Here is a 72,089-nt window from a genome sequence, read left to right as displayed (position 1 = left end):
GGTGCAGCATCACACTCTCCCCCTGGCGCAGCATCACACTTTCCCCTTGGTGCTCTCATCCCAAGGAGGCAGCTTCACACTCTCCCCGGCCGCCTCCCGTGCTGGTACCCCACGCTCATACTGGCATGCCCCTGCCCTGAGCGGGCCGCCAGTGTGGTACCTGTCCTCCTGTCGCCATGCACCCGCGCGGCCGGCTCCTGTCCTAACCGAGCACACTTTCTGTCTGGCGCCATGCTGCCATGTGGGGGGCGGGAGGCGGCACCTCCTCATGCCCTGCTCCTCCCGCGTACACTCTCCCCTTGGAGCCCTAACCCTTGCAGGGGCTCTGGTCACAGGAGGCAGGTGCGGCATGGGCGGGGAGCAGGAGGAAGGTGCAGCGGGGGCTCCGGTCACAGGAGCAGGAAGAAGGTACAGTGGCGGCGACTGTCAGAGAAGCAGGAGGAAGGTGCAGCGGGGGCTCCGGTCACAGGAGCAGGAGGAGGAAGGTGCAGCAGGGGCGGCGGTAAGCTGAGGGGTGAGAGGGGGGGGGGGGGGGGTGTGGCGCAGCAGCACGGTTTAACTTACTTTGGTCTGTGTGGTTGTGAGCGTCTCCAGGGGTGTCAGCATGTACAGGGAAGGGTAGGCTCAGGCAGTATGAGAAAGCTCAAGGGTGTATGAGTGTAGTGTGTTAGTGTAAGAGTGGGTTAGAGCGCACTGGCCAATGAGAGCCGTGGGCGGGCGGACCGACGGACCAATGAAATTGTCTACAGACATTCACAACCAAGATTTTCAATTTTATATATATATAGATTTAAGAGCTAGAGACAGTTCATGACCTATTCCCTTTTTACAGTCCACTTTCTCAAAATGCTGGCAGTTTTCACAAGAATTTTGCTCAAATGGCAGCTTACAAAGGATATTTGACGTGAATTAATTGTAGCGTGACCTGCACACTGACTTTTTATGGTTGCAATTATCTTTTTGTGAGTTTTGAAAAATTTCACAAAAAAAGTTAAAATTTTATGTAGTAATTGTACTTCAGAAAAATGTTGCACCTCTATAGTTTGCAGGTTGCGATTCTAACAGGCGGGTCTGGCTGGACCCTACCTTAGTGCCAATGAAAACACTGAGTGACTGTGTTCAGCATCCTCCACAATGTGTTGGGCTAACAATGGTTTTCCTTGGGCATAGAGGACTCCTTTGGAAGAGTTGTGGGAATTTGCAAAATTGTTCAAGTGGTTTCTCTTAAATTTGGCATTTTCACAATACTTTTGTGAATGTTCACATGTGTCTGTAAATCACAGACTTACTGAAAGTATTGGGCACAACATTTTCACAAAATTTTAGTGATTTTCACCAGAATTTCACAAAAATGGCAGTATATAAAGGGTCATGTGACCTACAACCGTTTACGTCTGTGTTGGCGTGCTGGCGGTTTTGATAAAAAGGTACCACACCGCTCTTTATTAATAATAACATTGGGGGAGGTATTAGGGGGAGTAAAATAAACACTGGTGTTTTGGTATAAAGGCTATTAATGTCCAATGGTAGTGATTGTAGACATCAGTGTAAAAATAAACAATAATAATAAAAAAAGAAATAATGAATACAAAAGGAGTATGTCCTTTGCCATCCCACTCCTGCATCAGAGATGAAACAGTTCTGACATTCATAGAACAAGGCAAGTACTGTACCAGCATGGATTTTACATCTGTGGCTGGCAATGCTATATGAATGCTGTCTTGTTTGGGCCCACACGAAATTGTAAAAAAAAAAAAAAGAACTGAAATATGAAATGGATCTGTTTTGTCTCATTATTTTATTGCATTGCAGTATTTTAACAGGACTAGTTTTGCTGACCCTGGATTTATGTGCCCTGTACTGTAAGTATAGAGGTATCCAGAGGAGTTCCCACTTTCCACCACCTCACAATGACACGGCATAGCAAGTGACTGCACTCTTATGCTTGCCCTCCATATTAAGATATACCCACACTCTTGATATGAGTTGATAATGATGGCCAATGTTGTAGTATTTGCCGATATGGGCAACTGGTGTATGTTCTTTCTGTAGCGCAGAATGATGGTGATAGTAGTGGGCTTGAGCAGTTTTTTACTTAAAATATTGAATATATAGGCATGTAAATGCTGCTACTAGTTGTGGTGGCAAGGGCCGCCAACAGAAATATTTGGGCCCAGGACAACTTTAAGGAGCAGGTCCCCCTCCCTTGACACTTCACCCACTGTGTAAAAAAAATACCTACCTAAATTTAATTCAGGACATTTTACTCAAATTCCCTCTTGTGAGACTGAGAAAAATGGCACCTTTAGGCCAGTAGACAGCTGGGGTGTACCTAAGAGGGGTGGGGGTTACCTTGGACTAATAGGTATGGATGATGAGGGGTACTTCTGGGTGGGGGTGAGGGGGAAAAGAAGAGAGAAGGGGAAGAGGAGAGAGAGAGGAAGGGGAAAGGAGAATGGGGGGGGGGAGGATTTGGGGGGTAAAGTTAAGGGGTGCCTTGACAGATATGGGTATCTCAGGCTGCTTGACATACCTCAGACTGCTAAGTGGACAGGGCTGGGGGAATTTTAGGGGGATGATGAGTCAAACAGGGGTGTCTAGGATTGGGAGAAGAAGACATGCACCTGACCCCGGCAAACCAGCAATGATACTGGCACTGCAGGGAGTGATGGAGCCGAGTATGGAGGAGGGTGTTGCAGACTTGCGGTTAAAGCCTACTGGATCCAAATGGGCAGCGGCCTGGAGATTTATTTTTCTTGGAGCTGGGCAGATCAAGTGTCCAGTTGATGGAACCAGGCCAGGTCAGAGCAGACTGCGTGGTCCCTATGGGGACCTAGATGAAGGGTGGGGTAGCGGTCTCGAGTGCTGGTATAGTGGAGGGCCTGGAGGTGGGAAGATGGAGGTGTTCCACAAACCCGAAGTGAGTCAGCCCAAACGGGGGCCTAAATTATGGGTGCGCGGCACGTGGATGATTGCAGGCAGATAGGTGGGTTCAGTTAAGAACAAGGCCTCAGGTGAGGCGTGGTAGGATAGTATGGTTCCATGGACAGAAAGGAAATGGGAAGACAGGTCACAATGACACAATCACAGTCCCTGTGTCACCCACACTGTCACACACACACTGCTAGAGCGGGCCCTAAGGCTGTGGCCATGATGTAGCGACGCGCGCTCATGCTTGAGAGCCGTGATGTCACCAACTCTCTGAGCATGAGCGCTAGCCTGTCCTGCAGGAATTTTCAGGGAGGGGCGTGGCACATAAGGAAGGGGGCGTGTCATTGCCTGGATCGGGGTGTGTGTGTGCATTGACTGGTGCTGATTTGTTGTTGAAGGGTCATGTGACCCTCAAGCACGCTTGGAAATCAATTTTCCCTGTCTCCGCCAGCACTGAACATTGCTAAGTGTACGTGCACATGCGCGCGGGTGCATGCACAGGTGGTGTTAACACGCGCATCACATAACATTGATTCGATCGCGCCAAGTGCACGTCGCTGCACGTTGGCCGCAGCCTAAGACAGAAACAGAAGATTAAACTAGAGAGACACAACACTGACACACACTGCAAAGAACTCAGGGAAGGATACTTAGTGATAAATGACGGTTCACAGCCTCACTGAGTCAAGTCAGCTGCAGGGCAATCCCACAATAATATGAGCACATGCACAACAAGAAGTTCAAAGACATTTGTTCCCGCGCTGTGCATTTGCTAATATTATTATCTATTCTCCCCCCATGATAGGGACCCTTCAATCCCCCTGCTTTAGGTATGTTTCTGATTCTGAAGTTATTAGAATTGAGCTCCCTGATTCGCTATCGTCTTGTAACTATGACACACAAACAAAAATAAAAAGTCCCCGGCGCTGGTTAGTCCAATATACCGTGATCTAGAGGCAGTCTTTATATAAAGGTTCCTTGGGACGGATAAGGGCTTATAAGGATAATGTTCCGGATGGGAGGATGTTCCTGTCAGGGATGTTTGGCTGCTTCTGAAATAACAGATGACAAGGGACACCTGATTGCGCAGCGTAGTTGGACAATCAATCCCTATCTTACGATGAGAAGAGTATTACTCACATAGGCAGCGCCTGCACGTGCAGTGGAGAGAATCTGTGATGGCTCCCCTTCTCCTCGGCTCTTCTCACGGACCCCTCGTGGAATGGCTTAACGGAGTGCTTCTCAGTCAGTGGTGGTAGCGGTGGTGAAACCGGTGCAGCACCCCCACGAATATGAAAATAGGGATTGGACACAGATATGGTGTAGAACGAAACAACTTTTAATAGATTATTAAAAACATAAAAACCCACACTCACATTGTCAGGGGGTATGATGGGACACTCACGGATGCCGTCCGCAACTTGGAAGCTCCACGTGGCGCGACGGAGAGGATCACTGACCGCAGACCCGCTATCGGCATGCGTGTGACGTCAGTGATGCAGGAAACTCTCCTCGCGTCTGGAACTACGGGTGCCTGGGCGGCTCACAGAACTAAGCTCCTCCTCCCTACGCGTTTCGTGACTCGTGGTCACTTCGTCAGGGGATGGTGGAGCTTAGTTGGTGGTTCATTTAAATACATAGCCCGATTGGAGAGAACCTCCTAATTGGGGCGGTGCTAGGGATTAGGATGTGGCTTGGCGAATCAACATTGCATTTGAGAACGTGAACGGGGTCATGGCCATGACACAATCTGCACCTTCTGATAAGCACCATTTACATATAAAAAAGTAAAAATGTGGAAATAAAAATTGGTTAAAAATTGGTTAGAAATCAAATGAAAGTCGCAAGGTTAGCATTGTAATCCATTTGTATATGGACCTGCTTATACCCTTATATGTGATCACATTTAAAATGACTAGACTACAGAGAAATTGGTACTATGGATATAACATTAACAGATACAACTCAAAACAGTATTATACATAGTGTAAGGGCACACATTCAAGAATCCTTCAGAAAGGCTGCAAGATCGAACTCTATATTTAAGCCTAAGGGGGACAGAGTTTTAAGCACATAAATCCAATAACTCTCCCGCTTGGAAACAGTGTTCAACCTGTCCCCCCCACGCCAACTACTTTTGGGGTTGTCAATTCCTACACACATGAGGCCATCTGGATTCTGGCCATGGTGCTTCTTGAAATGGTTAGAAACACTATGTGTCTCGAGACCCCTCCTGATGTTATAAACGTGTTCGGCGAACCGTCGTTTGAGGGGTCTCCCGGTGCGGCCCACATATTGCAGGCCGCATGGACACTCCAGTAGATACACACAAAAGCTAGTTCTGCAATTAATAAAGGTTTTTATGTTAAAGCTTGTCCCTGTCACATTGGATTTGAATGTTTTTTTTTTTTTACTGTGTTTACATCCAATGCAGTTGGTACATGTGTAATAACCTTTGAGATCATTTAACCATGTTACATGGCGATCTCTTAGACCATCTATCGGGCAACTAGGAGACAAAGAGGATTTTAGATTCCTAGCCCTTTTAAAGACAATTTTTGGTTTTTTGGGAAGGATGGTTTTTAAGATCGGATCTCTTTGGAGAATATTCCAATGTTTGTTCAGTGTCTTGGATATGGTCGGAGCTATACCACTATATTGGGTAATGAAGAATGGAAACTGGGCCTGTCTTTTTTCAGGTGTCTGCTCCTTTTGGCATAGTAAGGATGCTCTATCGATCTTATTGACCTCTGAGATGGCGAGATCTAGATCTTGGTTTTTATATTCTCGCTCAATAAACCTTCTTTTCAATTCTCTGACCTGTTGCTGATAAACAGAATTCTCTGAACAGTTCCTCCTGATTCTAAGCGCCTGGCCCTTGGGGATGTTTCTCAACCAATTGGGGTGATGGTGGCTTGATGCCAATAGATAAGTGTTGGCATCTACCTCTTTATGGAATGTTTTGGTGTGAATTATGCCATTCACTACATAGAGGGACAGGTCGAGAAAATTTATGTCCGTTCTACTCTGGCTGAATGTGAATTTCAGATTTCGCGTGTTGGTATTAAGATACAGCTTAAACTGTTCTAGTTCATCTAAAGACCCCCTCCAGACACACAGCACATCATCGATGTATCTCTTCCAGAGCACCAGGTTTGCATCAAATGGGTTGGAGGACTTTATATGGTCCTCCTCCCATATAGACATGAACAAGTTAGCGTAACTTGGTGCAAACCTGGTACCCATGGCAGTGCCGCATGTCTGGAGGAAAAACTTGTGGTCATGACTGAAGAAATTGTGTGTCAGAATAAATCTGATCCCGTCCAGAATGAACTGTCTTAATTTGTCATCTACTCCAACATCTTGCTCTAGAACCCTTCTAATTGCATCCAGTCCCATCTGGTGATCAATGACCGTGTACAGCGATACAACGTCACAGGTCACCCAACAGTAATCATCCCTCCAGACTAGATCTTGTACAAGATTCAGTACCTGTGAAGTATCTCTTATATATGATGGAACTTGTACTACGTACTTTTGAAGAAGATGGTCTAAGAATTGGGAGAGGTTGGAGGTGAGGGAACGGATCCCAGATATAATAGGGCGGCCAGGGGGTCTGGTAAGGCTCTTATGGATCTTCGGGATAAAATAGAAAACAGGGATTCTAGGTTGTTCTATGGTGAGAAATTCCATTTCCCTAGTTGTGATTATCCCATCTTGAAGACCCTGATCCATAAGAGCCGCCAATTCTTCTCTAAAAGGCTCAGTTGGGTTGGAATCTAATTCTAAGTAGGTGGCACTGTCCCCCAGAATTCTAAGTGACTCTTCTTTGTAGTACGAGGCAGTCATAACTACCATTCCTCCCCCTTTGTCTGCCGCTTTGATTACTATCTGTGAATTAGCCTCTAGTGATTTAACCGCTGCTTTCTCTTCCTTACTTAAATTTTGTTTGCGGCACTTGAAATCAATACTAGCAGCTTCTAGATCTGAAATCACCATTTCAGCAAAGGTGTCCACAAAATTGCCCTTCATTCCTTTCGGATAAAAAGTGGACGGTTTTTTGAATGGTGTAAGGGGGGGTTTGGCAACCAATTGATTCATACTGGGCAATATACCCGATGGATTCACACTGGGCAGTATAACCGATCTACTCACTGCATCCTTGAGATAGTATTTTTTAAGTGAAATTTTCCTCAAATATCTGTGGACATCAACAAAGATGTTAAACATGTTGGGTCCACTCACAGGTGCAAAGTTTAAACCCCGAGAGAGCACATCGACCTCAACTTTTTTGAGGGCTGTGTCGCTAATATTGAACACATTGCTCTTTACCAATCTCTCCCTTGGTCTAACCTTCTTCTTTCTCTTTCTCTTCCTTGTACCTCCTCTTTTCCCTCGGACTCTTCCAATCTCGACCTTTTCTTTTCTACTCTTAATGGCTCCTGTCTGTCTGTTTTGGCCCTGGTGCCTCTCCATTGCTCCTGCATTGGTGCTCGGCCTTGGCGCTGTTCTAAAAAAGAATTGTGATTGGAGTTACTGTTCCCATGATTGCCTCTATTGGGTCTTTCGAAGGGTGACCTATCACGATAATGATGACCCCCATATGATCTATCCACCGGGGATCTATCCCTATAATGATGTTCCATGGTGTTTTGATCATCTGAGTGGTTCCTATTCTCTCGTTGTTCTCCCAGTTCTTGTTTATTAGATTTCTTTTTACCCTTACCCGTGTTGGAAATGGGCTTATTCTCATGTTTGTGCAATTCTCCTTTTTTTTCTAGTGTTGTACTATCCAACCTCTCACTCCTTGTGGAGTCTATTCTATCTCTAGGGGTGCCAGAAGATTGAGCTGCCTCATGCCCGCTTGCTTCTACTTCAACAATAGTTATAATTTTTTCAGTTTTCCAATTTCTCTGTTTATTGTCATCGTAGTCTTTTTTGTCTCGAATAAATTTTTTATGTTTGGTCAATTTCACCTCCTTTTCTATTTTATCAATTCTTAGAGATGTTTTCTCTTCTAGGCTTTTATACTCTGGTTGCTCTATGAAGGGTTCCAATTGTTCTTTAATTGAATTTATTTGCCTATCCAGAGCCTCCAGTGTGACTGCCCTATGCTTAATTAGATGTAACATGAGATTGACTGAACATGTATCTAATATACAATTCCATTCTTTTAGGAATTCTTCATCATCATAATCTGATGTAGGCGGTTTCAGGACTCTAAGTCCTCTGGGGATCCTTTTATTCTCAAGGTATTGTTTGAGAGTAAAGGTCTCCCAGATCTGCCTCATCTCTTGTGTTAACAATTTTTCTAATTTAGAGAACTGAGTGTCCAAACTGTCCTTATCTGTCTCCATAAGGTCATTCGTATCATTGAAAAAAACAGCTAAGTTTTGCCCTCTCAGTGCTCTATTAGTGAAAAGTGCCATTGGATGTGTGGTCTGCTGCTGAGGGATTAAGGAAACAAAATATGGGCAAACAAACAATTTTAACCCTCTGGAAGCGCTGACCTACACTAATTAGTGATTATAGTGCAATATAATACAATGGATTAATTCTAAAATTAGTGCAATACAAATGAAAACAGAGTGATATCAGTGTGATGATATTGTGATGAATTAGCAGCCTAGGGGACAATATAAAACAGACTTTTCCAAATCCGGTACAGAAATCACACAAACAAAAATAAAAAGTCCCCGGCGCTGGTTAGTCCAATATACCGTGATCTAGAGGCAGTCTTTATATAAAGGTTCCTTGGGACGGATAAGGGCTTATAAGGATAATGTTCCGGATGGGAGGATGTTCCTGTCAGGGATGTTTGGCTGCTTCTGAAATAACAGATGACAAGGGACACCTGATTGCGCAGCGTAGTTGGACAATCAATCCCTATCTTACGATGAGAAGAATATTACTCACATAGGCAGCGCCTGCACGTGCAGTGGAGAGAATCTGTGATGGCTCCCCTTCTCCTCGGCTCTTCTCACGGACCCCTCGTGGAATGGCTTAACGGAGTGCTTCTCAGTCAGTGGTGGTAGCGGTGGTGAAACCGGTGCAGCACCCCCACGAATATGAAAATAGGGATTGGACACAGATATGGTGTAGAACGAAACAACTTTTAATAGATTATTAAAAACATAAAAACCCACACTCACATTGTCAGGGGGTATGATGGGACACTCACGGATGCCGTCCGCAACTTGGAAGCTCCACGTGGCGCGACGGAGAGGATCACTGACCGCAGACCCGCTATCGGCATGCGTGTGACGTCAGTGATGCAGGAAACTCTCCTCGCGTCTGGAACTACGGGTGCCTGGGCGGCTCATAGAACTAAGCTCCTCCTCCCTACGCGTTTCGTGACTCGTGGTCACTTCGTCAGGGGATGGTGGAGCTTAGTTGGTGGTTCATTTTTTCATATGTAAATGGTGCTTATCAGAAGGTGCAGATTGTGTCATGGCCATGACCCCGTTCACGTTCTCAAATGCAATGTTGATTCGCCAAGCCACATCCTAATCCCTAGCACCGCCCCAATTAGGAGGTTCTCTCCAATCGGGCTATGTATTTAAATGAACCACCAACTAAGCTCCACCATCCCTTGACGAAGTGACCACGAGTCACGAAACGCGTAGGGAGGAGGAGCTTAGTTCTGTGAGCCGCCCAGGCACCCGTAGTTCCAGACGCGAGGAGAGTTTCCTGCATCACTGACGTCACACGCATGCCGATAGCGGGTCTGCGGTCAGTGATCCTCTCCGTCGCGCCACGTGGAGCTTCCAAGTTGCGGACGGCATCCGTGAGTGTCCCATCATACCCCCTGACAATGTGAGTGTGGGTTTTTATGTTTTTAATAATCTATTAAAAGTTGTTTCGTTCTACACCATATCTGTGTCCAATCCCTATTTTCATATTCGTGGGGGTGCTGCACCGGTTTCACCACCGCTACCACCACTGACTGAGAAGCACTCCGTTAAGCCATTCCACGAGGGGTCCGTGAGAAGAGCCGAGGAGAAGGGGAGCCATCACAGATTCTCTCCACTGCACGTGCAGGCGCTGCCTATGTGAGTAATATTCTTCTCATCGTAAGATAGGGATTGATTGTCCAACTACGCTGCGCAATCAGGTGTCCCTTGTCATCTGTTATTTCAGAAGCAGCCAAACATCCCTGACAGGAACATCCTCCCATCCGGAACATTATCCTTATAAGCCCTTATCCGTCCCAAGGAACCTTTATATAAAGACTGCCTCTAGATCACGGTATATTGGACTAACCAGCGCCGGGGACTTTTTATTTTTGTTTGTGTGATTTCTGTACCGGATTTGGAAAAGTCTGTTTTATATTGTCCCCTAGGCTGCTAATTCATCACAATATCATCACACTGATATCACTCTGTTTTCATTTGTATTGCACTAATTTTAGAATTAATCCATTGTATTATATTGCACTATAATCACTAATTAGTGTAGGTCAGCGCTTCCAGAGGGTTAAAATTGTTTGTTTGTAACTATGACAACTGAACTATAAACTGTCTTCTTTGGTTCCCGGCCGAGGCCCCTGGATTCACCGAGCCCAGGACAGCAGTCCTGGGTGTCCCCCACTGGTGGTGGCCATGGCTGCCTAGTGCTCACATAGTGATTGACTATCATCATCACCTTCTTCTTTCACTGTTGCTACTACCAACACCACTTATACTTGCAGTAAGAGACCACATCAACTACTCCACTACCAGCAAAGTTTCTTCCCTGCCGTATTTATGCAGTCTGCGCACCAACATAAAACACCAACACCATGATCACCATCATTGCGCTTGTTGGTTCTTATTTGGTGTATCATTCTGTTTATGTAATATACATAAATCTGTACCCCCGTTGTACTGCAATGAGGAATATGTTAGCGCTTTAGAAGTATTTGACAATAATTGTACCCCCCTACCCCCCCCCGTCCCCATTGGGGACGAGTAAGTAATATAAACGGTTAACGGTCTTAATGGGTTAACCGGATGGAATCACTCTGGTATTGCCTGGTTCAGGAACAACTCTAAGTAGAGAGTCTGCCATAGGCTACATCTTAAAGGAGCAGTGGGTTCTTCTGAGCCAAACGCCACTATCTCAGACCAATTGCAATCTGCAACATCATCGCTTGTGGCTTTCTATTGGATGGCCATCTGGATGCCAAGGGGTTTTGCAACTACATGACCAAACACATGTTAAAACCTTTGGTATACATTTGATTAACTATGATTCCTACGATCAGCTTCATATGTACCTATGAAAAAGTTGAGATTTTTATTGTTACGTCTCTGGTGAATTGATTATCATGTGACCAGGTTATGATGTCATAAATATGAAGAAAAAATAGCTGCTTATTTTCATGATATTATCTCAGATAGCTCTAACAAATGTATTCATTTAATAAAAAAATAATATAATATTATTGCTCTGCGTCCCCTGATTTACATACTTTTTTTGGCCAATACAGACGCCAAACTAGCATGACTTTTCACACCTGAAATTTCCAGGCCTGAATGTAAAATGCACAGAAACAGAATGACTAGTCGCTCACCTAGTAGTAAATGGAGATAAAAACCTCGGTGCTTAGGGAATATGGTACAAATAAACACTTGGACAAGTGACTAGAAGAGGTCACTAGAAGCCCTAATAACAGCACTCAAAGTCACCATACATAGGTCAATATATGGTGGGGATGGATAGTAAGTGTAAACACTAGGACCAAAAATAGAGGTATATAAACCTCCAGCCACAAGACTACAGACAGCAATTAAAACCAAAAATAATAAAGTTTTATTAAATAAATGACCGACGCAACTTAACAACTATGGGGAACATATATATACACACACTGGATCTAAACTCCTCACGGACCGAATGGACCAAACAGCGTGTACGAAACGTACTTCGGGGTATGGTGACGTCAGACGCTTGACGCACACCAGGAAGAACGGTCTGTGTAGGCAGGGACATGCAGCGAAGGTAGTATCCACACATACACAGCGACACGCTGTTTCTCACATGCGATAGCTGCCTGGACTCTAAGAGATAAGTGATAGCCGATTTAAGCTGCCTTGTCCAGCGAAGAGAGCACATTACATTAGGTGTTCTTCTTTATGTATATTTGTCGTTTTGCTGCACCCCCGTTGATCGCGTTTCACGCTGTTTCCATCCATACATGGGGCAGTGGTATTAATATCTCTCATAGAGCTTTATGTTGCGCTATATACCCGCAGCATGATGTATAGCAAGTCACCAGTATGTGTATAACATCGTTATTTTAGATCCTACTGTGCAGTTTACCTACCTTCCACATTATAGTGTATTTCCCTCATATATGTGTATTAACACATGAGCCTGTCCCACTTATTAGCCCACCACCGTTCGGTCCGTGAGGATTTTAGATCCAGTGTGTGTATATATATGTTCCCCATAGTTGTTAAGTTGCGTCGGTCATTTTTTTAATTAAACTTTATTATTTTTGGTTTTAATTGCTGTCTGTAGTCTTGTGGCTGGAGGTTTATATACCTCTATTTTTGGTCCTAGTGATTACACTTACTATCCATCCCCACCATATATTGACCTATGTATGGTGACTTTGAGTGCTGTTATTAGGGCTTCTAGTGACCTCTTCTAGTCACTTGTCCAAGTGTTTATCTGAATGTAAAATGTACCATTATTAACAAAGCAAACCTACCCCCTAGCAGAAAAATACCCCTAATATATATATATGTTTTCTAAAAGTACATGCCCCAAGGAATTGAAGCATGGTTAGCATGTGTTTTTCTACAAAATGTTCTGGCTGGGAATCTTTGTTGAAAATAATTTACATTTATGGGAAAAAGAAATCAACTAACTTCAAACTTTGCATAAATATTTCTCAAACCTTTCAGTGTTATCTTGGACATACAGTAAATATAAAATTGTATTGCACTGGATTTCATGAGTACATTGATACTAAATACACATAGCTTCACATACAGTTTTGGTGAAGAGAGGACTCCAATTAGTATGACCGTGTAAAGCTTTAAACACCTACATTTTTCATGGCTAAACACAAAAGGGGCTCACCATCATTGGCAAGGCAAAACTATCCTCTAGCATTAAAAATACTCCATAAAAGTATATATTTTTATATACCACAAGATATTTAGACACGGTTAATGTGTTAACGGTTAATGTCCCCCAAAAATATTTCTAGTCAGGAATCCTTGTTAAAAATGGTGATCTTGAATTTTGTTCTCATACCAACTTGGACTTTGCACCAAAATTTCTCCCAAAAGCTCACTGTAATCATGGGAAGAAATACTCCAGCAGATCCTGGCAGATGGAAGGAGCTCTGGGACAGCAGAGAAGACAGCAAGGAGACTGCTTCCAAGTTCTGATCCACGTTTGACCACCGTTCACCCCTCACTTGACCAAGGTAGAGCAGAGTGCTGGTGAGTGGAATTCAAGAGGGGTGGGATTAATTTAAACGTTTTGAAAATGTATTGGGTTCATTTTTTGGAGGAAGGTCCCTCCTCTCCACCTGATTTCCCACTAGCTGTAGACCCTCTGCTTGCTAAAGCAGTGGTGAAGTGCAGGACATACAACGTACGTCTTGAAAAAGCAATCCAGGCCTTTTTTCTCTCTTTTCTTTCATTTTTTTAATACAGTTTTGAAACAGGGTGTCTCCGGAGCTAAACCCCATTCATTTCAGCTCTAGAGATCCCATACTTCCAGAGATACAGATGCAGCGGCCGTTAGCCAACCATTTCTCGGTTGAATCACACACTATAGTGCATGGTGGTCCGAGATGGCCCGCTGCAGACTAAATGGCCCACAGGATTAACACAGCAGGAGTACCTGCTGTGTTAATCCTACCGGGGTCTACATGTCTGTAAGAGTCGCGCAGTGACAGAGAGGCTGAATCAGTCACTCTTCCTGCGCGCCTCTAACTGGCGATCGCGGGGTTTTTATTTAAGTTTAATACTACAGTATTGTAGCAGGGGGTTTCCGGAGCTGAACCACTTTGATTTCAGGTACGGGGACCCCCTACTTCCCGAGTTACAGGCCCTGTTATGGGGTGCCGGTATCCCCGCCATGTTAAAATCCTGTGGGTCACGTAAGCGTGGGATTTAACATTGCAGGAGATACCGGCACCCCATAACGGGGCCTGTATCTCAGGAAGTAGGGGGTCCCCGAGGCTGAAATCAACTTTCTTCAGTTCAGAAGACCCCCTGCTCCCGCACACTAGTTTCAAACACCCCCGCCACCCCACCTCCCCAAAGAAAAAATCATTACCTTAGCGGATAGCTGCTAAGGTAATGAAGCTGCTTACATTTTATTTTTATTTATAGTGTGTGTGAGCAGTGGGTCTCCTGAGCTGAACAAAGTTGATTTCAGCCTCGGGGACCCCCTGCTTCCCGAGATACAGGCCCCGGTATAGGGTGCCGGTATCCCCGCAATGTTAAAGCCTCCTGTCACGTGACACAGAGGATTTTAACATTGCGGGGATACCGGCACCCCATACCGGGGCCTGTATCTCGGGAAGCAGGGGGTCCCGAGGCTGAAATCAAAGCGGTTCTGCTCAAGAGATCCCCTGCTCATGCATGCTATGAATAAAAATAAAATGTAAGCAGCTTCATTACCTTAGCAGCTAACTGCTAAGGCAATGAAGGGGTTAAGATAGACTACCATGTTTATTGGGTGCAGAGGGGGGTGAGTGAAGGGGGTAATAGCCCCAGGATGGGTGGTTAGGCCCCTCGGGTGGGCATTGGGAGGGGTTAACCCCTTCATTACCTTAGCAGTAGTAACCGCTACGGTAATGAAAAGATTAACCACTCCCACTACCCACTACCCACTGAGGCCTGACCACCCACCCTGTGGTAACTACCCCTTCACTCAATCCCTCTACCCACAATAAACATTAAACTACCTACTGTACCAATAAACAACCCACCCCCCTGTACCCCCATTAACCCCCTTAACACATACAGTACAATAATGGGCAAAATTACTATTATCCAGGTATGGCCCATTTAAAATAAAACATAAACCAGCAGCATAAAGTAAATAAAACTTGCACTTACCCCTGCCAGCCTGCCAGGATGAAGGGCATCCTCATCCCCATCACCGTCCTTGTCCTACGCTGTCAGCAACAGTACAATAAAAAAATACAGTCCAGAATATGCCGAGTATTGGGTGCTCTAATAGTGCCAGGAATATATTCAGTATTCATAAAATGTCAAGGAACAAATGGCTTTCCTATTTGGAGGGGGTATACTACTAGGTGAGGGATAATAATGTCAACTTGGTCAAATCTCCTGAAGGTAACAGAAACAATGATGATCTCACTTTGCCGCACCTCATTGGAGACAGTAATATAGCTTGTAAAACCCAAAGAAAACTCACCAAAGTTTGTAGTAATGTAATCACGAATCTTCTTTTTTGTATCTTACCCACTCCTTGAGCCAAATGAAGTTCCTTGAAGGCATGTCCAGCTACAGGTAATGTTCAGCACAGCTGAAAGAGATGCAAAAAAATGCAAAGGGCTGCGCACTGCCCAAAATAATGGGAAACAGGTGGTGTAGAAAAATGAAAAATGTATTGCCAAACCAACATCACAAAAAAGGAGGTGTAGACCCTCCTACGTCTTTCGCACAAAATGTGCTTTATCAAGGAGTAACTTCTTTATCAAGTACTCATTGATAAAGCACATTTTGTGCGAAACGGGTAGGATGGTCTACACCTCCTTTTTTGTGATATTGGTTTGGCAATACATTTTTCATTTTTCTACACCACTTGTTTCCCATTATTTTGGGCAGTGTGCTGCTCTTTGCATTTTTTTTGTATCTCATTCTGCTGTAATAAAAAAATACAACCTAATGGCCCCTAACCCCTTAATCACCTTAGCGGTTAGTAACCACTATAATAATTAAGGGGTTAACTCACCCTCCCACAATACCTACCTGGGAGGCATAACCACCCACCCCAGGAATCTACCCCCAACCTTCACCCATTGATTGGCACAGTGTTAAAGCATGCCCATATAAATATGGGCATGCTTTGCCACTATAGCAATAAATGGTCAAGGTAAAAAAATAAAAATAACAGTCTCAAAATAAAACACAGTATTATATAGAAAAAAACCCCATTATAAATGCAAATAAACCAATTGATTGGCACAGTGCACACGCATTCCCTGTGGTCATGAGCTGCCACTATGCCAGGCAATATACAACCAGCCAATAATCAAAAAAATGTAGACACCAAAGTGATTTGAACAGTGCTTATACCCACATAAATGCTCAATAAGTCGGGTTGTCAGGGAGTCAGGTTGGTATTACGTGGGCCTCTTACCTGGTCCGGCACGGCATTTCATCAGAAGTCGCAGCATCATGATGTCACAACGCCATGCTGCATCATGTTGTCATGGCAACACGACACAATGTGATTTCGCTACGCCATGCGGCATCATGTAGTCACATGGCGCTGCAGTAGCGTCGTCATAACACCATGTGATGTCATGTTGTCATTTGACGTGGGAGCACCATGATGATGCGATGCTGTAGGAGCAAATGCCGGAAGATGCCACTAGACCAGGTAAGAGATATTTACAGAGGCTTCACGCTCTCCCCAACAATCAGTTTAATTGTTGTGGGGAAGAGTGCGGGGCTTGGTGCAGGGGCACAGATGGAACTGCCATCAATCCGACCCTGCAGGGAATAATACTGTTAACTTCACTAGTAAGCATCTCGTGAACAAGGGGCCTGGAGCTGAAAATAGTGCGTTTCAGCTCTAGAGAACTGTCTGATTCCAATCTTGCAAAAAATATGCAGGTATGTATTGCATCTTTAAAGCTTTTCAATCTGTGAGCTGCCTTGAACCTAAGCTCTGCATCTCACACAAAGCCAGCTCCCTGGAAAACCAGAACTGGACTAAAAGTTTCTATTAACCCTGTAGAACTGGGTGCAATGACTGGCCGGGCAATAAGATCAGAGAAAGGAGTCAGGTGTGGTGTCAAAACACTAAATAGATCCACTGGGAGCGTATTGGGGACGAGGGGGCAGCACAGTAGGAACAGATTTCAGATCTGTAGAGAAGAGTCGACGGCAGATTAGATAGTATGCGGGGGACAGTTGATCGGTGGTGGGAGGGCTGAGCAGGATGGTGGAACCAGCGGCGCCTGAGCCCGGGGTCCGATCTGCTACATTCAGGTGCTGGGGGAGGGGGTGCTGGGTGCATAAGAGCAGGGAAAGGAGTGTCAGGTTTAGCGTAGGTGTTATCTCCCTCTGGGAGGTGATAGCTAGGCTTAATGTGCCAACAGAGGGGGAGGGCCTCATAGGGGGAGAGAGGGGGCATCGCAGGTATGGTGGCATGGACCAATGTGGCCAGTAGTGTAGGTCCTTTGGTGGGAGGGTTAGGGCATCAGGAGACATCAGCGGAGCAGGCAGCGGGGGAAAAGAAGGTTTCAGATAATAGCTTTTACGAAAGCTACGTATGTCTGGAAAGTCTGCAGGCTTAAAATTTTCTGCAGGACACTAAAGAGAAAATTTAGGCAGGTGACTATGTGGAGTTACGGATGTTATTGCTGGGGTATAATGATTTGTTGGAGAAGATAGTTAAGAAAGGAGATATTAAAGAGGAGGAGAAGAAAAAAAAAACAGGTACCAACGTGAGCCATGAACGCGATCCATTGGGATGTGACCCAGTTGTTGGTATGGTCTATGATGGTGCCCTGGCTTTGCTGAAGCCATTTGTATGTGTCGGGTGGATGGCATCCACCTCTTCGGAATAATATTGGTTATTTTATATGGGTATGCAGAAGTTACGCTGCTGTTGGCGGTAAGGCAAATTTTAGGGGTCAAATGGCTTAGGCATTGGAGGGCTGCAAACTGTCAGATTTTACTGAAGTGCTTAATTTGGTGGAATATGAGGGGACCAACAGGATTTGCTCATGCGACGTGGCTGGTTGTGGCCGGCCTAAGGGTATAATCCTAACAGGGAGCCCAGGTTTTATGAACCATGAGTGCTCACTGGGTGATGTAGCAGCAGTGAGCATAATTAGGTTCACTGGTTGGAACTACTTGCCGACCAGGTCCAGGAGGTTGCTGTTTATGTTTTATACAAGGATATTTGTACCCAACGAAGGTATCTGTATTTATTTTGCTGGGTTATTAAATGGAATGGACAGGAGTCGAGGGTACAAGGGTCAAGATTTACAACCACTCTGTAATACATGTTGTAGAAGAGTGATGGATGTGGTGCTATGGATCCTGAAAATATTACCCACCACCAATGCCCTTAAGCTCGCAGCACTGGAGACTTTTTAGGGAATGGGTTTTCTGAAACACGGATGATATTTACTTATTTCCAAATGCATTAAGGTGATTGCTTCTTATTCTTTGTATATGCTGACCCTTAGAGTTCTGTGCAAGAAAAATTAATGTGAGTAGATGTATGCAGAGATTATTTTTTGTATAGCAGAGCGTGATTTTAAATAAACGTCCAGATAGAAAGATCAGCTGCATCTACTATGGCTATGACACTTGATGTATTGATGACTGTCATTTTGATTTTGAGTCTTTGGGATGAATACACTTTCCTACATCAAGAAAAATGTAAATTCACCCAACCAAAAGTTACTTGCAGTGGTGTTATTAGCCTACCACATGGAAGTAATGTGTTTTCAGCTCTGTGTTTCCACGCATAAAACAGGGCACATGAATTGCCCACTCTGCTGTGATAGAAGCAGAACCAATTCTTACTGCATGCAGGTAACATACACAAGAGCTGGTGCATACTGTTTAAAGAATACCCTTTGACTGTCTGTAACCCTTTGACTGCACCATGACATGACTTTGTGCGTCATAAGGGCTGGCACTTAAGGAGCCTTATGACAGTGTAAGTCATGCAGTAAATGTTCATTTTCTAGGTGTAGATCATGTTAGGCGCACAACACTTTAAATGGAAGTGGAGGATATCAGATTTTAGACTGGGGTTGAGAGTTTCTCTGTTGGGGGTTGTTCAGAAGGAGCAGGGTTCTTTCTGTTCATCACTTGTCATACCCAGAAGGGTTGTCAGTGAATGATGGGATTTACAAGGACTTGTGTAGTGTGCAGTATGCTTCATTTGACAGAGCCAGGGATCTGGTAAGGGTGGCAGAACTAGGGGCGTGGATGACAAAGGATGACATTCTTTGTAGATGTGTCTCCCAATGGTTGTTCAATCTCATGTTTTTACTTTGAGATGTTCAGCTTCTTTGATTTGGCATTAGTAGATGTAGCCAGAGATGGGGTGTCTTGCACTAATTGGACAACTTTCTATTCATAGTAAGGGATGGGTCTGGTGTGTGCGGGAGGTTACTGTTGGAATTTCAGGAAGTCATGGCACATTTCTGGGGTTCTTTGTCTTATGACAAGATAGAGGACCCAGTGGTATGCATCAACTTCCCGGGGATTGAAATTGATAAGGTGCTTTGGTATCTGGTATTGGTATTGGAGTTTATGGGGCTTAAGAAAGCCATGCTGCGGGGGTTCCAGTCCCTGCTGGGCCATCTCAACTTCACAACCAGGATCCTGCTGATGGGAAGGGTCTTTGGGAGGCGGCTGAAGTATACGATGGAAGGGGTAAAATACCACACCCACTTTATCAGGATTTCAAAGAAGTGAAGGGGGACCTGCAAGTGTGGGACACCTTCCTAGGGTGGTACAATGGACATGCGCTTGCTTTGCAATGATTAGCATATAGGGCTATTTATGGATGCAGTTGGATCCGTGGGGTTTGGGACTTTTTCTCAGGGCCGATAGTGCACTGAGATGGCCAGAGGAGTGGGGGCAGCAGAAGTGTATGGGAAACTTAATGTTCTTAGAGCTCTTTCCGCTGGTAGTGGCAGTGCAGATATATGAAATAGAACTAGGCCACAGGTAGGTCATCTTCTGGATGGACAACGTGGGCATGGAGGCGGCTGTGAATGAGCTATCTGCGTAATCTCTGGTGGTGGTCCGGCTACTGAGATTGCTGGTCCTAAAGTGCCTGGATCATAATATCAGGTTCATGGCTAAGCACGTCCTGGGATTGGTTAACAAGATAGCGGATGCCCTTTCTCAGTTTCAGTTTGTGGTGTTTCGGAAGTTGGTTCGGGGAGCGGCTACAATGGTGGAACCACAGAAGCTGTGGTAGGAAGCCATTCGGGAGAGATGAAGCTGGTGAAGGTTTCGGTAGCCCTAGGTACATGGTAAGCATACATCAGGGCTTGGGAGGAATGGTGCCTGGTTAAGTACAGAATTGAAAGAGCAAAGGCCTGAGGGTGCAATGATAGAGGGAACCAGGGTGTCATGATAATATCATGAGATATTAGGTATTTTAATCCATCTGGTGCTTCAGGGGTTAATGGCCTACCATTTGGGTGTAAAAATACCATGTATTGCGTTGGATTTCGAAGGTAACTCAATTGAAGTTGGATTTTAAAAGTACAAAGAGAGGGTTAACACCTTATCCAGGCCTAGGGTTAAACCGATGGTCTAGAGATGAGTGAATTATGGTTCTCCTGACACTAACATTAACATGACACTAGTTAAGGGATTTCAAAGCATTCTTTGAAGGGTTTTATGGTGTGCCAGGGAGGTGTAACTATCCTATACCATCCAAAATACATGAAATATGGAATCATGGATTTGACCATTTTTATATTTGCATTCATGACAGAGAGATGAACGCGATAAGACCAAATATGAGTGTTTCTCAGCCCTGGAAATTGCCGACGAGTACCTGGGACCAGTAGATGATGCAATGCGGTTGCAGCTCATCACCCAGTCTCAATAGTGTGAGACTGAGAGAGAAAGACAAGCTTTATAACGCGAAATAGCGAAATATGCTGCAGGATGTGAAGCAGAAAGAGAACGGAAAGCAACTGCAGAAGTGAGATATGCTGCAGGCCTATGGCAACAGCTGGAACTTGCCAAGCTCCAGAGGGCATCACCAGAACCAAGCAGCAGAGGTTGTAGCCCTTCCAAACCCCGGATGGAACATTTCCCTAGATGGTAGGGGGGTAAATCCGAAGAAACCTCCCCAACCTCCTCTTGTTACACCAACTGAGGCTTCTTTTGGGGGGTGGATGGCACACCGGGATAGGGTATACACATCGGTATTTTGCCTGCCAACAGCTGGGGCGCATCAGCACTAACTGCCCAGAAAGGAAGAGGCCTGCAACTGCCTCTGGAGGGGATTGCCCCCATGACTGCACCTAAGTGCCTGTGTGGTATCTGGGCAACAAGAAAACAACGGTGCCAACTTGCAGCCTGTTCTTGTGGGTCAGAAACTCAATCAAGAACTGAGAGACTCAGGTGGTACGCTTACCCTGGAGCTGCCAGGTCTGTTGCAACCTGAGGGAATCATTTCAGGAAGGTGGCGGGGGGGGGGGGGGGCACCACGTTTTGCCAGTGGCAAAGGTATACTTGAATTGGGACACTGGGCAGGGTGTGTGGGATGTGGGAGTAATTGATGTTATTCCTGCTAATGTGTTACTAGGTAATGATCTTGGAAGATGGTTACTCAATATGAGAACGCTGCAACCCAACAAGCTTAAGAACCCGCGGAACAATTATAGGTACTGACGCACACTGGGGACTGGGTAAAAGTGACTGACAGGGGTTATACAGAAGTGGGGGAGGGGGGCTGTTGGAGCCTTCTGGTACAATCCATCACCACCAACCAGATGGTCGCAAGGGGTCCTGAGGAGGTTAGTGAGGGGGGGTGTACCAGAGTGGGGGGCAAAGATAGTCTCCAAGTACAGCCCACCCTCACAGAAGACCTCAGGGGGGTTTCCAAGGGGGGTTGTGCCAACGAGGGGGGCAGAAAGAGCTTCCCATTACAGACTGTCCTCCCTAAGGACCCGGAGGAAATGCTAAAGGGACAGTCCGCCGAGGGAAGAAAGAGCGAGGCTGGGAGAGATAGAGACAGCAAGAGGTAGAAAGACAGCGAGGCAGACGGAAGCGAGAGAGAGGCTGGGAGAGATAGAGACAGCACGAGGAAGAAAGACAGTGAAGCAGAAAGTAAGCTAGCAGATGAGGAAGAGAAAGCCAGTAGAGATACGGACCCCTGACTGGGACAAAATAGATGGTTCATCACGCCGAGGTGACGGCAGTATTCGTGTGAGCGCCGGACTGGCGTGTAAGCCAGCCACTTTGCTCATTTTAAGGAGGGAGCTGTCATGATAATATCATGAGATATTAGGTATTTTAATACATCTGGTGCTTCAGGGGTGCTTCCATTTGGGCTTAAAGATACCATGTTTTGGGTTGGATTTCAAAGTGAACTCAATTGAATTTGGATTTGAAAAGTACAAAGAGAGGGTTTATGGCATGTTAACACCTTAGCCAGGCCTAGGATGAAACTGATATTGTCTAGAGATGAGAGAATTATGGTTCTCCTTGCACTAACATAAATGAGATACTAGTTAAGGAATTTCAAAGCATTCCTTGAAGGGTTTTATAGCATGCCAGGGGGGTGTGACTATACTATACCATCCAAAATACGTGAAATATGGAATCATGGACTTGACAGCGATGCTGAAGAATACAATTTTGATATTTACATTCATGACAGAGAGATGCACGCGATAAGACCAAATATGGGAAGTGTAGCATGTGAGAAGGGACAGATTGGTGGGAGGGGCAGCCGTGCGAGGCGAGGGCAGAAAGGATTGGGTGTGCTCGCGCCCTGTAATGCTCTTGCGCACGCGACCCGGAACCGTGGAGGCAGTGGTGGCATGTACCGCAGAGGAGAGAGAGCGGGGCGGCATCTGGCCGACGGAGGTGGGGACCCGGCAGGAAGACCGAGCAGCAGGTGCGGCGGCACTCGGGGCAAGAAAGGGGGGGACAAGCCACGGGGGACATATCCCTGATTCCTTACAGTTCACTGGGCAGAAAAGCGAACTGAGCATAGGCCAGGGGGAGGGCAGTTGGGGATAAGGGGCAGGCTTAGCCAGGATGTTTTGGGTAGGCAGCAGGGGGGATGTGTAGGGACCACCGCCTGAATTATTAAGTATGGAAAGGGGTAGGGCTCCTCATGATATAATTTTGCTGTATGTGATTTGGTATCGGTCCAATCGGTCGATTTAATGAGGGACGTGCAGCGTTTTATAGCGCAGTTAATGGCAGTGTTTAGGCATATAATGATAGTATGGTCAGAGGTGTCTCCCAGATTGTGCTGACAGAAATTATACAGCGTTAGACAGATCTAGGAAGAAGGTAAATAAGGCGATGGAAGCATTCATGCTGGATTTAGGGGCAACTGCAGTGAGGCAAGAGAACCTTGAAGGGGAGCTGAAAGGCCTGTTTTGGGAGGATGAGATCCATTTATCAGATATCGGGAACAATATCCTGATTTTAGTGTGGCAAGTTGATCTGGAAAAGGCAGTGAGTATAATGGAGGCTTGCAAGGCCAGCTTAAGGCCTGTTACATGACCTTGCTGGTGGTGCGAGTAATGTTGCTCTGCAGGGGGGGGGGGTGGAGGACACTTAGTCAGTATTGGCTCCTGGAGGGAGGTCTCAGACCTCGGAAGTATTTTAGTTGGATAAGGCAAAAAAAGGATTAGTAATATACAAGGCGCCAACATGAAAGGATATAATCACCACCAGGAGGAGACCGATGAGGATTCCAGGTGATAAAGATGTGCTTAAAAAAAGAGTAAAAAAACACAGAACATAGTGTAATACTGTTAAAACAAACAACATATACTATTACTAATTATATATCAGCTGAGATCAAGGGTGAATTGAAAATAACAACATTTAATAAAATAATTAAAACACTGGACATACAAAACATATACAAATGAAAATTACAATGGGTAATAATTAAGGACAATTAATATGGGACCATGTAACAGCTGCACTGGGTGGATTGCCCACTCACCGGACGAAAGATATATACAAGCAGTGGATATATCTGAGAGTATCCCCTCTCCTTTTTCCAGCTACCACTGCTATCGCATCCGCATCAGGGCCAGGGAGAAGGTTGCAGCACGCCAGACTGTGTGTGCCTCTCTGGATCCTCGTTTCCCCGCAGCTGGGCAGGTGTAGCACAGTGAATTGGTGCAGCTCTCACCGCTGCTGCGCCGAGTGTTGGGCCAAAGGGGAAAAGCTATGCACGCTAGACAGCGTGGGACTCCCTCCGCACTGGCGTTCTCTCCTCGCGGTAGTTGGAACTTTGCAACAGCAGATTCGAGCGGATTTTGTGATAGTCAACAGCAGATTCGTCACGGAGCTTGCAGGCAATTGCAATGCACTGGTTCAGGTCCCCACGGATTAACCCTACGCGTTTCGAGAGCGAGCTGCTCTCTTCCTCAGGGGTTCTAACAATGTGTCCCACAGTGTCCTCTTATATAGGTGTCCAAATAGGTCCAATTAGCACCCTAATTTAATTGTTGCACATGCGCAATCAACAGTGTGTGGAAATCAATGTCCTTTTACTCACACATGCGCAGTGGTTCTCAATGGTGGAAAAACAAATATAAACATGTTAAAAATAACGATCTCAGCTGTATATATATATATATAAACATATTAACATATTATAATATGTATATGATGAATTATAGCACTAAATTGGTGATATTAAAAATAAAAATAAAAATATAAACCAAACGGTGAAAAGTGTATTTGTGCAATGTGTTATAGTGAGTATTAAATAATAGCACTGAAAACAGTTGCTGTGAGGAATATTTAAATTGAGTTTTAGAATAATGTATATAGAACATATAAAGTGTACTATGTGATTTTAAATAATAATCTCCTATGCAATTTGTGATTAGATAATGTGTATTAATAAACAATGAATTATTTGTCATATAATATTTGTGTAAAAATATATATGTGTGGTGATTCACAAATTTATAACAGGTGAATGGGTGTATATATATAATGTAAATAAACTCCAAGTTAAAAAAAAAAAAAAAAAAAAAAAATTTTTTTGGTAAATATATGTGCTTATAAAGTGACAATGTTTATCCATTTAATATGAAAACATGATATTTCTACCAATATTTTACATAATTTGAAGTTACACCAATTAATAAAAATTACACCAATGAATAAAAAATGTATACAATACAATATTTATACAATAATATTTATCATCTTTATGCTAATTGTATGCAATACAATACTTGTACATTAATATCATATTTATTACACCCTTTAAAGCAAGAATCAAGAATACAAACAGAATGGACAATCTATTATTTGAATTACATAGCCAAAAAAGGTTTCAAATCGAAGTCAACGTTGAGGCCAAGTGGGGATAGGGTCTTTAGCTCGTAAATCCAATAAGACTCCCGTCTCCCCAATTGGCCTACAGCGTTTCCTCCTCTCCAGTTTGGGGTGATGGTCTCAATTGCCGTACATTTCAAACCAGTGGGATCTTGGTTGTGCACTTGTTGAAAATGATGGGATACGTTGTGCGTTGTTAACCCTCTTCTGATGTTATATATATGTTCATATATACGTCTTTGGACGGGTCTGGTAGTCATACCCACATATTGCAGACCACATGGACACTCCAAGAGATATATTACAAATGAACTTTTACAAGTGATGTGTTGTTGGATAATATAATTTTTGGATGTCTTATTAGATGTGTATTGAGATGTTTTAGTACTATATTTGCACGCAGTACACCTATTACATGGGAAGTAGCCTTTGTTTGTGACATTATTATGTACCTTTGGTTCTAAAGATGGGCAGCTAGGGGCTAATTTGCGTCCGATGTTTGGAGCTCTAGTAAATACTATCTGAGGATGTTCTGGCAATATCCCTTCAAGTTCTTTATCTTTTTTGAGGATGGGCCAATATTTTTTAAATATTTTCCTTATATTTGGTGCCATCTGATTGTATTGTGTTATAAAACTAATATTAGCATTTTTGTTTTTATCTTTATTCTTGTACTGTAAAAGATTAGATCTTTCCATCGCTGCCACTTCTGTTATCGTATTGTCAAGATCTTTTGAAGAATACTCTCTATCCAGAAATTTTTGCTTAAGATCTTTAGCTTGACTTTGAAATGTTTTGGCACATGAACTATTCCTTTTGAGTCTGATAAATTGTCCCTTGGGTATATTTTTAACCCAAGAGGGATTGTGGTGACTGCGTGCATGGAGATAATTGTTTGCCTGTACGGGCTTAAAATAAGTGCAAGTTGCTATTTGATCATGATCGGCCGAAATGAGTAAATCTAAATATTCTATAGATGTTGAACTAGAATTAAAAGTGAATGTTAAATTATATGTGTTTTGATTCATATAATTTTTGAATTCTTCTAAGTGCTCTAAAGTGCCGGACCATATAAAAATAATGTCATCTATGTAGCGCCGCCACAGGACCAAATCCGCTCCGAATGGGCAACTGGACCATATATGATGTTCTTCCCAGCTACCCATAAATAAATTCGCATAGCTGGGAGCGAATTTATTTATGGGTAGCTGGGAAGAACATCATATATGGTCCAGTTGCCCATTCGGAGCGGATTTGGTCCTGTGGCGGCGCTACATAGATGACATTATTTTTATATGGTCCGGCACTTTAGAGCACTTAGAAGAATTCAAAAATTATATGAATCAAAACACATATAATTTAACATTCACTTTTAATTCTAGTTCAACATCTATAGAATATTTAGATTTACTCATTTCGGCCGATCATGATCAAATAGCAACTTGCACTTATTTTAAGCCCGTACAGGCAAACAATTATCTCCATGCACGCAGTCACCACAATCCCTCTTGGGTTAAAAATATACCCAAGGGACAATTTATCAGACTCAAAAGGAATAGTTCATGTGCCAAAACATTTCAAAGTCAAGCTAAAGATCTTAAGCAAAAATTTCTGGATAGAGAGTATTCTTCAAAAGATCTTGACAATACGATAACAGAAGTGGCAGCGATGGAAAGATCTAATCTTTTACAGTACAAGAATAAAGATAAAAACAAAAATGCTAATATTAGTTTTATAACACAATACAATCAGATGGCACCAAATATAAGGAAAATATTTAAAAAATATTGGCCCATCCTCAAAAAAGATAAAGAACTTGAAGGGATATTGCCAGAACATCCTCAGATAGTATTTACTAGAGCTCCAAACATCGGACGCAAATTAGCCCCTAGCTGCCCATCTTTAGAACCAAAGGTACGTAATAATGTCACAAACAAAGGCTACTTCCCATGTAATAGGTGTACTGCGTGCAAATATAGTACTAAAACATCTCAATACACATCTAATAAGACATCCAAAAATTATATTATCCAACAACACATCACTTGTAAAAGTTCATTTGTAATATATCTCTTGGAGTGTCCATGTGGTCTGCAATATGTGGGTATGACTACCAGACCCGTCCAAAGACGTATATATGAACATATATATAACATCAGAAGAGGGTTAACAACGCACAACGTATCCCATCATTTTCAACAAGTGCACAACCAAGATCCCACTGGTTTGAAATGTACGGCAATTGAGACCATCACCCCAAACTGGAGAGGAGGAAACGCTGTAGGCCAATTGGGGAGACGGGAGTCTTATTGGATTTACGAGCTAAAGACCCTATCCCCACTTGGCCTCAACGTTGACTTCGATTTGAAACCTTTTTTGGCTATGTAATTCAAATAATAGATTGTCCATTCTGTTTGTATTCTTGATTCTTGCTTTAAAGGGTGTAATAAATATGATATTAATGTACAAGTATTGTATTGCATACAATTAGCATAAAGATGATAAATATTATTGTATAAATATTGTATTGTATACATTTTTTATTCATTGGTGTAATTTTTATTAATTGGTGTAACTTCAAATTATGTAAAATATTGGTAGAAATATCATGTTTTCATATTAAATGGATAAACATTGTCACTTTATAAGCACATATATTTACCAAAAAAATTTTTTTTTTTTTTTTTTTTTTTTTTTTTTTTAACTTGGAGTTTATTTACATTATATATATACACCCATTCACCTGTTATAAATTTGTGAATCACCACACATATATATTTTTACACAAATATTATATGACAAATAATTCATTGTTTATTAATACACATTATCTAATCACAAATTGCATAGGAGATTATTATTTAAAATCACATAGTACACTTTATATGTTCTATATACATTATTCTAAAACTCAATTTAAATATTCCTCACAGCAACTGTTTTCAGTGCTATTATTTAATACTCACTATAACACATTGCACAAATACACTTTTCACCGTTTGGTTTATATTTTTATTTTTATTTTTAATATCACCAATTTAGTGCTATAATTCATCATATACATATTATAATATGTTAATATGTTTATATATATATATATACAGCTGAGATCGTTATTTTTAACATGTTTATATTTGTTTTTCCACCATTGAGAACCACTGCGCATGTGTGAGTAAAAGGACATTGATTTCCACACACTGTTGATTGCGCATGTGCAACAATTAAATTAGGGTGCTAATTGGACCTATTTGGACACCTATATAAGAGGACACTGTGGGACACATTGTTAGAACCCCTGAGGAAGAGAGCAGCTCGCTCTCGAAACGCGTAGGGTTAATCCGTGGGGACCTGAACCAGTGCATTGCAATTGCCTGCAAGCTCCGTGACGAATCTGCTGTTGACTATCACAAAATCCGCTCGAATCTGCTGTTGCAAAGTTCCAACTACCGCGAGGAGAGAACGCCAGTGCGGAGGGAGTCCCACGCTGTCTATCGTGCATAGCTTTTCCCTTTTGGCCCAACACTCGGCGCAGCAGCGGTGAGAGCTGCACCAATTCACTGTGCTACACCTGCCCAGCTGCGGGGAAACGAGGATCCAGAGAGGCACACACAGTCTGGCGTGCTGCAACCTTCTCCCTGGCCCTGATGCGGATGCGATAGCAGTGGTAGCTGGAAAAAGGAGAGGGGATACTCTCAGATATATCCACTGCTTGTATATATCTTTCGTCCGGTGAGTGGGCAATCCACCCAGTGCAGCTGTTACATGGTCCCATATTAATTGTCCTTAATTATTACCCATTGTAATTTTCATTTGTATATGTTTTGTATGTCCAGTGTTTTAATTATTTTATTAAATGTTGTTATTTTCAATTCACCCTTGATCTCAGCTGATATATAATTAGTAATAGTATATGTTGTTTGTTTTAACAGTATTACACTATGTTCTGTGTTTTTTTACTCTTTTTTTAAGCACATCTTTATCACCTGGAATCCTCATCGTTCTCCTCCTGGTGGTGATTATATCCTTTCATGTTGGCGCCTTGTATATTACTAATCCTTTTTTTCCTTTCTTGTTATCTGACCAGGGGGTCAGTTTTTAGTATAAGGGCAGCCCCCTAATTTAGGGATTGATTATCCATATAGTTAGCGCTACCTAAACTGTGTTCTTATCTATTAATTATTAGTTGGATAAGGCGGTACCATTCCAGGTTTGGTTGGCTAGAATGGTGGTGACCTTCCCGATGGACTGTGTGGAACGCTGACCATTCCATACCAGACTTGGCTCATTTGGTTTGATAGTGACTTACTGATGGGCGTTCTGTGTCAATCAGACCAAGGTACTGAATGGTTAGATGAGCACGAGCTGGTGGTATCACTCGAGCTCCAGTAGATGTGGAAGGAGAAATCTGGCTGGGTTCCTAGTTGGGGATAAATATGATATATATTTTCTGTTGTAATAAATAAAGCTGTTAATTTATAGTAAATGTGTGAGGGGGACCTTGCTTTTAACTCCTATAGAGATACGCGTGCCGCCAGGGAGATATATGCTCAACAGTTTTGTGGTCTGTATCCATAGACAATAAAAACACATAAACCGGCGCCTCAAAGAAATAAAAATCTGACCAAATATAGTCCAAGTCAAAAAGCTGGGATGAGTTCCATGGAATTGTCTTCAATGTAGTCTCAGACAAACAAACATATAAGACGACAACATAAAAGAAAAAAAGAAGAAAAAAAGATCATAGTGCAACTAGAAACAAAAATCACTGGTAAGGTATGCAAAATAAGACAGCAGTTTAATACAATGGTTAAAAAGTATACATAAAAACAACAAACACTTGATTGTAGGGCAAGAAACACTTATAAAGTGATGGCATCCAGTGGGGCTAAAATTAAAACCCTACTTACAGCAAGGCTGATAAATTTAAGCCTGTAGCACAATTTCACTTGGCACTCCGAAGCCTGGGGGGAAGATGGCACAGCTCAACCGTCTGGAGGCTCCGCACCGCTAAGAAGCACAGCTCCTGAGGCTTCACGCCGCCAACCGCCACAACTTGTCCACAACCATGAGTCAGCACTGGAGCAGGAAGCCGCCTGAGCTCAGCGCTGCCGGGGGACTCACTGAGACAGTCACGCAGACCCGAGGTCTCGCGATAGTCAGTGATGTCACCGCTATAGGCAGGGACAGGGGAAGGACGCACGCGGGTGCTGGGGGCTCTCAGAACCAAGGCCACGGGGGAAAAGGGGTAAGAGGCTAGCAGGGAAGGAAGCCAAATGTCTCTGCCAGAAAAAAGTGGACTAGCGTCCTCAGGTTGCTATGGCAACAATTACGTATATAGGGCCGACAGGGACGCGGATACACCCACCCCGGAAGAAGTCGCAGACAGCGACGAAACGTACTGTATGTCGGGTCCTTTGCCGACAGCTTCTACCTGCAGTCACATCTAGCATGGTCGCGGAGTTTGCGATTCATGCCGACAGCCTAGCATAAGTTTACTATAACATATACTTAACGCTATTACTCCATATGCTGACTCCTTTGTGTCCACTTTGATACACCCATTTAAAGAGGTGTCTAAGCATTGCCACAGGGCAACGCTATCTATGCTCGTGCTCTACCTCTACAATCTACTAGCTAAGTTCATCTTCCCTAGATATATAGACTGAAGGGGTATGCCTTTTTAAGTTTCCCTTCCATAGTACACAGACGCTATGACTTACGGGCTATGAGCGATAACCGCATCACTGTACATATGTCTCTCACCAAAGAGACCCTATGAAATAGAGACTTATGCTGAAACAAAAGTGAAAACCTGTCCCGTTCTTTAAGTGTAGCACACCGCCTTGATACGAAAAAACATAATATATGATGGCGATACATGCGCACTGAGAACCAGACAGTAGACTGCGGTTATAAGGAATTAAAATCATACTAAACTTAACTGGTAAACCTGCTAATAAATAATCCCTCATACTGGTATAACAGTACTCCTCTCTAACCAATTCTGCTGCATGACTAAGGACATACATACTAGGTTTCACTTACCTTGTCCCTCTCCCACAGACTGCATACAGTACCAGGAACGCAGCTTTACAAACCAATAATAACGCATGCGCAGTGAGACTTTCTATTCTTCATAAACACACAGACATTACGAGCTATGTGCCATGAGCGATACCCGCATCACTGCATACATGTTTTTCATTAAAGACACTCTCTGAAAACATAAAACCACGCTGAAACAAGAGCAAAAACCTGTCCATTTTTGCAGTGTGGCAACTGGCTTTGATGCGAAAAATAAAATACACATAACGTGACGGTGACGCATGCGCACTGAGAAGCAGAAAGTATACCATGGCTAGAAGGACCATAAGTTATAATGAAAGTAAATAAACGACACCTTACACTGCTAGAATATCACTCTTCTCCAACTGATTCCGCTGCATGACCAGGGACACTCACACCAGGTTTCACTTACCTTGTCCCTTCTCCACACACTGTGTATATCATTAGGAACGCAGTCTCACAGAACAAAACGACGCATGCGCAGTGAGACCTTGCGAAAGGAATTAAAGTATGAGATAGGGAATTGCAGTGTAATAACTACATATATCTGTGATGTTTGTTTATACAATTGATAAACACATTGACATAGATGTACATGAATGATTCCCTACACTGGCATAATACTATCCCTCTTCAATTGATTCTGCTGCATGACCAGGGACATAAACTAATTTTCACTTACCTTGTCCCTCCTCTGCATACTGTACATAGTATCAGGAACTGACCCCTATAGAATAAGAACAGAACAACGAGTCCCAAAGTGTACCTATGATAAACAACACCTAACAAGAACCACATGATCGGTATAGTCAGTATCTAACCATCAGGATCTACTAGGTGACTACAGTAGAACACATAGACTCATAAATGTCTATTTTTAAACACTGCATATGAATGCGAATAAATTTGATTTTAGAAACATGTCTTTTGTTAACTCTGACCACGTATAATATAAAGGTCTGCGGTGCGCCACAATAGGGATCTTACTGTATCTGTCTATGGATACAGACCACAAAACTGTTCAGCTGTTAATTTCTCCCAAGAAGTTGTATGGTGTTTTTATTGGGAATGGGAGAAGGGTCCAGCTCGAGGCATGGGTAAGTCACGGGTTCTTTACAGTAAGGGCAGCTAAAATGAGGAATTCATTACCCATGGAGACTGTGATGGCAGATACAATAGATATATTCAAAGAAAAGTTGGACATTGTAAGAGAGTTACATTTAATGGAGACCGAATAGGGAGAAATTAAATCCTGCCTTTATTGAGCCTGTTCCTTTAGCAAGGCAAAACATACAAAAAGAAACAAAATAAAGGCCTACTCCACTTTGGAGAATAACTAAACATTTACGCCCTTTCTAACTGGGTGTTAGCTAAGCTGGTTACCACCCTAAACATGCATATATACAACAGTCCAACAAGAAAGTCTCTTATATGTTTTTTTTGCTGTAGGAGAAGGCCTCTCTGCTCTCCTGGGCCAGCACCCTTGTGTGCTATGGAGTACCTCTCTGCTCAGTTCTCTTTCTCCTCTGTCAGCACTCGTGTGTGCTAAGGAAATCTCTATGTCCAGGCATAGAGCTCTAGTCCCCTCATGTCTTGCTGTCAGCACACAGTTCTCCTGTGTGCTTCAAGACTCTCCTCATGTCAGCACCGTGGTGTGCTAAGAAAAATCTCCTCTCTGTTTCTCACATGAGGCTTTTTCTCAAAGTTCTAATTAGCCAGCTGGAGTCTGGTTAATTGCCTGGCTGCAATTAACCTGCTCACTGCTGGATTTAGAGGCAGTTTTTCTTAAACAGGGATAAGTCCCTATTACAGACATCTTTTTAGAAATGAAGGGTATACAGGGATATACCAAATAAGTAAACATGGGAAAGATGTTGATCAAGGGAGAAAAATAGCCCATATTTGGAGCCAGGAGGGAGTTTATTTTTCCCCTTATGAAATATCATTTGATGATGTTTCACTGGGGTGTTATGTTTGCCTTCCTCTGGATCAATATACTGTAAATACAAATATAGGATAAGTATCTCTCATCTAAATTTAGCATAGGTTGAACTTGATGATGGATGTCTTTCTGTAACCTCATCTACTATGTGACTATGTAACTATGTAATATATTTGGATACTTTGAGCCACAGTCATAATAAGCAACATTAAGTTGCATTCAAGTGAACATACATAACATCTTTGCAATTTTTAACAGTTGTGTAAAAACTTCAAATATTTGTAATAGCTATTGCAAATATAAATAAATATACAGTATGTAAAGTTTTTTTTTTTAAATGAAGTAGAAATGAGGCATGTATAAATTCTCAGTGATTAAATAACATGGATTAATGTATGTATATATAATTCTTTTATTTTAGATAGTGACATGATGCAATATAGTGTAAACCAGGGGTAGCCAACTCTAGCCCTCAAGGACTATCAACTTTTCAGGTTTTTAGAATATCCCTCCTTCACCACAGGTGGCTCAATTAGTGGCTCAGTTGAAGACTGAGCCACTGATTGAGCCACCTGTGCTGAAGCAGTGATATCCTGAAATCCTGATCTGTTGGTAGTCCTTGAAGGCTGGAGTTTGCTACCCCTGGTATAAAATATGAGGAATTCATGCTTTTTATTATTATAGGATACATTTGCTTAGATAAAAATGTGGTATTTTATCTCAAGTACAAAACATTTTCATTCATTGTAAAATCCTTTTGGTGCGCACCACAGTGCAGATATCTTTAATAACGAGGGTCTCAGTTCTGCGTTTACATTTGACAAAGTGGCAGTAGTGTACGTGACTCTCACTAATGCAAATTGTTAACACCAAGTTTTTATTTTGAAGAAACATCAATTTCTGCTTGAAAATAAATACAAATACTTAATATATAAATATAACACATTTTCAATATGCGGGGTGTAAAGATTTGTTTTTAACCCCTGTTTGAGAAGATTGTGTTTCCCTGCACGGAATTCCTATCTTTGGATAAAGTAGAAATAGCCGTGTTAGTCCAGTTACGTTAGTGTAGAGTAGATTAGTACTTCATTATTAGGCGATACCTTTTTTATTTTGACTAACAATAGATGTGATCTATCGTAAAGATATCAGACACGTGAATGTTCCTCTTCTTTTCTAGTCACCACTCTGGGGAAAAATCTATGACATATAGTAACGTACTCTATAGGGATTTATTTTTGTTTTATATTTTTATTTTAAGAAACTGCATTTATTATAATTGTATGTTCTTGTAATCTTTTTCTGTAATCTAAAGCACTGTATTTTATATATATTAAAACAATCTTTAATAAGTAAGGCTTTGGGGCTCTGAATGAACTGTTGCATGCATTGTAGAGTATTTACATTTCAGACACATTTTGCTACATCAGATGGTTGTGTGTTAAGTACATATTTTTTCTCTAATAAAAAGAGACCTGACCCTGACAGATATATAATTATATAATTTTGCATATTTCTTGGGTGGTGGAAGTGGATAGATGTGATTGCAATCGAGTAAGGGGTAAATATTAACTAATTGAAAGTACCTTGCGAAGGAGAAAGGTGAGTTGGCTAGAGTACCCGTGTGTATTAACCCTGGTTACATGTATGTCACGTGCTCACCAGTGTACTGTTCGTGACAGATGGTATATTGGGACGGATTGAGGGGAGATATTTTTCATGTGAAGGTGAAAAATGGGCCAGTTAGAGAGCTGTGTATTAACCCTTGTCCGTATACAGGTCACATGCTCACAGGTGTGTGGTACGTGACAAATGGTGTGATATATTATAAGATATTATCTTTGGATAAAAAATAAGTTAAATCGGTCTTGTGTTTAACTCTTTTAATGGCAGGAAGAGCAGGTATCCTGTGTGGGGGAAGTGCAAACAGTGCACAGCTTTTTGAGACAAACAATAAAAACGACGGTGGCTGGATCAAAAAATTGTCGTAAAAATATTTATTTTTATTGGGTCACATCACCAAAAACACTCACAAAGCCTTGTGAGAGGAACCTCTGATGTGTTTCGGGCTGGCCTGCCCTTTGTGTATATATATATATAAAAATAAAGATAATAACCGGCACTCCATAATTGCAGTAATCTGGTGCTAATGCCATAAAACAAATAAAGCATACATTACCAGCAGTGAAGATGGCAAAGAGGCGCGTACACTCAGTAAAGTAACCAAAGAGGTATAGTACACAGAACCAACGTTTAGATCCACACAGGGGTATCTTCCTAAGGGGAGGTGTGCAGTGGACAACAGACAGTGAGTGACTAAAATACCCTAATCCAAATGCACCTAGACACACCCAACAATTAACCAATCAAACGCACGAAAATGCAGGTGAGTAACTTAATAAGTCCAAAATCACAGCAGCTGTGTAAAGGTCCTGCTGCACCGCACGATCTGATCACGTGATTCACCTCCACATAAACAAGCGTCCATGATCACCATATCAACCCAATAGCACATGCGCAGCAAGAGCAGCCTGTTCATGATCAGAGTCAGATCCGCAGACTTGCAGTACATGGGCTCCACATAGTAAAGCATCCTTGATCACCATAGTAACCCAATCGCACATGCGCAGCACGCTCAGCCAGTTTGTGATCAGAGTCAGATCCGCAGACATTGCAGTACACGGGCTGTGAGCAGGGCCGCTTTAAGACCTTCGTAGGCCCTAGACACTTTTATTTCTAGAGGCCTGTGTGTCCGATATTTTTACTCATTTTTATGCTAATTTCATCGTTTGCTTGTTTCTCTCGATACTAGCGATATTTGGCATCGATACTTTCGTTTCGATATTTAAAGGTATCGATACTTCGAAGGCATTTTAAATTAAAATTGTCTGTTTTCTCTTATTTTGCGATTTTTTTTGTTTAGGTATTTTTTCAAGTGAAATATTGTAGACCCCAAAAGGTTTGTAGGCCCTATTAAGCATCCCATGTAGGCATGTTGATTAGTAGAAGAACAAACCTCACTTATGCGAGCAAGGCGGACTGAAACTAGCGTGAACGACATATATATATATATATATATATATATATATATATATATATATATATATATTTCCCAGAATCCCTTGCTGCAGTGGAAGAGCGGTGTGCTGGGTGATAATGGTGAAAAACAGGGCTACAGACCTGTCTAAGACATGCAAATGAATATACAGGAATATTTACAGTTGCTTTATGCTTTACTGTGGAGGGTTTTAGTCACTTTTTTTACCCACCATAACCTTAATAAGTGTGGTGATTACCGACTCTTATCTCATTTGAGCAAATGTCAGCAACCAACCTCACACTGATGATACCCATCAAGGTTGAAACATGTCTGTGAATGGGTTTACTGACTTTGAATCTCCCAAGCCCTTGCTTAAAAGCTGTGTCTAAGGCAGCATGCATTGGCTAAGGGTTGCTCATGTAATATGAGCATGAGATAAAAGGTGGCACTGTGTGCTCATTTGCATGTCATTTCCCAGAATCCCTTGCTGCAGTGGAAGTGCTGTGTGCTGGGTGATAATGGTTAAAGACAGGGTTGCATACCTGTCTAAGACATGCAAATGAATATACAGGAATATTTACAGTTGCTTTATGCTTTACTGGGGAGGGTTTTAGTCACTTTTTTACCCACCATAACCTTAATAAGTGTGATATATATATATATATATATATATATATATATATATATATATATATATATATATATATATATATATATATATGTATATATGAAATCTCCTGTGAGTGCAAGTAAACAAAGAGGTTGGTATTTTGGTATTTTTGAATCTAGTTCAATTCCCGGTGTCAGCCAGTCACTTTATCTCCCTGTGCCTCAGGCACCGAAAATACAGATTGTAAGCTCTACGGGGCAGGGACTGTGTCTGCGAAATGTCCCTGTAAAGCGCTACGTAAACACTAGCAGCGCTATACAGGAACAAGCTATTATTATTTTATTATTTTCACATGACACTGTGGACTTCACAGTTATTAGTAGTTTTACGAAGATCCTTTTTTATCTTTTCCCCCAATCTGCATTGCAAATTGTTAACATCCTTTGAAACTCACCTGACCTGTTTTATTTGTCGCTTTCTATGCACTAACCTAGAAGTATGCAAACCCGTGTTACTGACTCCGGCCTGCAGACGTATAAATGAAGTGCAAACTGTGGACATATTCAGAAATAAGCTTTTATTTGGTTTGAATTTTGAAAGATGACAGATAAATCACTCAAATCACAAAAGCACGACTGCACAAACATTTCTATTACTCTCACTGTGTCAATCAAAAGCGGTTCCTTGCAAACTAACATACTCATCCCACTTCTTTCCAATGATGTCTCTATTTTCTCTGAATCATTCTACCTCACCTGTGCATTGCTCTGTCTTTACAGGTTGATGTCATCGCAAATATTCCCTTTTGAGAATACTTCAAATTATGAAGGGAATATTGAGTATTGATTGGTGTAACAATCCCTGTTCAAGTAATGTGCCTTTAATCTAGCAGTGTGGTGGTTAACTGCTGGTAGTCAATTAATAAACACCACCTGCCTGATTTAGATTGCTTACAAAAGCCTGTCTGTTGAGACAGGAAGTGACTCCTTAGCTCACTTGTGAGCTGACTTTTGGAGACAGAGCAGGGGTTCTTGAGTCTCCCAGGAGAGACTGACCAAGAGAACACAGATCTCTGGAGCTGACCATGTCTTGAGCTTTGCCAGAAGACACAGCAGAGCTGATTTCAAGACACAGGGAAAACTACTAAACCTGAAGCTGACACACCCTGAGGGAAGGGAACTGAACCAGGAACTGAGAAGATTTTCCCTCCAAGAAACAGATAAGACTTTCATTCTTAAGAGACTTCTTATATCTGCTTATTTCCTGCTATGTGTTTGGGGCTTGGAGAAATGCTTGACTAAGGGAGATGTGAATTAATTGCATAGTGTTTCACTAGAAATACTCCCAAGTGAATAGAAGCTTTGTCCCCCCCCCCTCCCCTGTGTTTGGATGGATTTCCTGATTAAAAAGAAAAGGCACAATAAAGCCTTATTATAATTTCACCTTATAAAAGTCTCCAATTGTGTACCTCTGTGAACGTCCGTCTACAATTGGGTTATATTACAACCAATTCTATGTTGTCTGTGTAATTTAAAATGAAATGATTAACTCAGCAAATCCCCGTCAATGGCCCCAAATGTCTCTCCCTATTAACAATGGTACTGTGTGTAATGAACAGCAGCACAGAGCTTAACTTTTATTTTGAGGCTTATTATTATTAGGTGAAGGAACAGTCAAAGTATGCATCGAAACAACTGCTGTTCTTCATGAACTCCTTCAGTGCTATCTAAGCAATATCAGTGACATGTATTACAGAACTCTCAGGATTTACATAAGTTCAGGTGATCCATTTGTTTTGACTAAAGGGCAGAAACCAGTACTTTACTGTTCATAAAACAATAAAATGGTTGATTAAGCGCTAAAGATGAATAGACTCAGTGAGAACTTTCGTTTTTCAAGAACATCAGTTGTCTGTAGCCAAACATTTATTTGCTACTTTAACAGCAAGTCTTTTTGCATCCTGATCTTTCCTAACTAGCCAGCTGCAAAGAAATTCGGAGCCAGATTTACTAAGGTCTGCTAGCCCACTTACCATTACGTTAACCTAAGTTTAGAGTCTGCAAAATGTCTCTGGAAAGTGCTACGTAAAACTAGCAGCGCTATACACGAACAAACAATTACTATTATTACTATTATTATTAAAACATCCCGCACTAAACGCTGCACGGGTGTATGTCAGTGTTTGTTGCTGAGACCACCCAATCCTGGATATCAAAGCATGTGTGCAGGAACACCATTGGAACGCTTAAATAAGTATTAATGTAGAAGGCCTGTGCTTCACAAATGCTTAGGTACAACTTTATATGACCACAATTGAGGATCCCCTCTGACGGTGTGCGTTCCTCCGTGCTGCTCTCACTTAGCTGATCCACTGGGCATCCTCGCAAAATGAGCTGCTCTTTCTCCAGCCAGCGTCCGCTAACACCAGCAGAACGCAGACAGGCCCCAGGTCACTCATCGTCAGTCCTGAGATCTCTCCAGCTCGCCCAGGTCTGCCCCCATGTGCCCTGCTAGCCCGTCTTAAAGACTCTGTTAGAAAAGCCTCTTCTCAATATAATAATCAGGAATCAGTTTTCCAGTTCAAATCAACATTCTTTATTTTTCAATCAGCTTTCAGCGTTTTATGTACCAAGGATACATATTATAGATATATTCTGTTAGTCTTGTATGTATGTATGTCTTTATTTGTATAGCGCCATAAAATGTACATAGCGCTTCACAGTAGTAATACATGTCATATAAATAGCAAATATAAATAACACATCAAGGGAATAAGTGCTTCAGACATACTGTAAAAGTAACATTAAGGAAGGAGTCCCTGCTCCGAGGAGCTTACAATCTAATTGGTAGGTAGGGAGAACGTACAGAGACAGTAGGAGGGAATACTAGTAAGTGCGTCTGCAGGAGGCCAAGCTTTGTGTCATGTGTCCATGATTATCCAGTGCTACTCATATGCTTCTTTAAGCAGATGTGTCTTAAGGTGGGTCTTAAAGGTGGATAGCGAGGGGGCTAGTCGGGTATTGAGGGGAAGAGCATTCCAGAGGTGTGGGGCAGAAAGTGAGAAAGGTTTAAGGCGAGAGAGAGCTTTAGATACAAAGGGGGTAGAAAGAATACATCCTTGAGAAGAACGCAAGAGTCGTGATGGTGCATAGCGAGAAATTAGGGCTGAGATGTAATGAGGGGCAGAAGAATGTAAAGCTTTAAAAGTGAGCAGTAGAATTGAGTGTGAGATACGCGATTTAATCGGAAGCCAGGAGAGTGATTTCAGCAGGGGAGATGCTGAGACAGATTTAGGAAAGAGTAGAGTGATTCTGGCAGCAGTGTTTAGGATAGATTGTAGGGGAGACAGGTGAGAGGTAGGAAGGCCGGACAGCAGGAGGTTGCAGTAATCGAGACGTGAGAGAATGAGGGCCTGAGTCAGAGTTTTAGCAGTTGAGTAACAGAGGAAAGGGCGTATCTTTGTGATATTGCGGAGGAAAAAGCGACAAGTTTTAGAAACGTTTTGAATATGAGAGGAGAATGAGAGAGAGGAATCAAGTGTGACCCCTAGGCAGCGTGCTTGGGCTACTGGGTGAATGATCGTATTTCCAATAGCAATGTGGAAGGATGTAGTAGGGCCAGGTTTGGGAGGTAGTATAAGGAGCTCTGTTTTTGCCATGTTAAGTTTCAGTCGGCGGATGGCCATCCAGGATGATATTCCAGAGAGGCATTCAGAAACTTTGGTCTGTATAGCAGGTGTAAGGTCAGGGGTTGAAAGGTAAATTTGTGTGTCGTCAGCATAGAGGTGATATTTAAACCCAAAAGATGTGATTAGGTCACCTAGAGAGAGTGTGTAGAGAGAAAAGAGAAGGGGTCCCAGGACAGAGCCCTGGGGTACCCCCACAGAGAGATCAATAGAGGAGGAGGAGGTGTTAGCAAAAGAGACACTGAAGGTACGATGGGAGAGGTAAGAGGAGATCCAGGATAAAGCTTTGTTCCGAATACCAAGAGTATGGAGAATGTGAAGGAGAAGAGGGTGGTCCACGGTGTCGAATGCTGCAGAGAGGTCGAGTAATATGAGCAGAGTGTAATGACCTCTGTCTTTGGCAGCGTGGAGGTCGTCAGTTATTTTAGTGAGGGCTGTTTCAGTAGAGTGAGCAGTGCGGAAGCCAGATTGTAGAGGGTCTAGTACAGAATAGGTGTTGAGAAAGTGTAGCAATCGAGAGAATACAAGACGTTCAAGGAGTTTGGAGGCAAAAGGCAGGAGGGAGACAGGTCGATAGTTAGAAGGACAGGTAGGGTCAAGCTTGCTGTTTTTGAGTAATGGTATAACGGTTGCATGCTTGAAGGATGAAGGAAAGGTACCAGAGTAGAGGGAAGAGTTAAAGATCTGTGTGAGCATAGGGATTATAGAAGGAGCAAGAGGTTTTAGGAGATGGGAGGGAATGGGGTCAAGTGGGCAAGTGGTAGAGGGCGAAGAGGAGATCAGCAGTGATACATCCTCCTCCGAGATAGCAGAAAAAGAGTCAAGAAAGACAGGAGGAGAGTTGGGAAGCATTGTGGGATGGGAGGAGGCAACAGATGGGATGTTCTGCCGTATGGACTCCACCTTTTTCTTAAAAAAGTCAGCAAAGTCCTGAGGTGAGATGGATGAAGAAGAGGAGGCAGCTGAGGGTGGTCTGAGTAGAGAGTCAAAGACAGAAAAGAGACGGCGTGGGTTAGACTTGTGTGTGTTGATTAGTGATGAAAAGTAGGTTTGTTTAGCCTGAAAGAGGGCAGAGTTGAAACAGGATAGCATAAATTTGTAGTGAATGAAGTCTGCGAGCGTATGAGATTTCCTCCAGAGTCTTCAATATGAGATTTCCTCCAGAGTCTTCAATATCTAAGAAGGTAGTAACGTATGCTTAACATTGTTCCCTTCTTATACGCTCAGGGCAAAGAGCTATAAATCATTTATCTTAGCTACAGTAACTAGACTAAATTACATACTTGTTTCTCACAAAGTTAAAACACACTAATTTCTCAGGAAGATAAAGAACTAAGAAAAATATATATCAGAGCTAGAAAGAGAGACATATATCAGAAAATATAAAACACAGACAAGAATCCTAGGAACTGTTTAAAATAACAGACATAGGGCCTCATGCAGTAAGCGTCGATTAAGTGAAATCGGCAAGCTTACCGATTAGTCATGTTAATGGCGATTTTTCCTCTCCGTATGCAGTAAGTGCCGAATACATTCAAAATCAACCCGAAAACAAATCCGCCCACTCTCACGATGATTATCCGATCACACACAGGTGTATCGGCGTGCGTGGCGGGGTGCTGATAGGTTGCCCAATCACAAATCTTGCTGAATCAGGCGAAACAAGCATGTTTTGGATTGCGCGCCATATTTAAAGGCAACGTGTACTGCTAATCATTCTCTGTGTTGTTGGGAGTGAGAGAGAGAGAGACGCACAGAGCTGGCTGATTGAACATTTGCATATTGACGGAGAGACTTGTTGTGTATTGGGTGAGCTTTGTCCATTGTTGTTTTGTTTACATCTTTGTCTTGTTTTATATGTGGAAGTGTTTCGTGTGATTGGCTGTACATTAGTTGTCTGTTTTTTGTGAGTGCTGGAAGTATGCCCGCAAAGCGTGGGAAGAGTGATGCTGGTGGGAGTGGGAGTGCTACTCGTGCGAGTACGCGTCGGAGTGAACGTACTGTTCAGGGGAGTGATGTTGCTGGTGCACCGAGTGGTGTTGCTGGGAGTGGGAGTGCTGGTGCTGGGAGTGGGAGTGCTGTTGCTGGGAGTGGGCGTGCTGTTGCTGTGAGTGGGAGTGCTGTTGCTGGGAGTGGGAGTGTTGTTGCTGGGAGTGGGAGTGCTGTTGCTGGGAGTGGGAGTGCTGGTGCTAGGAGTGGGAGTGCTGGTGCTAGGAGTGGGAGTGCTGGTGCTAGGAGTGGGAGTGCTGGTGCTGTGAGTGCTGCTGGTGGCGCAGTTGCTGATGGGGTGTCTGGTGGTGGCGTGCTTGCTGGTGGGCAGCTTTTGGAGGCTCTTCCATTGGAAGAAGGAGAGTCCAGTCAGCACCAGCCAAGCTCTGACCCTAAACCTGCTCGGAAGAAACGTGTGGAGAAGCCACGTAATCCTCGCTTCAATGACCAGGAAAATACAGCTCTTGTCACTGGCATTCTGGAGCACTATAACAGTATATATGGACATTTACTAGGTAAGTGTACCTTTACATTTATTATTCAAATACATGTGATCCTAGGTCATCTGAGTTTTGTTCATATGCAAATATGGGTTCACAATATCTTTCTATGTTAATTAGTCTGGAAACACAGCTTTTTATCATGCCTTACAAGGACAACTAAACACAGGCGGTCAATTTGCCATAACTGCATACAATATGAATGCAACCTTGCTTACATGTATAGGTTTAGTAGTGAATGCTCATGTGCTTCACATATTACACATAAAACAGCATGTTTGCTATCTCTTGGAACAGCTAGCAGTGTAGGAAACTGGTGCTTCTATTATTAATCATTTACCTCATATATTTTATATGTTTTTCAAGGGCGGACAAGTTCAGCAAGCAGAAAAGAAATGTGGGACACAATAGTCATTGGTGTCAATGCGTGTGGAAATCATGTGAGGGACAAGCGGAATTGTCACAAGAGATTTGATGATATTAGGTCCAAATTGAAAAAGAAAATACAACACCAATGCGTGCATGCTACTGGCACTGGAGGTGGGCCCACACCACAACGTCTCATATTAAGTCCATTGGAGGAGCTGCTTCGGGCAAAATTACTTCCCGTCGTCGTGGAAGGCTTACCTGGTGACCGTGATATAGGAATTTACCCCTCACAATTTCCACCAGGTGAGAAATATTACTGTACTAGGCGTGTCGTTGCTTACAGTTATTTTGCATAGTTACACTGCTTTTTATACTGTCTTCACAATATAAGCATACCTGTATCTATATATGTATATGTCTGATTCTGTATATATATATATCTCAAAATAGACATATATGTTGTAGTCCTACTAAAAGCAGTAACTAATATAGCACGTGCCATTGCGTGCTCATTTACATGTGAATTCCCAAAATGCATTGCTGCAGTGGAAGCAATTGATGGTGGGCGAAGATGGGGAACAACAGGGTAGTACACATGTGTAACACATGTTAATCAGAAATTATTACTAGCTACAGGTACAGAACAGAAATATGTAGAATATTATTGTGTATTTTATTTATTTTACTCCGACAAACATGACATTACTGCCTATTTTAAGCATGCATCAAATATATTGCATGCAACGGCCTACAAACATCACTTGCACTAACACATCTATAGTTGTTTATGAAAAGGTCCATTTTTGCTTTAACTCATATACAGACAGCATAATGAGGCACACGTATCATATTTTATGTCATTGTTTTCATAACTTAAAAACTGCACACGACTATTTAGCTCATCTACCATTGTGTTAAAGCAGCTGCAATTAATATCTCATCACAGCATACACTTCAACAGAGGGGGTGGGGTTCAGCACACACACTAATTGCAGCCTCATTTTAGGGTCAACTTAGTTCACACCATTTTCACCTGTTTCAAGTAATTGAAAGGTGTGGCTGATTAGGCTTTTTGGGGAAGGGAATACCGTTCTTACAACCTGACTAGCACAACTGAAGTTAATCACACTCATTTGAAAGCTTCACTTTAGCTACTAAATGCCCCAACAACTCATTACTTATCAAAGCGTACGTCACACATTAGTTCACTCATATCTATAGTTGAACTACTACTATCAACGACACATTATCACACACTGCATGTGTTGTCTTGTTTAGTCACAGCCACATTCATGTGTGCCACATCTTATATTAATGTACCACACATATCCTCTACCAAAAACAACACTTTTTGCAATATGACCACCTTCATGATAACCATTGTGAATGGTCATCTCATGATAGTTATGTACATTATGATACTGATATCACTACACAACATATGATTTTTATGTACAAATTTTATCTATTTATCCTCACGCATTACTGCAGGAACATAGTATGTTTTATGTTAGGGAACTCAAAAGTTCTAAGTACACAGGCATGTACATTGTTATTACAACTATTTATGTTCACTTTCACACACACATTTTGGGTTAAGGAAATGATGCTGTTAGGTACTCATAAATACAGAACATACAATAACTGTTTGTTCAATATTTACACATGTAAATGTAAAACTTATGTTATTGTTATATATAGTTGCCCCTGAAGGACATGTGTCACCTGAGACTGAACAAGTGTCTTCACCTGGGTCAGCCAGCTCAACACACCTAGAAGGTGAGTGTATCAGTTGGTGGCCATATAATATGTGCTCTTCTATATGTTATGTTGTCATGTTCATTATTTGTTTTGCACATCTTCTTTAAATAGGATTACTTAGTGTCAGTGAAAATGAAGTGTAAGGCAACTTGTATTGTGTTAGTGATGTTAACTATCATGTAGGAGTTGTGAGTTTACAGCAAGTTTTCAGTCACTCATATTTCATACTGAGTCCAAACATTATTCTTAAGTCAAGGTAGTTTTTAATGTGAGGTTATAAAACGTATGGAAACATGTTAGTTGTTACTTATGACACAGTACAATTACATAGTAACACAGCAGAGATTAACATGCCATTTAATAATGTGTACATTTATTTGTAGAACATGATGAAGAGGATTTTGATGATGATGATGATGATGATGATGATGCCGCCGCCGCCGCCATAGACACACAAATACAAGCAAGTGACCATGAAGAGGTTCCAATTGAAACTGTTTTACCGCCAAATCGTCCAGCAAAAACCACATATGATGCAATTGTAGCTTCTGAGGGAAAAATTGTGGAAGCAGAAAATCGTCGCCATTCTGACCTGATGACAGTGCTGGAAAGGATGATTGCACTGCAGGAAGAAACAGTTTCACAATTGGCACATCTCCACAGAGTCTTCATTGAAGTGCCTAAACAGTTGCAAAAAATCAACACCTCATTCGAAGCATTAGTTGTTCAGCAAACACAAGCTAATTACTGGAGAATGACTAATGTACCACAATTCAACACCTCCCAGCCAGGATCTGTTCATGCAGGTCAGTTTTCACCACATTCATCTGATATTCATTCACCAGGCCCAAATGTTACCGGTCAAGTAGCAGACATTGCTGTGCAGGTTCCTGATGACATCCTACCGCTGCCATCTGTACAAATTCAGCAGCAGACACCTACAAAGGAGGCGACAAAAACGAAACAAGACACACATGAAACAGACCAACCATCACTTGTGCAGTGTCTACCAACTTGCTCACATGTGTCAGTGGGCACAAGCCCTGTCCGTGAACAGTCACTACCAAAAAAGCCCTGTAGGTGAGTCACTGCCCAAAAGCCCTGTAGGTGAATCGCTGCCCAAAAGCCCTGTAGGTGAATCGCTGCCCAAAAGCCCTGTAGGTGAGTCACTGGCCACAAGCCCTGTAGGTGAGTCACTGGCCACAAGCCCTGTAGGTGAACAGTCACTACCCAAAAGCCCTGTAGGTGAGTCACTGCCCAAAAGCCCTGTAGGTGAGTCACTGGCCACAAGCCCTGCCCGTGAAGTGCCAGAGGCCAGTCAAAGTGGCTCTGTTGTACCTAAAGTTGGTGGCAAAAGAAAAAGGAAAATTCAAGAGACAACAAGCAGGCCTGTTACTCGCTCGCAAAAAGAACAAAAAAAATAAATTTTAAAATTCACAAAATATGTCTTTGGCCTTGTTTTGTTGACTTCAGATTATCTAATTACTATTGTATGTATGCTGAAGACTGTGTTGTTTCCAAACTTTCAAGTATGTTCTTGTACACGTGAATTTTTGGAAATGTTAACACTCCTAATTAATGAATAGTGTTATAAATATTGATGTATTAATCGTCTGTTCAGTAATGCTCCACCAGGAGCCAGTTGCTAAGTTTAGAGAAGCTGCCATTGACTTTGCAGCAAAACATTGCATTTGGGTGTGTTAATTGATGTAATCATTGCATGTGCATATTATTTTCATGCAATTATAAAAGCACCTATTTAACTGCAAACATCTTTCTTGTACGTGTACAGCAGGATTTTGTGTTAAATATTACTTACCTTTGGTGGCCATTGTAATGTTGTCCTTTAATCATTTATGTGTTCTTGTTTCAAGAACATCTCTGAATTTATACTAAAATATATGTAGTATGTATTGATATATGCACACACACACACAGACACACACTGTGTGTGTGTGTGTGTGTGTATATATATAGTACTATCTAAACTGGTATAGATGTATTTACAAAAAACATACACTTCATGCTTCCTTGTGAAAACACACTATTTTAATAATACAGGCCTAATGTTTGACAACTATACTAAGTGTGAGCCTCTAACATTATTGGGTGCAAACAAATGTTTATTACTTAATTCACTCATGTTTATCACCATTTAAATAGGTTTCATACAAGGCCTACTTACTGCCATCAATATGTTGTGTGTACTCCTGCAATATAAAAAAAAAAAAAGATACATTATATATATATATATATATATATATATATATATATATATATATATATATATATATATATATATATACACATATACATATACATATACATATATACACACACACACACACACACACACTATACATATAGTACAATATACACTATATATATATATATATTTTTATGAGAGAGATATATTTATATATATATAGATACACACGTATTTAAACTCATGCAGACAGGTAGTTAACCAGACTTTCAAATACACACAGAAATGTATGTGGGAAAAAAACATTTCATTTTGCAGGTGTGTGTATTTACTGATATGGCTGTCTAAGCACTATTTTCACACAGTGCTCTTTGTTATTTTTCTAGAAAACTCAATGTTACTGAAATAAGTGTAGGAATGTTTTCACAAACGAGATAAAAAAATGATACATGTTTTCCCCACATTCGCCTAGCACTAACCACAAAACTTAACCCAATTAAAAGGACACATCCAATTGGCGTTTGAAATAAGGAGTAAAAGTAGTTACTTTTGTTGACCTTGAAAACGAAACACAGGAATTTGTTAGCCATTGAGCAGAATCATTTTGATGAGCAAAGAAGACAGAACTGCACACATCTTTTGTGCTACTCTGACATGGCTGATGAATTCGTTAACAATATGAATCCCCTTTTAGGGTATAAGTACATGGTTTCAGAAGCAATTTTAAACAGTCGCGGACACAAAGCAAGCACACGCCAAATCTATGATTTGATTCGAGCTAAATATCCTTATTACCAAGACCGTAGGCATGCGCGGAATTTTAATTCCTCAATAAGATTCACTTTATCAACTAATGACTTTCTTGAACGTGTGCAGGATAAGCTAGAACACACCTATGGTTTCTGGAAGATTGCAAAGGAAAAGCATTTTACCCTGAAAGAGGGCACATATATTGTTGTGAAAGGCATATTTATTCCTAATGCCAATAGCAATGGATCCGCTACTACTGTTCCGTGTGAATCGATACCTGCTGCAATATCTGCACCCTCCATTCCTGAAACCCACATTGTACAACAACAAAAGTACTATGATTATGTACCAAGCCTTTCAGCTGAAAATGCATTGGAATGGGAACCAGAAGAAATGAACCTACCTCCCGACCAATTGTTTGAAGAAAGCAGTGGCGATTCCTATGAGCGCTTCATGGAGGAGATGTGTGTCATACTGGATTCAGCGGGTGGGTCAAGCGTGGATGAAAATGCCTTGCATTTCTGGAGCGACCAGTTGCAGCCAGACGAAGAGTTAATTCTAGAAGAATGGTAAATATAACAACCGTTATGCGTTGACTGTGCGTTTAAATGTTTTTTTTTTTTTTTTAACCACCATTTTCCCTTTCAATGCGTGGATACAGCGTAACATTGCAGACTGCATAACATGTAGCGATCACAAAGAAATTGTTGCCGAATACAATATAGTATAACCTGAAAGAGTAGTACACATTGCTGACGGAATAAATATACGTACTTTCCTATCCCTTTAACCATATTAGCAACATTTTAACATAACTCTAACACATACCTGTTTTGTTATCATGCAACATTTAAAAGCGGGTCCACCACGTATGACGTGGGACCCTTGTCATGGCCCAAGGCGTCCTTAAAAAGGATTACGGATGTAAGTCCCGCCCCCAAGCGACGTGCGCGCCTCAAAGCCTATTGGCTGTCATGTTTTGTTATAGTAACTGTAACTGCAGTGTGTCATGTGTGCGGCTCAGTGTTTGTAGCCGTAAAGTGGGCGTTAGCCGAATGTTAATTGAGTGGGAGGAGTGTTAGCGTGCGTTTCACGCTGGTTTAACATGACGTCACACGTATTGCATTTGCGCATTGTGTTATCGGCCGTCCTTTCTGTCCAAACACGTCTGTTTAAAAAGAATACAGATGTACTCGTTTAGAACGAATGTAGTTTCGTATTCATTGTATTTGAAATAAAGATTTTATGTTTAATGGTATTTTCAAGATGTATTGAACGCACAACGTACGCTTTGTTTTGCGCATGCGCTAACAGTTAGTGCAGCCAAGCGTGAAGTGCGTGCGCACACTAAGATGTGCGCGCACATTTGTCAGTATACAGGCAACGTTCACATCATATACATAGTTATGCCTGCTACAAATTTAAAGAAACATTACATACTGATGTACACTTGTACTTCTAACATATAAGTGAGTGACGTGTGTATGTACACAATCATATAGAGCTGTGTAATGCGTTGTCACGGATACATATATAGTAAGGTGCCATATTTGACCATCATGTGTTTGCTGTATTTCAGAGATGTCGGGGAAGATACAATCGGATCAATGTATGATTTCAGAAGAGTCTACCTTTATATGAGATGATTGTGAGGAGGAGCCACCGACTACTATACTACATATGGAACTAATTTTATATTGCTTGCAGCGCTTATTAACAAACAATTAAAAATGTGATACCCTTATGCCTATATTGCATAAGCACTTAATTAACATAATGATGTTGCAAAATAGTGCCTCATGAATTTTTATTGAGTGTTCTTTAATGACTACTATCATTTTATGGCATGGTGTGTTTTATATATAACAACCATTCCCACTCTGCTAACACATTTGTGTATTCTATTGTGTAATGGAACGTATGACTGTCGAAACTATGTAACAATAATAATAATAATAATAATAATTATAATATGAGCATGTTCATGTATAGCGCTGCTAGTTGTACACAGCGCTTTACAGACACATTTTTCAGGCTGAGGTCCCTGGCCCGTGGAACTTACAATTTATTTTTTGCCGCCTGAGGCACAGGGAGATAAAGTGACTTGCCCAAGGTCACAAGGAGCCGACACCGGGAATTGAACCAGACTCCCCTGCTTCAAACTCTCAGTGCCAGTGTGTGTCTTTACTCACTGAGCCACTCCTTCTCCCAATGTAAAGGACACTTACAACCAACTAGCCATTTATTGTTAAAAATCTCTTGTTACATGGGTATGTTGATAAAATGGTTTGGGACTGTAGCAAATAATGTTATTGGCCAGATGTTGTGGTCCCCTACAATGCATGAAGTTCTGAATATGACATCAACATCATGTAATGAAGTACGTTTCTGTGTATATTTCATTAACCTAACTAACTATAGTTTACTGTGTTTATTAAATGTTATAAAAATACATAGTATAGTCAATATGATGATATAAGCTACCATAATAAAGCTGGTGTTATCATTTGTCGGTGTTATACATGGATCCTACACAAATTGATACAGACACAAACAGTTGTCTTACAAAGTGTGTCTATGCTAATGTGCACGTGATTGACGTTACAATTGTGAAAATACTTGATAATTATCATCATGATAATGATGAAGTGACGTGATTTATATTCCAAAAATATTACCAACATTGTCATATTGGTAAATTATAAATGCTAAATGACAGTAACATTAGCGACAAATTTGTCTTCTCTGTTAACAGTTTAACACTTGGTACATGTAGGACACATCCACACACGTGTGACTTATACATACACATGTCACAAATTTAAATTAATGTTGACTATTAATTCCTAGCATTACAAAACACCAACATTGCTAAATATAAGATGTAGTACGCATTGTTGTGATTGCAGGCATTCATGCATGGAGTTTTATGATCAGTCAATTTCATCCGTGATGAATGATCTCCCGTAAGTAAAGAAATAACTACAGTTATCCCCTTGTCTCCAAACACCTCTATATTACATTAATGGAATTTATAAGGAAACATACATAAAATGTGATGAAATGGGAGTAATCATTTTCTAATACAATGCACATGAAAGCTCAAGAGTAGCTAAATGCATATACATGATACAGAAAGTACATATATGTAACATTTGTGTTTAAACCAATATGTTGGGTTTTTACTACAAATAATTATAGGAAGATTGATGTAGGCACATCTTATGAGAGATGTCAGCAAATATACATACCATGATCAGTCATACTGGAGATATACCTATAATGCAAAGGAACAATATATAAATTGCAAACATTGACATGCCATCTTCAGTACCGTAAACAACACAGCAAAGTGTGTATTTGGTGTTAAATGTGCAACACCATGTATATTTCATGACATTCAAAATGTAAATCAGCCTGGTGTACACATCATATGGATGTACATGTTACACTGCACCAATAACATTGTATGTAAGCATACTAGAAGCATGAATGAGTATGGGCATAATATGTGTATTGTGTTAGCATAAGGAACAACACAATGCTAAAATATTAGTGCTTTGTTACCCCAGTTGTATTCACATACACACAACTAAAGTACAATTGAAGAGGGATTATATAACCTGTGCAACAATAACATACCGGTGCCACATCCCTTTGTGCACACAGCAGAGAAAAGAAAGGTGTGCAACCCATATTCATCTGTGTCCTACCAGAAGGGTATATAAAAAAACATTATTGTTAAGATAACATAATGTAAGTATAAAAGTATAACTTGGAACATATATGTTTTTACTTACAAGAAAAAAATGAATTGATGAGATTCTGGCGTGTCTGGCCACCACTGGCTGTTTGTTCATTTTCAGCAGCTACATGGGTGGGATGCTCGTCTACCAAAGGCTCAGCTAGGTCTGATTGTACATTGTGCCTGAGTGCAACATTGTGCAAAATGCAACAGGCAAGGATAATATCAGACACTTTTTGAGGCTTGTATAGAAGAGCCCCACCAGTTCTGTCCAGACACCTAAATCTGGTCTTGAGTAGGCCAAATGCCCTCTCTATAACAGATCTTGTAGATATATGGGCTGCATTGTACCTCTCCTCTGCTTCAGTTTGAGGGTTTAGCACCGGAGTCAAGAGCCACGGCCTAATTCCGTATCCTGAGTCACCTATAATGAATGGAGCACACATAAGCTGACATTAGTGATCAAATTGTACAATGCCAACATTCCTAAATAAAAATGTGTTTTGTGTTATAACATGTAAATGTGTACTCACCCAGCAGCCAACCATGTTCAAAATGTCCCTCTTCGAACGCATGGAAGACTGAAGAGTTCCTCAGGATGGAGGAATCGTGACTGGAACCAGGGAATTTGGGTACCACATGCATTATCCTCATCGTGGCATCACATACCACCTGTACATTGAGTGAATGGTAGTGCTTACGATTGCGGTACACATGCTCACTCTGACTAGGTGCAATCAAAGCAACATGTGTTCAATCGATTGCACCCAGCACACATGGTATCCCTGCTATATTATAAAAGCCAGTCCTGACTTCCAGCCACTCTGTCGCCTCTGTAGGAAAATGAATATAATTCCTAGCGCGTCTATTGAGTGCATAGAGAAACTGGGTCAAGGCCCGCGAGAATGTAGATTGCGAGACCCCGCCCACTATGCCCACAGTTGTCTGGTATGACGCGGAAGCAAGATAATGTAATGAGCACAGCATTTTAACAAGCCCAGGGACTGCACGACCTCTGGCTGTGAAAAAATCTAAATCTCCCCTTATCTCCTGATAAAGAGCTAAGATTGCTGCTGAACTCAAACGATAGCGACTTACAATCTCCTCCTCACTCATCCCATCTAACAGGGTTCTCTCCCTGTACAGACGCGGACGAGGCACAACTTGTCTCCTCTGTCTTCTCCTCTGATCTCCTGTCCCTCTCCCTGTCTCTGTCGTATCCGCGTGACTGTCCCTGTCACTGTCACTGTCCCTCGGTGTGTCCCTCCCTTGCCCTATATGATTGTCTTCATCATCAAGCATGTCATAGAAAAGAATGTTCCTCCGTCTCCTAAACAATCTCAACATTTTGAAATGAGTAGCTGTGAATGATCAGGTAATGGGCGTCCTTTAAATAGGTATGTGATGATGTCAGGTGACATAGTAAAATGCAAGGTGTTACATGAACATAATAAAGTACTTCTGTGGCAATCTGTGTGCAGTTGTTCTTAGAAGTATTTGTTGTGTGTATTCTGCAGGGAATGATGATATTTGCCAATGATGTGACGTGAAGTTTTGTACAAAGATTGCTTGAAAATAAATAGTGTAATGTGCAATGCATGTAACACTTGTGAACGCAACAGTCAGTCATGTAATTAGACAAAAAGGCTGAGATTGACGTGGGAAAAGTTGTGTGTAACATGTGTAATTAGCCATGTTATTGTGACATGTTGACAACAATGAATAGTCGTGTGCATATGCATGCATTTGTGTAATGAGGATAGTTGGTATAGAATGAGTTTACAAGGTGTCCCAATGCTGAATTACTGTACATGTGTGTATAAGTTAGGTTGAAGTGCTTGTAATGCTACGGTTACAATGTAAACATGCAATGTGATTGAGCGTCCAATAAGTGACGTCATGAAAATAGGGAGGACCCAAAAGTATATGTAAACATGAGAATACAGATGTACATGAACGTTTAAAGATGCGTGACACATTACTAGCATTGTGTAATGTAAAGGAAGATGAATATACTGTGTATGTGTGACATGTGTGACATGTGTAACATCATGTAAATAATTGTCGCTCAGTTCATTAAAATGTGTGATATGATGTGAGGTTCTCCTTTAAGAGTTGAGTATAGTATTTTCCCTTGGCACATCATCACATGATGAGTAATGTGACCCGCAAATGCTGCAAACATGTAAAAGTATAATGTTATGCAAATAATACACGTCAGCTGTGACACAATGCAGGGAATGCCCCCACACTGTAATGCAAATGACGTTTGTATTGTGAGCAATGAAACGTAAACAGTACTATACTGTTATACGTCCCCGCTCCATTGACTCCATTGATGTAAGAAGATTTTTTTTTCTAAGTGCCGTTCCGGCAGCCTTAGCGATCGTTCTCCCCTCCAAACTGCCAACTTTAGTTGGCGGGAGAAATTGGCCATAACATCTCAATTTCGTAGTGCCGATCAGGCCCGATAAGCTGTTTTTTTTTGTTGAATCCAGCCGATTTAAAAAAGTGGCGATCAGTGGCGAAAACAGGCTTATCGGCAGCCGACTGCCCATAACAAAATAATCGGCTCCGAAACATGGCGATATCAAGCACTTATCGGCGCTTACTGAATCTCAAACCCAATTTTGGCTATAAAATGGCGATAATTCCCTTATCAACGCTTACTGCATGAGGCCCATAGTTAGACAGAGCTAAAAAAAACCAGGGCACACCTTTCAAATTATAAATTATAGTTTATAGACAATGTATGGGAAAACAGGAAATTAATCTTATCACTAAAAATGTCCTGTTTCAAGCTACCCCTTGAATGTTCAAGCTGCCCTAAAATCCTTCATGAGAAAACCAATTTATAAGGAAACATTTTAACCTATTGTGTGCTGAATATATATATATATAGAAGTTGTGTTAGTTTAAATGAAATAAAAAAAGACATTATGCACAATTAGAAGTTGTGTTAGTTTAAAAGAAATAAAAAAAGAAATTATGCACAATTAGAAGTTGTGTTCGATTAAATGAAATAAATTAAAGTCTCCAGCAACAGTGGCGCTTTACTACTGCAACTAAACACTACCAAATGTCTTAAAGAAAAAAAAATGTATTGCGTTTGTAGCCCCTGGCATGGGCGTCCGCAGAATTTTTTTCAGGGTGGGGGGCATAATTTTAACGACCAGTGCCCGGCTGTAAAAGTGGTGGTGAGTGCACTGTGGCGAGCGAGCCCGACCAGCATAAGGGGAGTTCTCGCCCCCCCGAGAAAATTTAGAAAAAAAGAGTGGGCAAATGGTGCATTTTCAAGCAAATTTGAGAAAGCTTGAAGTTTAATAAAGCAATTGTGAAAGTGTAGTTATGACATCAAAAAAGAGCTGCTATTCAGGGTTGCAGGATCTGGTGGGTGCCTGGAGAACTTGCCGTGTCACTCTGGCGCTTAAGTGCAGAAATTTCAGCCGTACTACTACTTTTTAAGGCTGCTTCTCTGCGCAGGATCCTCCGACATTATGTGTGCCAGGTGGGGCACAAGAAAAAGAAATGGGGATCATTAAATACTCTGCTCATCACCGAGCTGGCGGTATTGAAAAAACTGTGGGTTGTAGATAAGCTGCAGGGAGTTGAAAAATCTCTTTAAAGTTCTCGTGCTAGGAGATCCAAGCTTTCCTTGCACAATGCATAGTTATATTGGTAAGATGAGATTTGTGAACTTCAAATAACTCACCTACAATGCACTATTTATTGAATACAGCCCTGTATGCAGTAATAGAAACTTCAAAAAGGAAAAGTGTATGTGTGTGGCACACAGTGTGGGTGGGTGGGTATATATACTTCTAATCAAAAAAAGACCCTTCAGTACTGCAAAACCAATTCTTTTTCAAAAAAAGCAAGGAAAACAGAATGTTTTTTTTATCTAACCCTCACCCAATAGGGTTTCCCCTTGGTGGCATGCTTCATCATTGGGTCCATCCCGTTCCGCTGCGGAACGGGGCGTGCTGCGACCTACGAGCTATGTGGGAGCACTTATTAGTATGATTGTACACACACACAATATATATACTGTAGTGCCAGATTTCACTTGCCACAGCACTAGATTGCACCAACAGCATCAGATTGCACCCAAAACACTTGCCACACGGCACCAGTTATAACCCCACAGCACTTGCCTTTGCATTGGATGGAATCCACATCATTCACCAGATATAATCCCACATTTTCCGCTCTCCCGTTTTTCTGAGTGCTTGCTTGCTTTCCCTCATTTTTCACTATCTGCTTCTCCCTTTTTTTTCAACAACACACAAGACACAGCGCAGGGTTTTTCTATCATGTGCTCCCTCTCTGTCCCCATCTTTCTTTTTCCATCCATAGTAGCATCATGCTCCTTTGTCTCACTTTTGCTGTATCTATTTTACTTTTACTCTCTCTCTCTCGCTGCTCTCTCACTCTCACCGCTCTCTCACTCTCACCCTGCCCCTGTCTTGCTTTTCCATAATATTTCTCCATTCTCTCTGAATCTTTCTCACACTCTATTCAGCTCAGCTTAATAAATAGCCACCATGATGCATGTGGTGGCACTGGCACCCAGCGAAACGTCGTGTTGTACCCTAATTTTCAAATTGTTGCCAATTCCAAGTACTACCTCCTGTCCCCTGAGGCAGCAAAACTACTGTGGTCTGTGAATTATTGGATTCAGATTTCAGAACTAATTGCAGTCTACTCTGCAGAGTGCCGGGGCCTATTGCGCAGAGAGAGTGCTGCTGCCTGCGTCTTCACTCTTCAGCAGACTCTCTGAACTGAGCCTGCGCAAATTGACGACGAGTCAGAGGAGGCGGGAGCATGATGGGCGAGAGGCCGCGTGATGTGTGTGGAGGTCAGAGTCAGACCATGATTGGTCCGACCCAGGGACTGGGTCATTAAGGGACGGCGGCAGCTCTCTCATTGATAGCGCTCAGCTACCAATGATGAGTGGACTTGTTGGAACCGGCGCCGCCCCAGCGCAATGGCGGGCCCGGCCGCGGCACAGATTGGTCCCGACTTGGGAGTGAGGCGGCTCTCATTGGTAGGTAGTGCTACCAATGAGAGCCGCCTCACTCCCGAGTGCTACCAATGACAGTGCGCTGCGCTTCCTCCTGCGTAGCAGTGTAGGCTAGCCTACCACTAGCTGCCTGCCGCGGCGCCACTGGGACCCACCCACCTCCGTCCCGGTCCTCCCGAAGTCTGTTTTTGGCGTTTATAGCGCGTTAACTTACTGTACGGCGCCATATACGCCAAAAATAGTCCGGGACTGCGAGTGATCCAGGGGGGGCGCTTGCCCCCCTTGCTCCCTCCTGCGGACGCCCATGGCCCCTGGTGAGAGGTGTGCAACACACTCACACAGTCTTCACCAGTGTGCACTGAACACATGACTAATGGACATGAGAGCAGCTAATAATAAAGGCTGTGAGAGAGGAGGGACTAATGAAAGATATAATCTATATATTTTATATATATATAATATATATAATCTATATTAAGTAGGATATCAATATATATATATATATATATATATATATATATATATATATATATATATATATATATGCAAATATAGCTGTATGCTCATCTGCATGTCTTAGGCAGGTCTGCAACCCCGCCTTTCCCCATTATCACCCAGCATACAGCACTTCCACTGCAGCAAGGGATTCTGGGAAATGACATGCAAATGAGCACACAGTGTCACTTTTTGCCTCAATAACCATTTTTAACATGGTTCCCTGGCTGTGCTCAAAGCTGTGACCATGCAGCAAGCTTAAGCCTATAGGGAACCATGTTAAAAATGGTTATTGAGGCAAAAAGTGACACTGTGTGCTCATTTGCATGTCATTTCCCAGAATCCCTTGCTGCAGTGGAAGTGCTGTATGCTGGGTGATAATGGGGAAAGGCGGGGTTGCAGACCTGCCTAAGACATGCAGATGCGCATACAGCTATATTTGCATATTTGCTTTCCTGTGGAGGGTTTTTGTCACTTTTTTACTCACCATAACTTAACTCAGTATATATATAATGTGCATAATGTCTTCTGTATTGACTTCTGCTTTATCTCCCCTTGGGACAGGGAAAACTACAATATATCTGAGACTGTTCTAGTTATTTCGATACATGCAATTGTAAACTGAGGTCTTATATTACAGTGTTATTCCTAATGGATTGTTTACGGCAGCGGTGCGCAAACTGAGGGGTGCGCCCGATTACTCAGGGGTAACTCGGGCTGTTGCAGATGCCCCGCGCTGTTCCCCCCCAGGCATTTAAATTAATGCCGGGGGATTGCGTGAGGCCTCTGCAACTTCACTTATTTTCTCTTAGGCGACGTATCACCATGGCAACGCGGCGTCTAATGACGCTGCGGGGTCATGTGATGTCACCTGGCATGGCACCTGGAAGCGTCATTTGATGCCGGGAGCCGAAGAGAAGTTAAGGGAGGGGGGCGTGAGCAGGGAGAGAAGCAGGAAGGGGGGCGCAAGTGGAAACGATTGTGCACTGCTGGTTTTAAGGTGTTTTCACGTGTTTGCAAATGTTGCCCATAATCTTTAGGCACCACAACCTTAAATAACCAAAATAAGGGGTGCGCGCGTGACGTCAATGCGGGTGCACAAAGGCTAGGAAAGCTCCATGCAACCCGGCAGAAAAATAGCTGAAATCCCCCTGATCGCCGTTCCGTTTAGTCCCGCGGGACATCCAATCAGCCGGGGGAACTATCGGAGGTCCTCCAAGAAAACGCAGAAGCCAGGGACCCCAGATCTCTCCCGCTTCAGCTGCGGCAGCAAGCGACACCAGAGAAAAATAAAAACAAAGATGGCGCCGCTGAGCTGAACGCACGGGAGCGTGCACCTGCATGCAACAACAAGGGAGAGAGGCAAGTTACGGATCTTGAGAGGGATATCCCTAATAGAAAAGCCACATTCAGAAATAAGGCAGAGAGGGCCACAGCAGGTGAAGAGGCAGTGGGGGGGAGCTGCTACTGACAGAAAATGGACTATGACAGAGGGAGACACAGTGAAAACTAAACAGGCCCTCCACAATATGCTTAAAAAAATGCAAGCAAGTTTTCAGTCAGCTCTGGATAGAGCCGTAATGGAATTTAAAACAGAAGTCTCTGTACTAGCTAAAAGAACTACAGAGCTTGAAAATAAGATGGACATTTTCCTACAAAATCAGGTAAATACGGACGATGAGGTCCTGTATCTCAGTGATGAGATACGAGCTATGAGGAATGGAACGGACGATATGGAGAATAGGGAGTGAAGGCAGAATTTCCGAATCCAACATATCTTGAGTCAGTGTCCGCGGAAGCCCTCCAGCCATATCTTAAGAGTCTGTTTAAGTCAATTGACCCTCAACTACAAGATGGCGATCTTATGATGGATAGACCTCACAGAGCCTTGGGGCCGAGATTTCATGACCCCAAAAGAAGCAAAGATGTGGTCCTAAGGCTCCACCAATATGCAACCAAAGAAAGGATTCTAAAAGGCTGCAGAAACAGAGGCTCAATTGAATTTGAAAACAGCTCTATCCAGATCTTCCAGGATGACAATTGAGAGGAGGAGAGGGCTGCGATCAGTAACGGCGGTACTTCAGGAAAAGGATATTCGTTACCGATGGGCCTTTCCATTCCGCCTTGTAGTCAACCATGATGGCAGACAGATCCGGTACCCCGAAGAATCAGCATCTTTCCTATCGGTGTTGGGTCTGACCCCAAGGGATGGAGTGGGCCAAAGACAAAGACTTCGGAAAGACGACACAGATGACGATCGATCTGCTGAAGGTGCAGTTGCCCGGAGATAAAAGACCCAAGACCGTCTGTGCCTTTGAGGGACTCTTGTCGAATCAATCTTCTGTGGTTCTCTAGAACTTTGAAAAATGTAACTGGAATCCACATCTGTTTTCTCCAATTGACGATCCGTCCACATACGTTTATGCAAACGGGTGAACAAGGGGTTAACCCACCAGGCGATCAAAAGTATAGCAATGACTGCTGCATATAGCTTAATACAGTTCTTCAGGAAAAGTCACGGCGAACTCCAAATATGTAAGTATCAACAGTCTTTTCCAGCAACTGGCTCACCTATGAGCACTAGCAAAGTTGAGATAAAAAGACTCACGTTTGAGAGGAGTGTGTGATGCCGTTTCCGATGATCCTCGTGTGATCCGTCCAACCGCCAACCCTCCCGTGAAAGCTCCGACACGGTGGGTGGTCACATGACCGGCGGGGACTGTGTAGTATCCGGAATAGCAAAAGCAGCAGCCCGGCGTGCTCGCGATGATAACAGGAAGTATGCAGGAACTCCTCCAACAGGAGGCAAAAACGAAGCACAGCCGAAGTAGAGAGACGAAAGAAGGCTGATGTAGTGACTAAAAAACTTTATTACAACAAAGTGTAGTACTGACGGATCCTCTGACGCGTTTCAGCCCAGCAGGCCTTTGTCAAAGAGCCTGCTAGGCTGAAACGTGTCAGAGGATCCGTCAGTACTACACTTTGTTGTACAGAGGCGGCACACTTTATTCGAACACGGCTAGAGCCGCAAGCCACGAGATTTCCCGGCTTTCATGTTGAATCCCCTCGGCGTGCCGCGCGTCACCGATGCGCGGTCACGCTTCATCGGGAGCGTGCGCGCACGGCGTGCTTGCCCAGGGCTACCCGAAGGGAGCCCTGGTGTCCCGCGATGTGGGGGATGGCGGTGGGGGGCTCCGGGGGACCCAGCGGACCCGGAGAGGGGAGGGGGAAGCCCCGATCGGAGGACCGTTCCTCCGAGTATCCGGCGCGTGCGCGGGAGAATGCGGCACGCGCCCGGTATCTGTCGCGGCCGAGACCGGGTAAATGTTAGAATAAACTCGGCCGCGACAGTATTAAAGTTTTTTAGTCACTACATCAGCCTTCTTTCGTCTCTCTACTGAGGCTGTGCTTCGTTTTTGCCTCCTGTTGGAGGAGTTCCTGCATACGTCTACATACGTTGACTGTGAGAAGCCTACACTGGTCCTATAACTGTTTGCTCCCCCTCTGTTTCGTCTCCCCCTTGTTCTTCCCTTTTTGAAGTGAAACTTCTTTAGCGGCGTGAATGCAGTTGATTGAGGCGGAACTTAGTGGTGACGGAAGTGACATCACTCCTGGCAGAAGAGGCCATCAGTGTTGCCAGCTTCCACCAGGAGGAGTCACTGCTCGACAGACATGCAGACGCAGACACACACACATACCTCTCCCCTAGATCCGGATGCTGTGGCTCTGACAGGGGGAGGAGAGAGGGAGGGGGGCTGCTCTGGTCTGGTAACGGAGAGGAGGAGGGGGGGGGGGGTTGAGCACGCAGCTTCCCCCGCAGCTCTGCATCCCCTGCAGCACCACATCCCCCACAGCCCCGCGTCCCCACAGCTCCCCCCCCAAGTGAGCTGCCGAGAACCCCCCCTCCCCAGGTCAGCCGCCAAACAAACAGTGTCCCCGTACCTCCACCAAGCAGGACACAGCTCTACCGGGGGAGAGAGTGGGGGCTGTTTCGGGACTCAGACAGATCCCCCCTCCTCGTGTCTCCATACCTCCGCACCTCAGCCGCGGGGGAGGGGGATCGGGGGGCTGCTCCGGTACAAGGCACCAGCACACACGGCCATGTCTGCAGCTCCGCCGGGGGGTTAGGGGGGGAGTGAAGAGAGTCAGGAGAGAGGGGGGCAGGACCCTGAGAATAACACACACACACACCACACAGAGAGACACACACACACTGACACACACACATTGACTGACACACACTGACACACACACATTGACTGACACACAAACACATACTGACACAGACACACACACTGACTGACACACACACAAGGAATTCACCGATATTATAAATATAGAAGTGCAAATAGCTAAAACACATGATCTAAGTCAAACTTCATTGCGTTTTGGGACTGAAATTGTGTTTTGATTTTTAATTAAAAACATCACCATTACAAATATAATTTCTGTGACAAAACAGTGACAAAAGACAAAGACGTTTCACTTAAAATGTGTGTGCTCGGCACACACACACTTTTTATTCTTTATAACCTTTGCAGGGACTGTTCCATCAGAGTATTGGAGTTGATCGTCTATTGATCGGTGAAATAAAAACGACGATCGTGCTGTTTGCGAGCTGTGGCTATGGCTAGGATACAGGTGCGAGCAAGGGACTGAGAATAGAGGAAGATGGGTGTGTGGGATGGGATGCCCAACATCAGGTCGCCCCCGGTAAGGCCATATGCCTGCCAGACCAGGCCAGGTAGGGCCTGGCCTCAAATTATGGATGAGTGGCTGGTTACACTCATCTCTCTTTGTAGTTTAACTTTTGTTTTTGGTGCTTTGTTTTTTGTTAGTATCCAAGTTCCCGGAGGGGGAAAGTTCCCTTATTTTTTTCCCCACTCCCACCTGTTCCCCACAACCATCAATCTTTTCTGTTCACAAATTTCATATGAGAGAAAGAGACACAATATTGGGAATGACTAGTCAAGCGCCATTTAAGTTAGTATCCATGAATGTTAAAGGCCTTAATAGCAATGGTAAACGCAGATTAGCCCTAAAAGAATGTAGGAATCTGAAAGCAGATATTGTCTTTCTACAAGAGACACATTTTGATACCCAGGAGCCCCCAAATACTTTCAGTGGGACTTATGATTCTACTCATCTTTTACCAGTAAAAAAAGAGGGGTTGCGATATTGATAAAACAGGGTATTCCGTTCCAGCCACTGGAAATCAAGAGGGATAAAGGAAGGAGGTCCCTGGTGGTCCACAGGCTCCTCTCAGGCCAACAGATTACGCTAGTAAATATTTACGCTCCCAACGAGGGTCAAATGGATTTTTAAGTTAAAGATTGGAATCTATGTGGGAAAGTAGAGATCAGCAACTGATCCTGGGAGGTGACTTTAATATGGTACCAGGCCCAGACATGGACATGTCCACTCACTCAGAACACCCACACTCTGCAATGACCTACAGTGAAGCAAAGAAATTTAGACTGCTACTCAAAGAATTTGGGCTATGGGATGCCTAGCGTGGCTCACATAAAGGACAGAGGGATTATTCTTTTTACTCGTCCCCACATGATTCGTATTCGAGAATTGATAATATATTTGTATCCTCAAGTATCTTGGAAGTATTGGTCCCCGATTAGAGGACAGCTCATTTTAATAGCAATGTATAGAAAGAGGATAAAAATAGAGAAACCAACATTTTTAGCGGAAAAAATAGTACAGTTAGAACAATTACACAAGAAAACCCCGTCACGGAAACTCTATAATATTTTAAGTCAGGCAAGGGTAGAACCCAAGAGCTTACAATTAGAAGAGGTAGAGAAGGCCCTGAAGTTGACTAAACAGATGTATTATGATAAAGGAGATAAGGCTGACCGTCTACCGGCAAATGAACTCAGAGGGATTAGGTCCAGAACTTTGGTCCCTGACATTAGAATGAAAGGAGGAGAAGTGACATATAATCCCTCTAGGATAGCAGAGGAATTTGCTAAATTCTATATGGACCTCTATAACCTAGTTAATTTATCCCCAAACTCTAAGATCCTGGACATGTCCCAGATAAAGGACTATCTTACAGAATGCAACCTTCCAAAACTGACAGAGGAAGATCATAACATTTTAAACACAAAAATAATTCAGGTTGGCTAATTTAAGCCATCAAAGGCCCCTTGCCCAGATGGTTTCTCAAATTTGTATTATAAATTTTTTATAGTAATCCTTGGACCATAGTTTCTAGATTTATTTAACGATTTTCTTAGCGGAAAACAAATCCCCTTATTGATGACAAAAGCCAATATAGTGGTGATCCCTAAAGAGGGTAAGGACCCTTTATGTTGTGGCAGCTATAGGCCAATTTCACTACTTAATTAATACACATAAGAAAATTTATATTAAAATCCTGGCTAACAGGCTGAACCCAATACTTCCTAGGTTAATCTATTGAGATCAAGTGGGTTTTGTGAGCGAACGCAAGGCATCAGACAACACAAGGAAAATTATCAATGTGATTGAACAGGTCCACAAATCCAAAGTGAAGCAGTGTTGTTGAGTCTAGATGCAGAGAAAGCGTTTGATTTTCTAGATAAAACTTTAGAGGCATTTGGGTACTCTGTTTTTTTTTTTTTTTACAGGGGTCCACGCCCTCTACCAGACACCGACAGCCACTCTGAAAATCCCAGGAGGGAAGAGGTATCTAATAATAATTAAGAATGGAACTAGACAGGGGCACCCCCTTTCTCCTCTTCTTCTTGCCTTGACAATCGAGCCTCTTGCGGCAACAATCAGAACCCCCCTCAAATATACAAGAGATTGAAATAAAAGTTGAGTGTTATAAAATATAACTCTTTGCGGATGATATTATTCTTACCATTTCTAACTCTCTGGTGTCCCTTCCGAATTTACAATCCACCCTCCATGGATTCGGAGATTTATCAGGATATATAGTCACTGTAGGAAAGTCAGAAGCTTTAGATCTAACATTAATGGAAAGGGAGGTCGAGGTTCTCAAAGGCCACTTCGACTACAAGTGGAAAAAGACCCATTTAAAATATCTGGGGATTTATCTCTCTAGAGACTACAACTCACTATATAAATATAATTACCCCAAGCTTTTTTTCTAAGATAAGAAAGGATCTACAAGCCTGGAATTTCCATTGTATCTTCTGGTTAGGGTGAATTACGGCGTTTAAGATGAATATCCTCCCCAGACATCTGTAGTATTTCCAGACATTACCAATATCTGTTCCGCATGCAACTATAAAAGAGATTCAAAATCGAATTATGCAATTTATCTGGAATCATAAACAACCAAGAGTAGCCAGATCAATTATGTTGGAGTCTAAGGAAGGAGGCGGTATAGCAGTACCAAATATTTAAAAATTAAATAGCATCTCATTTGAGACAGATGGTGTACTGGCACTCCCCAGGAGGGATTTATGCTTGGGTAGATTTGGAGAGCTCGCTAAAAAGCCCAGCTGGTCTGCCTTCTTTGCTATGGTCGAGCCCTGGGGTTGGTACTGGGAGTCACTCAGACCCGATGGTAATCGGATTCTCCCTAAAAATCTGGCAGCTAGCAAAAAAGAAATATAAAGTTATGTCAACCCTTTCCAGACTTACTCCCCTGTTTGGTAACCAAGGGTTCTTGCCGGGATTCCAGGATCAGGGTTTTAAAACCTGGAGACAGAGATGGATCCTAGAAACGGGAGATCTATTAGAAAAGACAAGCTGATGTCTTTTGAGGAATTGACTAGACAATATGGTCTACCTCCAAATGAGATGTTCAAATATACTGTATGCAGGTCCGACATTATGTTCGGCATGGTTTTTATGGGGAGGAATTCCCCAGTTACACACGAATCGAAGATCTGTGCAAAACCAAAAAATACCAAAAATGTCTGATCTCACCTCTTACCAGGGGTTAACCCCTCAAAAGGATACCCCAGACCATAAGTATATGGATCAGTGGCTTGGGACTTCCAGACTGAAATAGCAAGAGAGGACTGGGAAGATATTTGGGACAATGCAGGCAAAACCTCTATATGAACATTAACGAAGAAGAATATTTACAAAATTCTGCTATGTTGGTATTACACCCCCAAGAGGTTAAAGCAAATGTTCCCGGAGTCTACTGATAGATGCTGGAGGGGTTGTGGGCAGATAGGGGATCTAGCGCATATTTGGTGGTTCTGTCCAGTTATGCAGACATATTAATAGAAGATGTGATGGGGATTAAGATGCCACTAGACCCAGTTTTAATTATCCTGGCTAGACCCATGGATGATGTGAACAACTATACAGTCAATTTGATTATGCATATTCTAACAGCGGCTAGATGTGCAGTAGCAGCAGCAGCGTGGAAGAAGACACTTCCGCCATCCAGAAGAGAGATTATTAGAAGGGTTAATGATGTCCATCTAATGGAGAGACTCACCTCATTCCTGTATCATACCACAAGAAAGTTTGATAGAGTTTGGGAACATTGGGATGTGGGATATGTATATGATTGTAATAGAAATGAGGATTTGGGTGTGACGAGAATATGTGTGGTTTATAAAACAATGTATGTGATGTAATGTGACTGTTGATTAATGTAAGAATGTTGTTACAAAATGGTTGTTTCTCCCCCCCCCCTTTTTTCCTTCTGTACCCCTCCCCATTTATATCTGAAAAATCTCAATAAAATATGTTTAAAAAAAATAACCAAAATAATTATTGTCAAATATATAGCTTTCCCCTCTTCCCTTTTCACTGTCACTGAATATCTCCATAAAACATCACCTTATTAATTATCTTTGAGTGATTGATGGATAGTGCGGCCATTAAGGTTATATCCCAGTGGAAAATTAAAAGCCCTGAGCATTGCACGAGCACTTTTTCCAGCTGTCAGTTAGATTTAAAACACATATATTGAGTGACAACAAACTTAAGAATATGTTATTAAGTGCTTACACTTTTCCAATGAAAAATCATTATTTATGATTTTTTACAGCATTCAAACTACATACATAAAGACACATGATGCTCTTGAATACCCACCGCATGTGGTCTGTTTGTGCTTTAGCTTTGCTCCAGGGCGTAGCGTTCTGAATGACCCACTCCTTTAATTTGTATAGAGTTAATCTTTTTCGTAGTATGAAGACACCTTCTCAGCACAGTAAATATGCTTAATCACTTCAATTGCATTTCAACCATTAAATTTGTAACGTACTCCTGGCCCAAGGGCCACATTATTGTAGGATTATGTGTAGAGCACAATCAGTCACTGAATATTCTGTCATAGGCAAGCTTACTTCAACCTCAGTTCCTTCCAGGAACATTGCGATGAGTGGGGAAGGATCCAGGAATCGGGGGACCAGGCACTTTTGTAAAACAGCAGAACTCTTTTATTGAACAGTCTATGTACAATAATAACCCTTTCTGTTCCTGTCCTCTGTTATCACAATACCTGGGATCCTCCAGCTACAGAGACTGGAAACCCCTTTTCAATAGAACAGAGTAGGCCTAGCTTCTAACTCGTCTCAAGCTCCTCTGAGGTGGCTGTTTTAAGGTCCATAGCTTGGGCCTTTCCAGCCAGATATACTGGAGTTACATAACTTAAATAAAATTAGAACAGAACTTAAGAATTTTGCTAAAACTACTAGAACTAGAAAAGTTGAGAATGTAATACTGCGCTCTGGGGTAATGCTGACACAGAGTTTTATCTGTGAGTAGTGTTGCCGTTAGGTGAGGGAGTTGAAAGTGCGGAGTGCGCCTAGCATATGGATGTGGACTCAGAGGTAAGGAAAGAAAACATCTTACCTCTATGATTGGCCACCCAAATCCAATGATGCTGTATCAGGGGAATGCAATGTCGCTGCTATGCTGGTCCTATCGGTCCTGGCAGCTGTGTCAGCAGCATCTGCAGCAATGATGAAAACTCCCACACTCCCTCTGTAGCGCTCCTCCTGGATCATGGTAGATTATAGGATGGAGAATATGGACCTTGCTGTCTAGTTCTCTGCATGAATTTATTTTATTTATTTATTTATTTATAAAATATTTTACCAGGAAGTAATACATTGAGAGTTACCTTTCGTTTTCAAGTATGTCCTGGGCACAGAGTAAAACAAATAATACATGGTTACAACTACAGTTACATTAATGAACAGGGTATACATTATATACAAGACATTGCGTGCACAGTTAAAGAAAATATATATTATGAGCGTATGAAACAGTTACAGACCAGGTTAAAATGTGAGACAGTCATAGATTTGAAAGAACTTAAACTGGTGGTGGATGTGAGAGTCTCTGGTAGGTTGTTCCAGTTTTGGGGTGCACGGTAGGAGAAGGAGGAACGTCCGGATACTTTGTTCAGCCATGGGACCATGAACAGCCTTTTGGAGTCTGATCTCAGGTGATAAATGCTGCAAGTGGTAGGGGTGAGGAGCTTGTTCAGGTAGCTGGGTAGCTTGCCCATGAAGAATTTAAAGGCAAGACAGGAAAGGTGAACTTTGCGCCTAGACTCTAGTGTTGACCAATCTAGTTCTTTGAGCATTTCGCAGTGATGTGTGTTGTAGTTGCATTGGAGAACAAAACGACAAATTGAATTGTAGAGGGTGTCAAGTTTGCTAAGGTGGGTTTGAGGTGCCGAGCCATATACTATGTCTCCATAGTCAATAATTGGCATTAGCATCTGCTGTGCGATATGCTTTCTGACCAGGAGACTTAGGGAGGATTTGTTACTGTAAAGTACCCCTAGTTTGGCGTAGGTCTTGGTTGTCAGGGTATCAATGTGCATCCCGAATGTTAAGTGGGAGTCAAACCATAAGCCCAGGTATTTAAAACTAGTGACAGGTGTTAGGGTGGTGTTAGCGTTGGTTCTAATCAGGAGCTCAGTCACTGGAAGCTTTACAAATTTAGTCTTGGTCCCAAATACCATTGTTACCGTCTTGTCAGTGTTTAAAAACAGTTTGTTTTGAGAAATCCAGTTTTCGAGTCTCAAAAAGTCAGACTGAAGTATGTGTTGAAGGTCAGAGAGGCTGTGGCTGTGTGCATATAGGATTGTGTCATCTGCATACATGTGTATTGAGGCTTCCTTACAAGCTGTGGGAAGATCATTAATGAACACTGAGAAGAGTAGGGGCCCCAGAACAGAGCCTTGCGGGACACCACAGGTGATATCCAGGGGGTTGGAGTTAGAGCCTGAGATAGACACATGTTGGGATCTTCCTGATAGGTAGGACTGAAACCAGTTTAAAGCATGCTTCCCTATTCCAGAGCTCTGGAGTTTGTTAAGCAGGATAGCATGATCAACTGTGTCAAAAGCCTTTGCAAAATCTAGGAATACTGCACCAGTGAGTTGTCCCCGTTCCATTCCACACTGGATTTCATTGCAAACTTTTAGCAGGGTAGTTACGGTGGAGTGTTTGGGACGAAAGCCAGATTGGAATTGGCTAGGGAAATTTGTCTTGGTGTAGAAATCGCTTAATTGGGAGAGAACACATTTTTCCATGACTTTGGATAGTATTGGGAGAAGAGAGATTGGCCTGTAGTTTGAGACAGTGTTTTTGTCCCCACTTTTGAATATTGGGACAACTCTGGCAGTTTTCCAGGTCTTAGGAATATGGACTGCAGACAGAATAGAGTTGACTATGGACGCAATGGCTGGGGCACCAAGTCGTAGGAACCTAGATAAGGTAAGTCAGGTCCACATTGGCTGCTTAGTTTTAATTTGAGAAGCGCTTGTATAATCTCCTCTTCAGATACTGGGCCAAATTGAAAATTGTGGGCAGTGTTGGGAGGGGGTGGGATTATAGGGGTACTCCCAGGATGAGATTCAGGTTTGTGGTTTGGGCTGCGTTTCGCTAATAAGTTAGTGGCACACTAAAGGCGAATAAAGCCTTTCTATTTTTGACCTGTAGCCCCCTTTCCCTATGCCTAACGGAACTACGCGTGCTGCTATACCTGTTTTCTCACAGAAGGCCTAAGCCTCCGCCACTGGGATCCTGGGGTGAGCTCTTTCCCTTGTAATGCAGCGCCTCCACCTATGAGGGATCCCAGCGTTGGTGGGATAGCCACTCACAGGAACCAATATGCAGTAATTGTATTATATTGTATTGTATGTCTTTATTTATATAGCGCCATTAATGTACATAGCGTTTCACAGCAGTAATACACGTGGTAATCAAATAAATAACAGATAATATAAATAACAGATCATGGGAATAAGTGCTTTAGACATTAAGGAAGAGGAGTCCCTGCTCCAAGGAGCTTACAGTCTAATTGGTAGGTAGGGAGAACGTACAGAGACAGTAGGAGGGAGTTCTGGTAAGTGCGTCTGCAGGGGGCCAAGCTTTATGTATCGTGTTCAGAATATCCACAGTGCTATTCATATGCTTCTTTAAGCAAGTGTGTCTTAAGGTGGGTCTTAAATGTGGATAGAGAGGGTGCTAGTCGGGTACTGAGGGGAAGGGCATTCCAGAGGTGTGGGGCAGTCAGTGAAAAAGGTTTAAGGCGGGAGAGGGCTTTAGATACAAAGGGGGTATAAAGAAGACATCCTTGAGAAGAACGCAAGAGTCTGGATGGTGCATAACGAGAAATTAGGGCTGAGATGTAAGGAGGGGCAGAAGAGTGTAAAGCTTTAAAAGTGAGGAGAAGAATGGAGTGTGAGATGCGGGATTTGATCGGAAGCCAGGAGAGGGATTTCATGAGGGGAGATGCTGAGACAGATCTTGGAAAGAGTAAAGTGATTCTGGCAGCAGCGTTTAGGATAGATTGTAGGGGAGACAGGTGAGAGGCAGGAAGGCCGGACAGCAGGAGGTTACAGTAATCAAGACGGGAGAGAATGAGGGCCTGAGTCAGAGTTTTAGCAGTCGAGCAACAGAGGAAAGGGTTTATCTTAGTTATATTGCGGAGGAAAAAGCAACAGGTTTTAGAAATGTTTTGAATGTGAGGGGCGAATGTGAGAGAGGAGTCCAGTGTGACCCCTAGGCAGCGTGCTTGGGCTACTGGGTGAATGATCGTAGTTCCAACAGTAATGTGGAAGGAGGTAGTAGGGCCAGGTTTGGGAGGAAGTAGGAGGAGCTCTGTTTTAGCCATGTTGAGTTTAAGACGGCGGAGGGCCATCCAGGATGATATAGCAGAGAGACATTCAGAAACTTTGGTCTGTACAGCAGGTGTAAGGTCGGGTGTTGAAAAGTATATTTGTGTGCCGTCAGCATAGAGGTGATAATTAAACCCAAAAGATGTTATTAGGTCACCTAGAGAGAGTGTGTACAGAGAAAAGAGAAGAGGTCCCAGGACAGAGCCCTGGGGTACCCCCACAGAGAGATCAATAGAGGAGGAGGAGGTGTTAGCAGAAGAAACACTGAAAGTACGATGGGAGAGGTAGGATGAGATCCAGGATAGAGCTTTGTTTCGAATACCAAGAGCATAGAGAATGTGAAGGAGAAGAGGGTGGTCCACGGTGTCAAATGCTGCAGAGAGGTAGAGTAATACGAACAGAGTGTAATGACCTGTGTCTTTGGCAGCATGGAGGTCATCAGTTATTTTAGTGAGGGCTGTTTCCGTGGAGTGAGCAGTGCGGAAGCCAGATTGTAGAGGGTCTAGGAGTAATGAGTAATACACCAAACAATGTATATATAGCTAGTCTTTACTGTCCACACACTAACATATAATAACCACATACAATAACAGTAATACTGCACCCACAGTGTACATCCAATGACCCAACACGTGTTGGTTCCTCAAAGTACTGAGGGTGCTGTGGCACCAATACCCCTGGTGTCCTTCCCAGCAGATCCCAGCCAAGTGTGAGGTAGCGCCACCCCCTGTGAACCATTGGTGCACGTGTATACCTTCCTGGGCACTCCTGTACCCAGGTGCAGCTGTCAGGGGGACAGATCAAAGGACAGTCAGGTCCCACGCCGCGGGGCCTCCGACATCAATCCCTTCATTCTTTAGGATCCTGGTCCACCTCGTGGGGTGAGCTACCTCTGGAGTGTCTCACCTGAATGTCTCAGGGTCCTGTGGCCTGGTCTCAGGCCGTAGGGTGCCGCCTGGCTGTCCGGTCACGGGTTCAACAATACTGCACTAGTATAAGGGGAGCGTCCCTATCTGGGGCCTTCCCTACAACACTTCACTACTAGGGCTCAGGACATTGCTGGGGCCTAAGGGGCAAGGCCTAGGCCAAGTCCTGGAGGCACTGCTCCCTGGACACTACCTGTTGTCTTGCCGCCCTCCATCCGACTGACTCACGGGCTTTTTGCGCGTGGAGGATATCCCCTTTCTTCTGTCTGCGTGAATACTATTGGTTGGGTTAGCCCCATGTGATATTCCCTATCCCCAGAGGCTCCTGGGACATGTAGTCCCGTGCTGCGTCTGCGGAGCCATCTTAAGATGGCCGCCGCACTTCTCACACTGAGCATGCGCGCCTAGCCAAGATGGCCACACCCACACTCTCGATATTGCGCAGAGCTCTGGCGGGCAAAGGACTCTGCTATCGACCTTTTGGTTTTTCATTTCAATTTTGCTGCCTTTTTTGCTGCCGCTCCTGGTGCCCCTTTTCTATTTTCACATAGAACTAGAAAAGAACTAGCTGGGGAGGAACAGGTGGAGCAATTTATATACCTTCAGTAATAGGATTCCTCCATCCCCCCTGGTGACATAATTTATGGGAGGGGCATAAGTGACTCCCAAATAACTTTAAACACTAGGGAATAATTAACCTCTTAGGGAACTATATCAGACAGT

At 42.7% G+C, this 72,089-nt stretch overlaps 1 protein-coding gene across 1 annotated transcript; it reads left to right on the top strand.

Moving 5' to 3' along the window:
* The first annotated feature begins 20,839 nt into the window (after positions 1-20,839).
* Positions 20,840-58,836, top strand: LOC142492253 (uncharacterized). Its single transcript, XM_075594924.1, has 8 exons — positions 20,840-20,954; positions 21,442-21,520; positions 26,567-26,875; positions 43,501-43,688; positions 45,087-45,164; positions 45,530-46,226; positions 55,331-55,415; positions 58,537-58,836. Exons 1-8 carry the CDS (start codon positions 20,840-20,842, stop codon positions 58,834-58,836), a joined length of 1,851 nt encoding a protein of 616 aa, XP_075451039.1.
* The last annotated feature ends 13,253 nt before the right edge of the window (positions 58,837-72,089 follow it).

Source organism: Ascaphus truei, chromosome 4 (assembly GCF_040206685.1).
Source record: "Ascaphus truei isolate aAscTru1 chromosome 4, aAscTru1.hap1, whole genome shotgun sequence".
Classification (NCBI taxonomy): Eukaryota; Metazoa; Chordata; class Amphibia; order Anura; family Ascaphidae; genus Ascaphus; species Ascaphus truei.
This window is presented reverse-complemented; position numbering and strand designations above follow the sequence as displayed.

Coding starts and splice junctions, on each gene's coding strand:
- LOC142492253 (XM_075594924.1), top strand. CDS start 20,840: ATGCTGCAGGCCTATGGCAACAGCTGGAACTTGCCAAGCTCCAGAGGG. Junction 20,955..21,441: donor ATGGAACATTTCCCTAGATG/GTAGGGGGGTAA, acceptor ATGTGTTACTAG/GTAATGATCTTGGAAGATGG. Junction 21,521..26,566: donor AACCCGCGGAACAATTATAG/GTACTGACGCAC, acceptor TTTTAATTCTAG/TTCAACATCTATAGAATATT.